The sequence below is a fragment of the Lactuca sativa genome, chromosome 4, assembly GCF_002870075.4.
Source record: "Lactuca sativa cultivar Salinas chromosome 4, Lsat_Salinas_v11, whole genome shotgun sequence".
In the NCBI taxonomy this organism is placed as follows: domain Eukaryota; kingdom Viridiplantae; phylum Streptophyta; class Magnoliopsida; order Asterales; family Asteraceae; genus Lactuca; species Lactuca sativa.
In genome coordinates this window covers 121,204,084-121,276,172 of record NC_056626.2, presented here as the reverse complement: position 1 = coordinate 121,276,172, position 72,089 = coordinate 121,204,084, and the positions used below count along the sequence as shown (strand labels likewise).

Here is a 72,089-nt window from a genome sequence, read left to right as displayed (position 1 = left end):
GGATCATGGAAATGAAAGGCCATGTCAATTAGGGTTTACATGGTGTAACCCTAACTATATATGCATATTATTCTTGACCAAAATCGGCGACTAGTGTATGTAAAAGAAGGGCTAGCCGATTTCATGAGTTGTGGATTTCTCTCAAGTTATTCCAAGTGTATTTAGTGTTGTGTGAACCATTTGAGGTGTCACACTTGAGGCACTAGGCCCTCAAGCTTCATGAAGACTTTCTACATCAAAGAGGTATGTATTCTATCTTGCTATAGTCATTGTTTTGTATGCTAGATTAGGATAATACCTTGGATGTTCATATTTGCATGTATAATAGAGAAAACATAGATCCAAGGTATTTAGGGTTGCATGTACACTTAGGAGTGTTAGAATGCTCAAAACCCAACAGTGGTATCAGAGCCTAGGCTTGTTTTCTTGTTATACTTGCAAAACTGCTTAAAAAATCAAAGTTGTTTGCTGTCTGATCAGCAGACTCGGCGAGTCCATCATGAGACTCGGTGAGTCCATGCCTAAAAATTGATCAAAACGATCCAACTCGCCGAGTTGGTTCAACATAAATTCGACTTTTTTGGCTGGAATTGGACTAGGAACATTACCCTAAGATCTTTTTGGACTTATAAACTTATTTTTGATGTGGTAATGTTCATGCTAATCCAATTTCAAAGATAATTGTCAATAGATTCATGTTTTGTATTAGTTTATGGTTTAGACTAATTACATGAAAAAGTTTGATTTGAATTATCTTGTTTTTATGAATTACTTAGATTAATAGAAAGTTGAGTGAAATTGTTGTTTTCAATCCAAATTAATCTAAGAGTTGATTCTAAAATGTGTTTTTGTAACTTGTCCTCAAGTTATATGAAAAGTCACATTTAAGGTTCATAAAACTCATAATAGTTCGCAAAGGTTACAAAAATGAAGCGTCTAGTTCTAATTAAATGGTTTTATGACTTCATAACTTGTCCTCAAGTTATGAAGGACCAAGAGTCTCTTCATTAAATAATAAATAAAAAAAGAGTGTAACCTTAATTAATTCCATAAGTTATAATATAAAGGAAAAGTTAATTCTTTTATTAGTTTAAAGTCTTCCATAACTTGTCCTCAAGTTATGGAACTTGAAGAGTTTTTGGATTAAAACTACTTTAAACACATAAGTTGTGGAATTAGTAAGTTTTGAATAGTTTCAAAACTTGCCCTCAAGTTTTGGAATTTGAAAAGTTTTCACTTATGAATACTTTTATTCCAAGTTAGCCCTTAGAGTTTTAAAAGTTAAAATTCAACCCTTATACTTTATAATATTATAAGTTAATAATATTTATATATATGTATAAGAGTAAAGTCAGTCTTACCGTTAGTAGGCCTCATTCACGAAGCCGGTCTATAAGGGGGTATAAGGTTACTGCCTATAAAATGGCAGTTTAATGGGTGTCCACTCTCACCCACCGCTTCCTTGACCGATGGAGGGTCGTTAGCCAAAAGGTTTTGACAGGACTAGAATTCTCCCTTCATTAAAAGTATTAATGATAAATACTAAGTAACTAAACTCTTAATAATACCCAATCTTAGTTACTAAGGAAAATGTGAATAAGGTGCTAATCCACGAAATTACACTTTGCACTTTATTTAAGTCGGTTAGTGGAGCGTGTGTGGTTAACCGGCACACTAACTCGTATTTAACAAGGTAGGCAAAGGGTAACTTAATGTTTATCATAGTATCGATGGAGTGTGTGTGGTTAACCGGCACATCGATTGAGGGGTAAACACTTAAGGGTACCAAGTAATTTGCATGGTTACTTCACACCTTGTTTTGTGATCCTCGGCATCCCAGTCACAAAACCTGAAGGGCACACTCGAGATTGAAACATGCCATTGAACAGTTCAATGAATCTCAAAGATCTAGGAGTTTTAAAAACAATTAAAACCTAATAATACATTTCGTTTATCTTGGTGGAAATTGGTGAATCGTCATTCACCTACCTTCAAATATTTAATAGCTTGGATTACGGCATCCCTCTTCTAAGTTATAAAATAGTTTGTTAGGTCCTAGCCTTAATATTTCATATTGGGTGTTATATTAAGGACTTTAGATCAACTATCTTGAATATCTCCCAAAACATGTCTGGTTTAGACATTTATGATCTTCCCAAATCTCTTGAAACAAGCTTTTCTAAATGAAGATGATGTCCCTTGGAAATCATACTTCTTTCACCTCCTCTAATTATTCTCCCTAACCCACAAGTTCTTGAAAAGTTTAAAGTCACTCGAGCCCTATTGGCAAGTAAAGGTCTAGGTGTGGTCACATCTTGGAGATGTAGTCACATATTGACAAGCCGGGAGAGTTGGGTGTCAAAGTCTTGAGAAAGTTGGTGGTTCAATCACTTTCTAAGTCACATAGTGAGGTCCTTTGGGACACCTATGAAACAGACTAAGACAAGACCCTTAATGATCTTATCCATTTGCTAAGATCAACTTCCTAAAACTTTATGGACATTGACAATGATGACATTGGATATTCAGTAAAGCTCTCTCTTCCCAAAGAAAGGGATCGGCCATAGTCAACTCGGTTGACCAAATGGTAAAGAGAAAAGCTAAGTCTGTGATAGTCCCGTGTACCATTACAAAAGGGTCCATATGTTTATATTGCCAAAGGAAGGGGCATTGTGAATCTGCCAAATTTACCAAAGGATGTTAAAGTCAATAAGTTTGACTCTACTTCAGGTAAAGTCCACTATCTAACTCTGCTAAGTTTCTATTATGAGATTCTTGATACATGATGTGACTGGGTCACATGGTGATGTTTTAAGAATCAAAGAAAAGTGAAGAAACTTAAAGAAAGAATATGTTGAATCTGATCGCGTAGATGGATTTCTATCGCATGGGTTGAAGATCGGATTCTTGAGCTACCTCTTAGGAGTTATGAGATATTGCTTAGGAATAGATAACAACAAGTTTTCATATGGATTGTAAGGATAAATTTTTCCGCAAAGTTTTAAAATAAAAGAAAATTTTTGATTTTATTTATTTTAAAATATCCTTACAATGGCATTTGAGGAAAAAATTGTTGCTTATATGATTCCATTAATAGCAAGAGTGGAAATATGAAATTTATTCTTTCATTTGTGGTAATGTCTAAATTTACCAAATAAGGAAAGATTCTCATCACCCAAGTTTCAATTGGACCGGAACTTGGAATCATGCAAGTTGTACAGCATGATGAATGAGAACTTTCAAGTATTGGAAAACTAAGACTAATTACTTGTTCACATGGATGTGTGAGTCAAGTAAAGGACTAAGGGACCGAGTACAAATTCTTGTGCACTGGTCAAGTCCACCACAAAAGATCGATAAGACTATTCGTCATAGTTTATTAAAGCTCAGTAAATATGATTATACTTACAAGCTTAAGTGTAATTCTGAGACATTGGAAAAGGTTCCAATGTATGACAGAGCGAATAAGAGAGAATCAATTTAGGCAGAAGGATAAAAGTTTCTCAAATCTGAAAAGATGGGAGAGTACTTTAGTATCAGTTTTTATGATTATCTTAATGATTTAGAGACCTTATCACAATTCATCCTCTAAGAGCCTTCTTATAGCTAAGAAGAGGAACTTGAATTGTTGAAGTGGTTAAATCAAGAAGATGATTCATACTTCGTTCCAAAAAAAAAATTCTTAGAGTTATACTCTAAGACTGTAACTTGAGTGACATGTCTTAAAGAAGGTTTAAAACACTTGTCAAATGTAAGAGTAAAAGTTTTCTACTCTTGTACATTTGAAATTGGTAAGTTGTGATGTTTTGGATAAAACAAAGACCAAATTAGGCCAATTGTGTGAAGTGTTTGTCTTGATTATAATCCAAACTATCTCTTGAATATCTGACAAGAAAGTCTTATATGTCAAGAAGACAGTGGGAGTCTTAAAGCTCTTGAAAGTCTTAAGAACTAATCAAGAATAAAACCCGAAGTTCTTCACTAGCATACGACTTGAGGTTTATAACCTATTGTGTTGACATATTTTGTGCCCATTCCAATTAAAGTTGGCTTTGCATATGAGTTCTTAGAGTTGTCAAGTTGTTGCACAACAACTTGGAAGCAATGGCAGGCCCTTGAGCTGCCAGGTGGCAAGAAATTAAGATTGAGTTCAGTCCATATGAGTTTGGATTTGTCATTATCCTTGTCTTGTGACTATGGTTTTGATAATTCACATGGATAAGAACACATACACCATTAAATCTAAGTGTCATAAGGTTTCTCTCCGATTCATGAAAATGATGGTGAGGAAACACTTTCACTAAGTAGATTTTAGCTAGATAGCAATTGTGATATTTGTGTTCTCAAAGTCATTAGTGGAGCGTGTGTGGTTTACCGACACACTATCCTGGACTTGTGAGAAGTGGCAAAAAGGTCTAACCATTATGATTACGGCATCCCTCTTCATAATTATTTAGACACACAAATGTGCTATCTAAGGGAAGGTGTATGATTTTGATAAAGTTTTATCAAAACAATCTAGTATCAGAAATCTGAACTTTGGTAAGAAGGTCAATGAAGTATTGATTTCTAGAAGTCCAGCTGATTTCTGAGTACATGTCAAAGCTAGTGGGAGCATAAGTGTTATGCTAATAATCATCATGTTAGTGGGAGCATGATAATTATGATAAAGGTTGCAAGTTAGCAATGTTAATTATAGAAAACAAAAGTTTCAACTGGGAAAGAGTTGTTTTGCTATACTTAAGGGAGAGGAAATTATACTTCATCTCAAATCTATAAGCTTAGATCGTGAGGTTTTAATCATTTAGTCAAGGATATATATATGAATTTCATGTTGGAATGGCTCAACATAAGTAAATTCTGTATATGGGTCCATTATTTGCGTTCTAAAATTCAATTATGATTACGGCATCCCTTTTGATAATATGAATTATGAGAACTTGGCAAATAGAAATGGAAATGTTATAGCAAAAGACTGGTTTAGTCTTTATGTGAGACATCATGAATCGTGTCCCATATGCTTCGGATATAGGATCGATTACATGTGTTATATTCATCCTTTCTAAAAAATTTTCGAATGCCTGGGGCATTAGGAAGGGAAAAGGTCTAGAATTGGATATGACTAAAAGGATTAATCAATTGTTGAGGACAATCTAAGGTTTACCAAAGATTGGGTGCTCAAGGACAGTTGGAAGTATAGTGATAATTCTGGAAGGACCATATTGACATAATCTGTAAGGAGGCAACTCTTGTTCAGAAGTGATAGTCAAAACGAATCTGGAAATGTTTCAAAGTTAGAAATTCCAATCTGTGTAAGATTAAATAAACTTAATGCAAGAAGGATGTTTCCAAGGATTGATCTCCTTTGGAATACTTTGTAATGTTTGTTGTCGAGTCCTTGTGACTTTGTGCATAATCATTACAAAAGGATCAATGCATATAAGTTTAGAATCTAACAGATTTCAGTAAATGGCATGAATTTGGAATTCTTGCATTTGCAGTAAGGATTTGGGACTGTGAAAAGAGAATAATTGAAGTTATGTTCAATTGATCTAGTTCACAAAGTAAAGATCATAGACAAACATAGTATGCATACTTGGTGTATGGCATGACTAGTGTTTAGAAAACATAGTGTACATGCTTGGAGCATGGGACAACTATTGTTTTAAATTCAAGAATAAAGTTGATAGCAAAAACAGTATACAATGAATAATGTGTAATCATATGGTGATAAATAAAAGGTGTTTTATTTATGTTCATAGGTTTTGATACCATATTGGATTCAATTATTATTGTGTTTCACTTTGCATGTTTTGACTTCCCGAATAAACTAGGTTATTCTTCCGGAATGACTAAGTTATTCAAACCATCCATAGTCGGTCATATGTTGGAAGTAGATATGAATTAAGACTGTCATGGGTTAGCTTGTAGAGGTCTAAGGCGTTGGACAAAGGGCTACAACACTCATGAGTGCTCATAAGTTCTAAGTATTGGATTCAACCCGCGCTCATTGGAATCACTTCATGGATTTTATCACGAGTGATCATGAGATGATAATATCTTATATTCTTCAAACCTAGAGATATGAGTTGGTTGTACATTGATTGCACGAAAACGCATTCGGTAACTCGGTGTAATAAAACGTGCCTTTGTGTATGATTCAACAAGTAGTAGAACAAGCCATATGAGTCGAAGTTTATCCATTCATTTTACCTTCAGGATAAAAGCGATATCTGTGGGCCCCTCGATGATTTGATGGTGACAAATGGAAGTGCTCGGCCGAGCCAGGACTGATTTGATTTGTTCAATTAGTCAGTCGTCATAAATCGGAAATCGGGAAACAACAAATGGATAGAGAGAATGATTATAATCCATGTCTCAGTCCATATGATATCTAGAATGGAGGAATATATGATCCCTTATCTAATGGACAAGTCATTGACAAAGGTCAGAGTTTATCAACAAGGTCAGAGTTCGACAGAAGCTTTTGAGAGCTACGATTGCCAGTCGGTTCCTGAAGTCATACGCAATAATAGTTTTAGACTTATCCAAGTGGGAGACTGTTGGATTAATGTCTAAGTCCATAACTATAATTGGTAATACTTGACCCGACCCGGCATGGTCCATTTGGGTTGCATGGCATCATGCACTTGGATAGACCATAATGAGAGAAATAAGACACTTATGCTTATTAATATATTATAAGTTCTAGTATATTAATACTAAGAATAATAAGATTATTTAATTAGTATTGATCAAGAATTAATCTAGGATTAATTAAGTGATCAAAAGAAGACTAATTAAATATATGGGTTGATTGTGCAAATCATTCATACTTATATAGTGGGCTAATGCTCCATGGATTATCTAGTTGGGCCAAAACCCATATGATGCTCCATGGATGCTCCATGGTGTTTTTGTACCCATGGATCATGGAAATGAAAGGCCATGTCAATTAGGGTTTACATGGTGTAACCCTAACTATATAAGCATCTTATTCTTGACCAAAATCGGCCACTAGTGTGAGTAATAGAAGGGCTAGCCGATTTCATGAAGTATAGATTTCTCTCAAGTTATTCCAAGTGTATTTGGTGTTGTGTGAACCATTTGAGGTGTCACACTTGGGGCACTAGGCACTCAAGCTCCATGAAGACTTTCTACATCAAAGAAGTATATATTCTATCTTGTTATATTCATTGTTTTGTATGCTAGATTAGGATAATACCTTGGAAGTTCATATTTGCATGTATAATAGAGAAAACATAGATCCAAGGTATTTAGGGTTGCATGTACACTTAGGAGTGTTAGAATGCTCAAAACCCAACAAGGACAATGTGGTGGCTAATGCCCTGATCAGAGATTTGTGTTTGAGGATGACAGTGATCACTCCACTGTTGGAGCAGATTAGAGAGGCGTATGTTGAGGGCCTGAAGGAAGAGTGCCAGAAGTGTGAGTGGATTGTAGCCCGGGCGGCCTCGTTTGATTATGATAGTCGAGGGTTTTTAACTCTGCATGGGAGGGTTTGGGTTCCGTACTGGGGTGGGCTACGATAGGTTCTGATGGATGAATCTCACAAGTCGAGGTTCTCCATCCATCCTGGGGTGACGAAGATGTACCGAGATCTTCGCCCCGACTACTGCTGCCCTGCATGAAGCGGGACATAACATGGTACATAGAGAGGTGCCTAACCTACAGGAAGGTCAAAGCAGAGCACCATAGGCCTCACGGCAAGATGCAGCCGTTAGACATCCCCGTGTGGAAGTGGGAGGACATTAATATGGATTTTATCACTAAGCTTCCCAGGACCGCACGTGCGGTCGATTCGATATGGGTCATCGTTGATCGGTTGACCAAGAGCGCTCACTTTATCCTGATCCAGGAGCGCATATCGGCCGAGAAGCTGGCCGGGATTTATGTGTGATAGGTAGTGGCATGGCACGGATTGCATGTCTCAGTGGTGTCGGATCGAGATGTTCATTTTACTTCCCGAATTTGGAAGCGGTTTCACGACGAGATGGGTACTCGTCTCCACTTCAGCAATGCTTTCCACCCCCAGAGCGACTAACATAACTAGAGGACGATACATGCTATCTTGGACATGCTACGCGCATGTGTTTTGGATTTCGGTGGCAGTTGGGATACGTAACTTCCCTTAGCGGAATTTTTGTATATAACAGTTACCATGCCAGCATAGACCGACCACCCTTCGAGATGCTTTACGGGAGGAAGCGCAGGACCCCAATCTGTTAGGTTGAGGTCAGTCAGAGAGTTATGGGGAGTACTGAATTAGTACTCTAGACTTCTCAGAGTCGACAGAAGAGCTACGCCGATAAGAGGTGTTCAGATTTAGAGTTTCAAGTGGGCGACATGGTCCTCTTGAAGGTTTCACCCACGAAGGGTGTCACTCAGTTCCGGAAACGGGACAAGTGGGGCCCTAGGTTCATCGGTCCATTTTGGGCTTTGGCCCGGGTGGGTCGGGTTGCTTACCAGTTAGTCCTTCCAGCAGAGCTCAGCCCGATCTACAACACCTTCCATGTTTCTTAGTTACGGAAGTGCTTAGTGGATGATTCAGCAGTGGTACCTCTTTAGGATATTCAAGTTGATGACAACCTGAACTACATTGAGCGGCCAGTATCTATCCTTGACAGGAATTCGAAGGATTTGAGGAGAAAGAGGTTGGAGTTGGTAAAGGTACAATGGCAGCACCGTAAGGGCTCAGAGTGGACCTAGGATCCCAAGGAGGAGATAAGGGAGCACTACCTAGAGTTGTTTTCAGAAACAACAGACTTCGAGGACGAAGTCTAAGACAAGTGGGGGAGAATTGTAATGCCTAGTTCCTGGTATGTAGTTAACTTAATTATTTATTCATTTTGGAAGGGTTACTCTACGATTTGGTGGCCCTAACTTGTCGAGTAGAAAGTAGAATATGCTTGGGTTTTAAGTGAACTACTCGATGAGTCGGAGTCTTGACTCGACAAGTAGGACAGCCTGGACGAAAACCCTAATTTTTAGGGCTTGCACCCTATTTAAGCATCATATTTGGCCTCCACCCCAGCCTCTATCACCTCCAAACCCTAATCAACCATGAGTGATCTTGAGCTATTTCTTGCCATTTTGGAGTGGTTTGTGTGTTCTTGAAGCTTAGAAGAAGAAGAAGGAGCTTGAAGATTCAAGGAGAAGGTTATAAATCCAGGAATCACGTTCCATTCTCATCACTTTTTGGTAATCAAGCTCTTAACTTGCCTTATAGTTCATTAAATCTCTTTGTGGTCTCTTTTATAGGGTTTTTGTCCAAGTATCATGATTTATGAGTCATGGAGGGCGTCCCAAGCTGATTATACTTTCAGATTTTGAGTTATTAAGGGTTTTAAAGGCATAAAGGTGCAAACTTTATGCCATTTAAGTCTCATGAAAACCTTAAGGATATTGTTATGGCCTTTTAAGCCCCAAAGGGGCCATGCATGGAAGCATGCTCGAGACTTTACATGGTTAACTAGTTTCTAGGCCCTAGATCTAGGCTTTCATGCTTTGGTTTGCAATACTAAGGCTGTTTGGACAAGATCTATGTCCTAGAGGAATTAGGGTTTTAGCTAAACCCTTCAAAAAGGGTTATTAATGGGTAAAGTTTGGTAAAGTTGGAAAATTTACCCTTAGAAAGGTCATTTCCGGTGAACAAGCGAAGTATGGACTATAGATCTAGAGAGCAAAGGCTTAATCTGTTAAGATGGCAGATCAGACAGAAGGACTCGTCAAGTCCATGAGGGAACTCGACGCGTCGGGTCGTGCTGTCCCGTTTCTGTTTATGGTAGAACTTGAAGAGTGTGTAGAAGGACTCGATGTGTTAATTCGCCAAGTCGCGACTATGAGCAGCTTGATACGACTCGACGAGTCGGAGGAACGACTCGAGGAGCTGGGTTATGATTTCGGGATTTATGAGTTAAAGAGCTCGACGAGTTGAAAGGTTGACTCGGCGAGTTGGTAAACCCAAAATTTTGACTTTGGCCATAGCATTGACTTGGACCAGGGGTAAAATGGTCATTTTACCCTTAGATGGATTTTCAGTTTTCTAACTAAGTATTAATGTATAGAGTTAGTCGGGGAGTCGTGGGAGCAGCCAACAGAGATTCCTCAAGCACGAGTTTAGCATCCAGTTTGAGAGGTGAGTTTTCCTCTAGTAGGAACGGGTCTAAGGCACTAATTTCGGCTCGTTTATATATGTTAGCATATACCGAACTTTGGTCCGATGCCGGGGTTATACCGATGTAGAGTATTTGTTCCGGACTTCGGTCCAATGCCGGGGCGGACTTGAGAAGTTTTTATGTATGCTTGATGTCTTTGTGATTCATGCATGTTATGTGATATGTGTTCTGGGCCTAGGTCTGATGTCGGGGTAAGCCTGATGTATGTTAGCTTATATGTGTTATGTGTTCTGGGCTTCGGCCCGAGGTCGGGGCAAGCCCGATGTATGTTATATGTTTATGATATGTGTTACGTAGTGTGTATTTCTGGGTAAGCCCAATGTTGGGCGAGGCCCGATGTCGGGTGAGGCCCGATGCCTGACGCGGTCTGATGGCGAGGTGAGCCCGATGCCGGGCAGGGGTCCGATGTCAGGTAAGTCGATGTCGAGTTCATCCCGCAGCTGGGCGGAGTCCTAAAGTTTATGTTATATGTTATATGTTATGTGTATGGTATGTGGTATTTTGGGGGAGCTCACTAGGCTTCGTGCTTACAGTTTTCAGTTTTGGTTTCAGGTACTTCTGCTAGCAAAGAGAAGGGCTCGGGGTGATTGCATGATACACACACCACAGTTTTCTAGCCTGGGATGTTTCACTCTGATATTTGATTTGATATTTTGATACTTTGACAGTTATGATGATGTTTTTGAGATACATGGTTTACGATGTTTACTTGATGATGATATTTGTGGTTTTAATAATGAATTAAAAATGAAATTTTTGGACCGTATTTTTGGGATGTTTCAGAAGAGGTAAAGGTATAACGGAAAAAAGATTAATAATCAACTTATGTTTTATCAAGTTACCAAAAAAAAGATTAATAATCAACATTAAAAGTAGCCAAATCCCAACTAAATTATGTATGACAATTAAACCAACAAAACATACTCTTATTTCTGAAAATAAATAAAAGGATTGCTATTTAGGAACTAAGGAAAAACAAGAGATTGTAGGATACAAAAACACACTAGTCAAACTATAAGTGTCAATCATATGTTCCAATCCACAAACAAGCTTACTTAGAGCAATCAACAAGAAAGCCAGACAAAAAAAATCTCGTCATGACAAAACTAAGGAATACCAGTAATGTAAAAAAGAATATAATCATAAGATGTGAAAAAAAACTCCAACAAAATAAATAATAAATTCGCATATCGATATCCTTTCAGCAACTTCTAGTCTTTGCTCCTGTGACATGGCATGATAAGATTTCCTTTCAATTAGATTCGGCTTTTATGCATCAGCATTTGATGCCAAAATTCCACATTCTAATGCAATTGCTCTTACAGTTTGTAGATTGTCACCGGTCACCATTCTTACCTACATTACATGGATTTTTAAAAATAAATAAAAATTATTTGTACAAATTTAAAAAAATAATAATTAAATATTGTCTACTACATTCACACCAGCCTTTACACACAATTCAACAGCCTCTCTGACAACTTTCTGACATGGATCCTACATGGAAAACCATGTATCAAAATATACAACATAAAAATACATATTAATCTCTTTGATGACATGGACATGGACATAGCTTTAAACTAACAATTTCTAGTAGCACAAGATCGTCCTCAAGTAGCGTTGTTATGTTATGAATATCTTACTTAAAAAAAAAATTTGTCAAATATTTCAAATGCCATACGACAATTTATAGGAAATTGAGTAATCTAATTGCTTTTTGGTGTATTTTTTAAAAAATAATCTATCTATTTATTATTATTTTTTTTTTGCAAAGTAACATTTTTATCCGAAATGATCGGAATGGGTTATTCCAGATACAATTTCAGACTTCATATTTGTTGGGCCAACCCATCAAATGCACTCCAAACTTCCCATTCCGAGGTAACTGTACATATTCTTGACTTCGATTTACAAACGCATTCTGACATTTCGGTGCGCATTCCGATCTCTGATACGCTCTCCGACATTTCGACACACATTCTAAACTCCGACTTAAGATATGGAATACGATCACGATGACCCGGTTGTTTTACGGGTAAGTCCTATACTACTCTTATACTCTTATTAATTTAGTTTTAAGGTTTTTGTTTTTGGTTTTTTTAGAACTTCCTCCGAAATGTGAAGAAGAACTCCGGAATGAGTTTTTTTTAGAACTTCCTCAAATATGCGTAGAACAGCTCTGGAATAAACTGGCCATATTCCAAAGTAGTTATACATGTTAACAGTTCATTAGGAACAACCCAACACTAGTTTAGTTCTTTATATTATGTTATTATACATAGAAATTAGTATTCCATAATGCTCCGAAAATCTATGGAATGCGAGAAACTTGTCTGGAATATGAAAAACGTGTCCGAAATGTCAAGAACATGATTTGAAATGGTCGCTGCTGTTCGTTCCAGAGTTGGATTATAACAAGTTTTCTATTTGTAGCATGATGGGGTGGATTACATTACCTAAGTAATAGTAATTTACAATATAATGTTATTTGATGATTAATTAATTCCAACATTTTGTGTAGCTTTACATCCCAATCAGTATACCGTGTGCCCACTGGTTTTTGGGTGTTTTGGATTTGAAAACATCCAAAATGACTATATACGATACTCATCGGAAGCTCGACTATTGTTTAAAAGATTACGATTAGTTTATAGCTATGCGAGTCTGCATCCACAAACTACTAGTGGTTATTAACTACTTGAGTACCGAACCAACTAATGCAATCCCAGTTGGGAGTTTCAACATGACACTTAAAAAGACCCCAAATGTACCACAACAGGTTGACAGTAAATATGATTATGGTGTGTTTTTGTGTTGGTTCCTGGAGAAGTTGATCGCCGTGAAATCGTATTTTATAGAGGGTAAAAGCAGTACATGAGTTATGTCATATCGTAAACAATTGACAGAAATTTTTTGGGGTACGAAGATAAAGTCTATTTGAACATTATACTATTATTTAAAACAAATTTAAGTTTATGTGCTTATTGCCTCTTTATAGATTTTAAGATTCCATACACTAGAAAAAAATGAGTATTCATGAATAAATATTATACAAAATTACCAAACACATATACATAAAAAAAAATGACTATTCCGGAAAGACTATCTAGAATTGAGAATCCTACTCTGGGTAGATCTCTCCAAAAAGATCAATTCCTGATAAAATTGTTATTCTACAAAAACAAAAAAGATTGGGTTATTTTCTTCAAAGACTTTGAGTTAGATTACTCAATTACCTTAAATTTATAGACCTAAAAAAATTAATAAAAAAGAAAAGCCTTGTAATTTTCAAGACGTTAAAAAAATATTATATTTTTGAAACTTACAAGAATTCATATTTAAATGTTATTGCATATATATATATATATATATATATATATATATATATATATATATATATATATATATATATATATATATATATATATATATATATATATATATATATATATATATATATATATATATATTATGCACATTCACATTCTTTTTATCTCAATGTAACAATAGTTTTTATCAATGGCTTCTATCGATAATGTATATATACAGAAAAAATAAAAATAAATAATAATAATAATAATAATAATAATAATAATAATAATAAGGACATGTAACCAGTTATTCCACAAATTTTGTGGCGAAAACAGCTATTAGGATGTGCCAAAATAATAATAATAATAATAATAATAATAATAATAATCTACTCTAATATATGAAAAACTTTTTGTTACATGTCATACTCATATTAATTTGGACATATCCCATTTTGTGATTAATTTCAATCAAATTTTTTTCATATGGCATTTTGTGGTTTTTTTTCCATTTTATTAAATTCACATATAATTTTAAATTTAATAATAAATGCATATCAATTTTAATAATTCACTTTCCTTGTAATTTTAACATTTTGAAATTAAAATTTCATTAGTTTCCTTTGTTTATATATCTTATAAATTATAAATTCAAATTTTTTCAAATGTTTAGAATTTTGGTATTTAATTTTTTTTAAATGAACTCATGTAATGCATGAGTCTTACACCTAGTAATAATAATAACAAGAATAAGAAGAAGGATATGTAAACACTTATTCCACAAATTTTGTGGCGAAAACAGCTATTAGGATGTGCCAAAAAAAGTAATTGAATTGATTTAAATTCATAATGATGATATAAAGTATTTCATAAATCGATTTTTATTCTGAATTTCTTATATGATATTTTACTGTTGTGAAACAACCGACCAAATTTAATATATCCAGCAATGGCATTTAAGACCCCATTACGAACATTAAATACAATAACAATTAACTATTTAGCTAAAAGGAAAATGGTACAATAATTGAGTTTGTGAGGTGGTGAACATTTGACAAAACAATGGACTATCGTTATCGATACCCATAAAAATTATTTTCTTACATGTTCCTTGATTTTCAAATACATTACTAATACACTTTTTCACACAGTAAAAATATCGTCATCTTCAAAGCCATTGAAGCAAGAATAATAGCATAAATGCATAATTATGCATCAACGATCATCATAATGGCAAATTTTAGAAAATAAAATAAGGGTATGCAGTGTTTATACATGCTTATATCATCATAACTCCACAGTTTTCTTTAAAACTGGTTTGCAGATGATAAATTTGTCCATATCACCTGTTCGTAATCACATTTTAGAACCAAATAATTAATGATTATAATTACAAACCTTGATTCATACGATTAGAAAAATTGAGTAATCTAACCAAAAGTGAAAGTTTTTATATATAATAATCATTTATTTTAAATAATCACTTCTTCCGGATTGGGCATTCAAACGGACAAAACTTAATACTATAGCCCGATTATATAAAGACTAAATTGCACAAATGGTCTATATGGTTTTCTCAATTGTCACTTTGGTCCAAAAAGGTTTGGACAAGCACCAGAGATCCAAATATTTCATTTTGTTGTTTGTTTGGTCCAATCTGTTTTGATTTTTTTCAAAATGACGGATTTGCCCCTGTTAAATGATTTTTTTTTTCTGATTTTCAGATTTAAAAAAATAAAAAATAAAATAAATCTCTCTCTCTCACTCTGTCTCTCTCTTTCTTATTTATTTTTCTGATTTTCAAATTAAAAAATTAAAAATAAAAATAAATCTCTCTCTATTTCTCTCTCTCTCTCTCTCTCTCTCTCTCTCTCTCTCTCTCTCTCATATTTGAGTGTGTGTTTGCTATGTGAACACAAATCCACAAATCCATGACAATCCTCCTGCCCCAAATCCACCACAATGTCTTGAACTTGAAGCCCACATTCAATCTCTCACTTGCTGGAGCATTCATTAGAGCCGTAGGAGACGACATCGGACCAAGATCTGACGAGGTCACCAAACAACCTTTTGAGAGATAGGGGAGAGAGACAATCATTGTATGGCATCTCAAACAGTTTTTCAAATCCACCTCCATTTAGGGTTTTAGTCCCCTATATCTCTAAAACTAAGGTTTGCAAGCTCAAACAAAAAGGATGACTCCACCCCCATTCCTCTCACCTACATATCGACTTCGATCTGCCGCTGCAAAACCTAGCAACTGGAAACCACCGCCACTCCAATTTGCAATTCGACGAAGACGATGGTTAAGCCGCTACAAAGAGTTGTGTCTGTACAGATTTGCAACTCGTTCTACTCTTTGCGTAAGCCCCTTCTGATTTTGAATATTTCAAGTCTTTTGGTTGGGGGTAAGTTGATGAAGGTGGATGTCGTTTCAGACCTCCAGGTAGCCAATTAACCGGTGATTAAAGTGTAACCTACGATGAAGTCGATGATGAGAGGTTCTTGAGAACAATGAAGAACAGATGAGGAAGAAAGGAGAAATAGAGTGGGGGAGAGAGAGAGAGAGAGAGAGAGAGAGAGAGAAATTTATTTTATTTTTATTTTTATTTTTTTATTTTTTTAAATTTGAAAGTTAGAAAAAAAATAAGAAAAAAAAATCAAATTAACAGAGGCAAATCCGTCATTTTGAAAAAAATCAAAACAGATTGGACCAAACAAGCAACAAAATGAAAACTTTGAACCTATGATGCTAGTCTAAACATTTTTGGACTAAAGTGACAATTTTGAGCAAACCATAGGGACCATTTGTATAGTTTAGTCTTATATAAATATATAGCCCACACATTCATATACCGAAAATACCATCCCAGACCATGCTTATTCTGAACATTTGGCAACCAAAATATGGATTTTTTTCCACGTTTGATACCATGGAGTCATTAAACCATACTGATTTACATACTTGTATTTAATTTTTTTTATGAACTATGGATTGTGTAGAACATGTGCAGAATTTGTGGAACATGTCTGGAATTACATATTGCATGTAGCTTTCTTGTTCCTTTTAGCCATTTTTACCATATAAGTAGCTTAAAATATGTTAGTAACACTCCATAGAGATTTTTTAAGTGTAGATTATGTAGCGAATATGATTCCAGAATGAGGAAAAAGTGTCAGAAATCCGTAGAACTAATCTGGAATGTCTGAATACTAAAAAAAATTCAGGAATGTTTGTCCATATATTTTCTTTTTGATATTGTTAAATTAAGAAGTAATATTGATTTGAATTAAACCAATACGTAAAAATTAGTCCGAAATCAAAACCAATGTCTTCAAAGATGCACCTGATCATTTCGCATTAATGTTGCTAAAAAAAGTTTTACTAAAGAAATTATATATACCATCTACAAGAGCTTTCAGAATTAAGGTAACCTTTAATTAAAATAATTTTTTTATATATCTTTGTGTTTTATGATACCATAATTTAACATTATGAGTGGATGGTTTTTGCATATAAAAATCTTGATGTGGAAATAGAAACAAAAAATTACACATTAAACCACCAAAGGTACCCATTAAACTAAGAGAGAAATTAGAGAGGGTGTTAAAATTTATATTAAAGGCAGATAGATATCCAAAAGACGGGAGCAGATCAAGTTTTGAAAATTTTGTTATTTTAAACTAATTTTCATTTTATAAATTTTATATGAATATATTTTATATTTTTTTGTTTTGATTTTTGAACAAATTCACTTTTATAATACGTTTGTATGTGTGTGTGTGTATATATATATATATATATATATATATATATATATATATATATATATATATATATATATATATATATTACAATCTCTGACACTCAATGAGTCGAGTGATGAGGATGCGCTACGAATAGAATATGACGTGAAGAAATATAGGAACGATAAATTCTAAAATGTAAAAATCATAAGAAGATTTGACAAATTTGTAAGAACACAAAGAGGTAAATAAGATTTGTTTGCATTGATGGATAGGCAGAACAATTCGTTACAAGAAGTTGTGTGAAACTATTTTGTGGCAAAAAACTATCAATTCTACTAACTAATGCTCCTATATATAGGCGTCGAAGGAGCACAAGAAATGAATCCTAAGTTGACAGTTCAGAACCCCAAACATCAGATTAAAACATTCAAAAATCATGACAGATTTTGGCATTAAGAAAATACACTAAACATTATAATCTAATTGCGAACAACGCATATAACTTGTCACACCCCCAATCTAGAACGGCGGAAACGTCTAGGGGAGGATGGAGTGACTTCAAGTATAGTATCATAACAATTGAATAGTAATGAAACATAGCAACACAAACATTCATACATTTAGATTTCAAGTATTACATTGTTTACAAACACAATTTTTCCAAAAGTTGAATACAATAACTGAAAAGCAGGAAAACATGCATGTGACGACGATGCCGACCCTCAAGAAGGGTTGAGTACCTGTCTACCAGTTTCCTGAGAATACAAATGATTTTGAAAAGTGTCAACAATTAAGTTGGTGAGTTCATAAACATTTTCGCATGAAAAAGTTTTGTAACAGTTTCGTGAAAGATGGTTTCGTATTTTTCTAGAAAATCCAATATTTCCTTTAACATGAATTGAAATTGTAAGTAATTCCTTTGTATCTTTTCCTTGTAAAGTAATAAGGTATACTTCCAGAAAATCCAGTATTTTCTTAAAGGTGAATTGTAGTCTTAAACCCTAAGACTAAGACGTAAGTGGATATTGTACAGAAAATAGTATATAGTTTCATTTCTTTTAACGAGGTTCTTCAGGCGTCGGAGTTGATAAACTTTTGTCACCCTAGACTTGCCGGTCAAACTATAGCGAACAGCTGAGGTGTGGGGTTGTCGATCTCGTATAGATCTATACACAACGGTCTCGCTCTCCCTCCAAGAGACTCTGGTTAGTTATAATGTAGGACTTAAGGTGTACGTTAGGTAGGTACAAAGAAGGAAAGTCTCACAAAGAGCATTAGCGGATTTACGTGAACTATGACTCCTTCTACATGCAAAATAAGATAATTATACCTTTATATAATTATATGTATCTTTGATAAGTATGGTTTGTGACTTCCAAACTATACCAATTATAGTTTATCTTGTTGGTTGAAACTATTTATATAATCTTTTATATAAATATAGTTGTGTATTCTAGCATAAAAATATGAAATCAAAACATAATGTATTGGGGTTAAAACCCACTAGATTAATAAAAGACTATAATGTAACCATTTTTCTTAGTAATCCATTTTTAGTAAAAGTTCCCGAAAGCCATGTAGTTTTAGAAATCATAACTTTTCTTTTGATTTTATAACTTAGATTAAGTTTACTTTAACAATATATCACAAATTTTTATGCCAAAAACTAGTATAAACCATAACTTATGTAAATAATATTTTATCTTTAACATAAGAATGAGAAACATGAAATTATTTGTGGGATAATCAAAGTTTTACTTGTATCCCCCTCCCCTTCCCCCTAAAACATGGAAAAAGCTTGAAAATATGGGGGTATAAACTCACCTTGTTAATTTCGTGAGTTGAAGCAGTGAAGTGAAGAAGATTTTGAGCCTAGCCTCGGACAACTTGAAGAATAATCGAAAATGGGTGATGTTTATAAGGATCATACACACGAAAAATGGGTGTGTAAGTGGAGTGATCTTAATACTAACAAGTATAAAATACTTTAAGTTTCACAAGGAACTTACCAAAATGCCTAGGACCAATTTTGATAATGGTGATGCTCAAAATTTTGAGAGAAAAAATGAGAGGAATTCCTTGAAATCAAAGTGAGTGAAAGTGTTTAATGGGGGTGTGTGGTGTCTTGGCGTAAAATATAAGAGGAAGGAAGTGATAGATCATTGATATATGGTGAGTAATTAGCTTGGAAGTATGGAGGGTAAAACTTTGATATTTGATGGATATTCACATGGGTTACCATGTTTGCATTAGAAATGGATGCAATCACATCCTAAAGTCAACCATTTTTGTTTGTTTCCTCCTTTAGGCCGTAAACCCCTTGGAAAACCCTTTCGTGTGACCGAAATCACCCCATCCTTTGGGGATTTTGGTCCTAATGGTTTGATTTGGTTTATGTTTTTGATCCTAAGTCTTTTCCCTTATTGTTTTTGGCCATAGTGGAGTCTAGGTCATAATTCATCAAGGTAATGTTTAATGTGTGCTATCTTGTTGACATGTCAAGTATGCATCTAAACATGGTTCCACAAAGCTTATTTACACATACTCAAATACATATATGTTAGCTTAAGTCATTGTACTTATGGATTTCAATGTTATAAGGTGGGTGGGATACTAGGCTAAATACTAATAAACAATATTTTAAATCTATGAATCCTATTCCAATTTATTTTTCCAGTTTTGCCTTGATAAACTTGTTTACTTTCAAGAGTTTATCTTATATATGATTTCCAAATTGTTTGCATCCATTTACCTGCACTTATGCCCTTTTGGTTTTCAAGGTTTTTGTTATAATAAGGTTACAATTTAGACCTTGTTTGATCCAAATCTTTCGGCTTGCCACACAACTAGACATAATATTATTTCCAAATCCTAACAGTCTCCCCCTTTAAGTCAAGTTGTTGTTATGGTGTTTTCTTTCACTTTCTCTGCGACTTCAAAAACCTTGGGAATAGTATTCAATAGAGTCATCCGAATAACAATCCACCATCTAAGCATATCAGAAACACATTTCACATCACCTTCATTGTTGTCTTATTTGCCTTCACTTTATCGATGATTTGATTCAGAAATGTAGTAGAATACAAATGTTTGTCTCTTAAGAAAAACATGCATCTTATCGCCTTCTTGTTTTCCTTGATCTTGTAAGCCACTCCCCAAATATATTTTTCTATAAAACCAACCTTGTAAGAATCCACATTTTCAGGAAGTGGAAAGGGCTTCAGAATGAGCTTCCTTTTAAGAACCACTGTATTACCAAATGATTATCATTGGAGTAAAACCAGTCTATGTGACTTTAGAACCTCGACATCATAAAAGTACGATGCATGTAAATGTGAAATTCCACTACAAACAAAGACAAGAATTTGGAATTATGAAATGAGTATCATTGGAGTAATATCCAGTAAATTTGTTCACAAAGGAAGGACCATCATGAGGCGTAGTATGCATGTTTATAACTTGGCATGACTGATGTTATATAATTCAAGTGCTTAGTTGATTACTTGAAACATTATATAATGAATAAATTCGTAATTTTTATGGTGATTATATAATAGGAATTTTTTATGATCAATAGGTAAGATACCATAATTATTATGTTTCACTTTGCATGTTTTACTTCCCTGAGTAATTTAAGTATTATTCAAAATTCCACACTCGTTCATACTTTTGGAAGTATGTAGTGAATTAAGACAGTCGTGAATTGATTGTAGATTGTCAATTAAGGTTAAGACATTGCAATTGGAATTGCTACAATATTCATGAGTACTTTGAAAATAGAGATTTTAAGTATTGGATAAACCTACGCTTAGAGATTACTTCATGGATTCAATCACAAGTAATTCTAAGACAATAATATCTTCTATTCTTAAAGCAGAGATGTATAGTTCATAATTCACAGATCAATTGTGCATTGGTTTGCTCAAATACATCTCGTAACTAGATGTTATAAAGGGTTAGTGCATGTGTGATTTGATATGTAAATTGTATGACTATATAGTTAATATAATTTCTTTCTTTTGCATGGATAAGGAAAATAGATATATGTAGGCCCTTTGGTGATTTGAGTTGCTCTTGGAAAACCAGGCCCCTGGTCTGGACTAAATTGATGTGTTTAGTTTTGTAGTGTAAGTTGATCACAAATCGGGAAATCGGGAAACATAATAAATGAACGTGAGGTTGATCATTTAATCCATGACTCAGTGCATACGATATCTTGTAGAATGAAGGAATAACAGATCACTTATCTTATGGCCAAAGTTTGATTTGAATAAGAGTTCAACAGTAGCTTTTGGAAAACACTCTTTTTTGTTTAGTTCAAGTTCTATACTTGCAATTGTAGTTATAGACTTATCCGGGTGGGAGACTGTTGGATTAATGTGTCTAAGCCAATATCTAAATTGGTATATTCTTGTAATTAGAAGCAAATTCTTTTTTGGGTTTCCCTCATAACTAGAATTTTATTAGAATAACATTTACAGAGAGACGATGATTTATTAGATTATAATATGATTAGTAAAGTAATTGGAAATTGTGAGGAAATGAGTTTTTAATATATTATATAATTAATATATGAATTGGAAATAGATAGTTGATTTGTTAATTTATTATGTACTTAATAAACTAATATGAGATCAATAGTTAAACAACTCTTTTGTTGATTTACAAGGTTAATAAATTAATAAGAAATCAATTAGAATTAACTAATTATTAATCAGAATTAATCTAGAATTAATTAAAGATGTAAGGGGTGAATTGAAATTGTTCAATTGTTGAACAAAAGAAGCAATTCTAGAAGCATCCAAGGGGTGGACGATTTTAGGAGCTTCCTTGGGGTTTCCATAAGCCTCTTGGATGCATATAAGGAAAGGATTTGGATATGGATTAAATCCATTCAAATCTTGCTTGATCCTTAAGTTACCTAAACAATAAATAGGACCCCTTATGACCTTATTTTCGTTCATGCACTTTCCATACTTCCCATAAGACTTATGAACGAATTTCCCCTCCTCCTTTCTCCCAAAGTGTCTTCTAGTGGTAGGGTTTGAGTGTGAGCCATTAGAGATATCATACTTTTGGTGCTAGATTTCCAAGCTCTTCAAAGGAAGGATTGAAGTGATTTGTTTACTACAACATATCAAAGGTATGTAACCCTAATTCATGTGTTTTTGTTTCTACTAGAATTTCAATTAGGGTTCATGTTAGTTTTTTTTGTTCCTAGTATGATGTCTACAAAGTGTATGACATAGATCCTTTAGGTTGCATGTGACCTTAGGTGTTAAGTGAAATTTTACAAGCACTTAGTTCTTGTAACCTATAAAACCCCTCAGTTGAAACTTGGATTGTCTAAGAAATCAAGTGAGAGCATGAGGATCTTGTCTCAAACCATAAACCAATTTATCAAGAACATAACAATGATATGGATATTGTTCATTTACAAAAGCGGGTGGTTGTTCAACATAAATAGGTTCTTCTAGTTCTCCATTTCGAAATGCACACTGAACATTCATTTGAAAAACTTCAAAAAACAATTTGAGCTGCATATGCCAGAAAAATACGAACTAATCTTTTTGAGCTATCTTTGTAAATCTTTCTTCATAATCTATTCTTTCTTCTTGACAATATCCTTTGACCACAACACATGATTTGTTCTGAACAACACTGCCTTCTTTATCCATATTATTACAAAATACCCACTTAAGACCAACATTAGACGTTGTTTCTTTCAAACTTATTCAATTCGTCTTGCATAGCTTTTACCCAATCTAAATGATCAAGAGCAAATTTAACAAATTTATGTTCAATTTAGAAATAAATGAATAGAACATGCAAAATCCCATTTTTGAAAATAAAGCAGCCTGTTGTTCTTTTTGTTGGGCACGAGTTGATCTTTATTCCATTTTATCAAAGGTAGATAATTCAGATCGTATTCATGACCAATTTCAATATTTATTTCTTCAATTTCCGATTTCTCATCAGTGTCATCATGTAATGAAATCTCCCCTGGACATATGCGTTCGGATTTGAACTCCCCCTAGAAATGATCATGATTATTTAAATTATCCCCTACACAAAACCATCATTATGTAACTTAATTGGAATTAGAAATTAAAGTAACAACTTCTTCATTCAAAAGTGGAATAATATTTTCTATATCCCCTCCCCCTCAAAAGTTTGATTCTGACTGTCTTCATGAACTTCAATATTTTCAATTGTACATCGACTAGTTTCAACAATTTATCCTCTTTGTCGTCTTTAGCTTTTTCTTTAGAAGAAATTGCCTTTTATGGATCATTAAAAATATTTAAAAATATTCATAAAGAGTCAGAATAGGACATGTTTGAGTATTTGGGATGAAAAAATTTCATCATTCTGAACATTCGGATTTTGTTGAGAATTTTTAACAAATTTATCATCGAAAGTAACAAAGTAGCTTTCTTCAATTTTCTTGGATTTATTGTTGAGAACTCTAAAATCTTTTGACGTCAAAGAATATCCTAGAAAAATTCCTTCATCAGCTTTAACATCAAACTTGTTCCGATGTTCCTTGGAGTTGTAGATAAAGTACCTAGAACCAAAAACATGAAAGAATTTAACGTTAGGTTTTTGTTTATTCAAAATTTCATAAGGATTAATTAAAATCTTTTATTTATAAATGAATGATTTTGAGTAGAGCATGCAAATCCAACTGCTTCAGCCCAAAAATATAAAGGAAAATTAACAATGGATAACATCATCCTTGCAGCTTCACATAATGAATGGTTTTGCCTTTCAACCACACCTTTTTGTTATGGAGTATAAGGAGATCAAAAGTTGTGATGCATTCCTTTGCTTATCAAGAATTATTCGAATACTTGATTTTTGAATTCCAATCCATTATCACCTCTGATCTTCCGAACTGATTTTCGCAACTGTAACTCTATCAGCTTCATGAAATCAATCATTCTTTGTGTCGTTTCATATTTCTGGTTAAGAAAGAAAATAACTGGTCATGAAAAGTCATCAACAATAACCAAAATATATTTATTACTCCAATACTTACAATTGATGAAGGACCACATAATCAATGTGAATTAATTCAAGGGGCTCAACAATTTTAGTATTTATAATTGAAGAACAACTTTTTCTGCTTTTTTTTCCCATTTCACAAGCTGCACACAAATGTTCTTTTTCAAATTTGAACAGTATAAGACCTCGCACATGATTACCAATAACAAGTTTGTTTATATCTTGGAAGTTGATATGTGAAAGTCTTTTGTGCCATAAGCAACTATCATTTGAACATGCTTTCACAAGTAGGCAAATATAAGGTTTTCCTTGAATTGGTTTCAAATCAAGGGGATACATTTATCCTTTTCTTTTCGATTTCAAAATCACTTTTTTGGAAGCTTTGTGAATACTTTCCGATCCTTCCTCATCAAATGATACTTTGAGACCAGAACCTACAACAAGTTAAGAAACACTTATTAGATTGCATTGTAATCCTTCAACATAAACTATCTTTCGAATTGTGAAATCTCCATTCATGATTATCCCATATCCTTTGATTTCTCCAGCTACATTGTTTCCAAATTTCACTTTTCCACCATCTTTCATACTACGATGTTCTCTTAACTCTGATTTCCTTCCATTCATATGACGATAACAGCCACTATCAATATACCATTCTAAATCAAACTTCTTGTCACGAATTACCTACAAAATTAAACGAATTTAGGAACCCAAACCATTTTGGGTCATTGTGAGATATTTAATTTGGAGTTTAATATAAGAAAAATAGTAGTTTTCTCAATCCAAAATGATTTCTTAATGAAAACATTATTCATTCCCTTTTTCATATTGAAAACTTGAGTTTTAACAACACAAAAATTGATATCAATGAATGACGTATTTTGATTAAAATTTGCCTTTTATTGTTGTGACATCTTTTCCAAAAATTCTTCTTCTTGTTTCAATTTGGCTTCATATGCTTTTAGAATAGCATCTTGATCCAAAACCTTTTTCGTAGATAGCTCAACATATTGTAGTTTTGCAACATAGTTTTTTCTTCTTTTTGAATGGGAATTTTTTTTCGATTTGAATTGTCAAAAACAGAATCAACATTGTTATTATTAACCCTATTTTCCTTTTTCTTACAAAATTGTTTTCTCTAAATCTCATTATGTGTACATCTAGCATTCTGATATGGGCATATTTAGTCATATATTTCGTGCATATTTCTAATACTTTTAGCTACTGTTATGCTTATTTTATGACATAAGGTACTTATTATGGTTGAAATTTGTTTTGTAGTAACAAGTACATACTCGGGTTGAAAATGAAGCAAACAAGGAGCTAGAAGCAGGAAAACATGGGCTAAGTCATAAAGAAGACAAAGAAGACTTGAAGACAAAAGACCACGACGTGGTGAATGGAAGATTCACGATCATTAATGTTGACTTAGAGAATATAGGGTATCTACGAAGACCACAATGTGGTACCTATTCATTACAACGTGGGGATCAGATATATGGAAAGTATATATATCCAAACATTAGGTCGAATGGAGAGACTTCTGGCCGATTTTCTAAGAATGATTGAGATTAAAACCTTTTGGAAAATCCTTGGAAGTTTAGAATTCGATTAGAGCTTAAGAATTGAAGAGATCCTGAAGAAACCTACATAGATCTATTCGGTTTGCTAAACATTACTCATGTCTAATCTTATTTGCATGGATTTTGTGTGGTTTTCTGTTAGTATGAGATGCTAAAAACCTTATACTTCTTTTTGGTGAAGATGAACCTGATCTTATTGTGTTGATTCCGACTTTGGTATGTTATATGTTGATTTTACTTGTGTTTGATAATTAAAATCCTATGACGTTGAAGTTCTAGTTTATATTGCCTATTAATCAAGTTCCTTGTCGTAGATGGTCACTCTAGTTACATGAATTTTGTTACCTAATTGTTTATGATCATTAAATAATTAGAGCTAGGATTAATCACATCTTAGATCAGGTAATTAAAGCTAGTAACTTTAACTATGTTAAAGAGCATGATTAATATTAATATGTGCTTGGTTGCTTAACTTGATCATAGGAAAGTAGCTATTATATTTATCATTCATAGTCCAAATTGTTCTTATATCGAGTTAGTGTTTAACCTATGTTAGACCATTGCATGATAATTCATAAATTGATACATCTAGGTATTTGATCATAACAACTAGTTAATGAATGGGTAATCAATATATTTCATCTACTAGAAATCAACCATACGAAAAGGGGAAATCGGATCTTAATAGAGTACTCTTTAAATCTTGAAGTAAATTCACTTTAATTGCTTGCTTAGTTGTTAATTTGGTAGTATTTTGATTTAAGTTCTTCTCAAATTGCGAAATCATTAAAAATCCACTATAAGTTTGTTTTCATAGTTTAATTAGAAGTAGTTATATTAATTAATTAAATTTAGTTCCCTGTGTTAGACACCCGACTTACCCAAACTATTCAATAATCTAACTAGGTACACTGTGTGACAACCCGAAATTTTCATTCGGTCAAACCCTAGAAGTCAATCACTTCTTATTATAAGTTAATGTAATTATTGCTTATTTTAACAAATTTAGAGTTCATTTGATTATTTTAATATTATTCTTTAAACGAACGGGTGTAAGAAAGTGTCGTCTCGGGTTTTGATATTTAAAAACCGCAAACACCTCGCGTCTTAGAAGTTCCCGGCCAAACTATTTTGTTTGGGTCGAAAAATCATCCCAAAATCCGTAAACTCATGCTTATCCATGAGTTTACTCCCTAAGTCTAGTTATAATGTGTTTACTCCCCAAAAGAGTAAACTCCAAAAGAGTAAACTCAAGAAAACCTCTCAAGTAGCAAACTAGAAACAATTCAAGACCTTCCAAGTTGTAAGTGTTCTATCCATTTCAAGTTGATTAAACACTTAATCTAGTGTTTGTGCATCTATTCATCCATTCATTTTTGTGTTTTTATTAGATTTTCAAAAACACCAAGAACACACACTAAGTGTTCTTGGACTTTTAGCTAAATCCAAGCTTCCTTATAGTAAGTACTTCCATCCTTGAGTCTTCTTAAGATTGTATTACATATTAACATCAAAGAAAAGTCCCAAGAACACCAAGTTAAATGTGTTCACGGTTTTGGGAGGCTCCCAAAACTGTAAACACCATTTATGGTGCAAAGTGGTGCCTTAAGGTGCCTAGATGCTTCACCATGCCTTAGGGACTTGTCTAGCTTCATCCTTGATGAGTTTATCACACAAAAAGCACCAAATACTTCCATTTTTATGTGTTTACAGTTTGGGGATCTCCCAAAACTGTGAACACCCCAAAAAGTGCATAAAAGTCCCATAAAAGTCCAATGGTAATTCCTTATGTCTAAATCTAACCTAGACTATTGCCATGATTGAGCTAAGGACTTGAAAACCCCCAAATACCAAACTTATGAGTTTAAGGTAATAAACTCATGAGTTTAAGGTAGTAAACCCAAAGAGAAATGACCATAAGGCCGTAAACTCCTCAAAGGAATGTAATGATGCCCTAATCTCTTCCAAAGGCCAAACCACCAAGTAGAAATGCTTCAAAGAACTTGCAAAACCTCAAACCAAATTATGGTCAAAAAGAGAGGAGTTTATGACCGTAAACTCTTGAGTTTACAACCATAAACTCATTAGGTCAAAGTCATGAAAACCGTAAACTCCAAGGGAGTTTAACCTTGAACCCCAAACACTATAGCAAGGTCCTTTAGCACTTAGATGCAATCCTTATGACTTGTAGCACCTTAATAAGGTGTTTTACATGACTTAGGATGTCTTAACTTTGTCAATTAGTGGTTTAAAGTCTAATTGGATACATATATGTGTGATTATATTCTAACTAGGATCATTGAGTGTGAACAAGTCTTCACTTGTCACCTAGCTACCCTACATCATTCAGTACATCCAAACCACCATCTACATGTGAGTTCATACCCCTTAATCAATGTTTTAAATGATTTTAAATGCTTTAATGGGGGGGATACAGGTAGAAAACAACATGTTATTAAATCAATCATATGTATTTATAATTGTGTTTTCATCCAGCAGATTTCACATACTACAAAATGTGATGCATGAAATGGTTTTATATCTTAAAAATACCTTGATAGCAAAAAGTATTACGTTTGAAATGTTTATTAAAATGACATCAAGTCATTGTTAATTATTGTTCAAAACTCTTAGATGTCTTACAAAACCATTTTTACCTTTTTGAAAAAAACTATATCTTTACACTTATGTTCTTTTATATGTATTGATGTTATAGTTTTCATCCTTCATTCAGTTTCCCACACTCTTGTGTAGCAAGGGTTTGTAAACCTGTTTGGACAATCAATTACCTTCCAGTTAACTATTATAGGGATAGTTAGGAGATACATAACATTATTCCTATTACAAGGAATTACATCAGAGTCAGTTCATTCATGAGTGTACACTATACATTACATGAGTACCTTACATGAATACATTACATGAATACCTTACATGAATACATTACCTGACTACCTTACATGAATACATTACATGAGTACCTTACATGAATACATTACCTGAGTACCTTACATGAATACATTACATGAGTACCTTACATGAATACATTACTTAAGTACCTTACCTGAATACATTACATGAGTACCTTACATGAATACATTACATGAGTACCTTTACCTAGATACATTTTCCTGTATACATTTACATGGATACTTGTACTTCGATTTATTAGTACCTTCTGTGTAAATTGTCCTGCCTATCCCAGTTCAACGGGATATCTAGACGGGACAAACCATTCCGAAGCCCAGCTGTTAGCACCAGTGGTTGATGAACATCTATGGATGCCTATGGTTGATTCTTATATTAGCATACGTTTACAGGACTAACCATTCCTCGAGCCTACTGTTTGCTACAGAGGTTTACGGATGTCTACGGTTAATACTTATATTAGGATATCGATTACGGGACTAACCCTTCCCCCCACCTGCTGTAGCTACAGAGGACAATTGAACAATCTACGAATGTTCAAAGGTTATACATTTCGCAAACCGCGATGTCGTGTTAATCTTAATACAAAAGGATAACACTTACATGATTATATTTTTCCTGTTACTTTATTTTGTGACACATTCACATAAACGATGAGTTAGACTAAGTATTGTTTGTAATAGACAAAAAGAAGGAAAAACTATCATTATCATAGCAAAACATTCGGGTCTTGGTAGAAGACTACATTGTCATAACAAAACATTAGGGTCTTGGTAGAAGACTACATTTCATACTAGTAGGAAACATGGGATTTTCTAGGGTTTTTTCATACTTATATGAACTGTTTCATTTAAACATTTACATGTCATTCATAATAGCTTTCCAAAACAAGACAATGACACTTAAATACTTATGAATTCACCAGCTTTAGGCTGATACTCTCTTTCAAAATAACTTGTATTCTCAGGTCATCAGTTAGACAGGTACGATGGCCAGGTATTGAGAAGATGGAGCACAGGCAAGACTCGTCTTATTTCGATTATTCATTTTATTGCTGTACATTATGAAAGAACACACAAGTATTACAACTTTACTTTTAATGCAATGGATGATATTGTTACTTGTTTAATACTTTACACGGTTATGATACTTCACATGACGTCCTCCACCCCGGAACGTTTTCGCCGTTCTTGGTTTTGGGGTGTGACACACTGCCTATAGGTGCATAAATTAGTTAAGTCAGTTGGGTTATAAATTTAAAAATAATTGGTACTATTCTGTACACCACATTCATTGCTCTTCTCATTGTTTTGATTTCTTCAATTGATTTTTTATTACATTCGTTTCTATCTTTTGAATTATTTTTCACAACCTCATTCTTGGTAAAATATATTGGAACATCTTTTAATCCATTTATTTAACCATCAACATGTGAAACATTCACATTATTCAAGGGTTCCGAGACATATTTCCCTTTTACTCTCTATGAAGTCTTTTCCGAAAGACATTTGGTTTCATCACCATTGTCAATTGGTGCAGACCAAAAATGATCTTCACAACCCTTGGTATTATCATAATTAACAATTGATGTCAATTCTAATGTATCATTCTTGTCAAGTCCCTTTTTCATAAATAAATGATTAGGAGTTTTCTGAACTTTTGGAAAAACAATTGCTTCCTATTTCAAAGTTTCAAAACCTTTATTCACAACATGATTTTCAAATTCAATTGAATCCTCAAAGATCGAATCCTTTTTTTGGGCTCATCAATATTTTTCACAAAAGAGGAAAAATCAACTTCATCTTCAACAAAATTTTCACTGTAACACCTATGTTCCAGGTACTTTTCAAATTTGGCTTTAAGTACCAAAATAATGCAAATTCAGTTCCTACTTTGGGCGTACCTTATAGGTATGTTGTGCGTAGTTCATTAAGGATTTCACAAGTTCTTTTGAGTACGTCTGGCGTACGTATGAGTACGGAGGGTGTACTCATGGACACCCCAAATCCTAATTTTTAGGGTTTGGACCATATTTAAAGAAAATTATGACCTTAAGTCCTCCCTTACCCTCAACCTCCAACTTCTAAACTTCCCCTTTCAAACCTTAATTTTCCTTGGTGAGGTTTTGAGCGTTTTGAGTGTCATGTGTCACACCCCCGAACCGTCAGAAAGACAACGGCGGAAACGTCCGGGGGCAGCGACGTCATACGTAGTATCACAACAATCGTATCATAGCAATCAAAGTAAACACAACCATTACATTCCAATATGAATATATACATCTGTTTGAAAACATGGTTTGTAAATAACAAAAAGATAAAGACGAGACTCAAAAAATGATCCTTCTTCTCCAAAAGCTGGCTAGGTACCTGTATATCATTGTCCTGAGAATACAAGCGGTTTTGAAAATGTATCAACATAAAGCTGGTGAGTTCATAAGCATGTTTTAGTATTGAAAACTAGTCACTGAATTTGTATAAATGTTTTCTCTCCATTATAAGTAAATATCGTTTTGTATCGAAAACCATTGTTACTAAGTTCTGAAATATGTACGCATGTTTACCAAGAAAATCCAATATTTTCTAACATTTTTTGTCGTTTTCCTGCATGAAAGGTACATTCTGTTAGAAAACACTGGCTACCACTAGTATGTATAGTAGTTTTATTACTTAAAATAAAACTATAAATTTTGTCCCTGGAATACCCTCCAGTAAGTAGATAAGTAGTTTTATCAGTTAAAATAAAACTATAGAAGAAGGAAAATCCCGTAAACAATACAAAATTTGTCACCCCAGGCGTGCCCGCCTAACTGTAGTTAACTGTTCAGGTGTGGGATTGTTGGTCCCGAATAGATCTATTCACAAATTTCACGCTCTCCCTCCAGGAGACTCTGGTTATACTACCGGTGAGGACTTATTAGTACCCCGAAGGGAAAAACGAAGATAGTCTCACAATCCTGTATTAACTAGTTTACGTGTTTGTTTGGTTGGTCTCATGTTCGGAATCATTTGTAACGGTGTACATGATACTCTAGTTTTATATTCGTAGTAATGGATAAACTATATCTAACATAGTTTATATGTTTGACTTGTATGAGGTTTGAATCTGTAAGACTGGTAATGAAATCCCAAACTATACCTATTATAGTTTGAATTCTTGTTACGTTCGTGTAAGGTTTTGAAACCATGCAATTATAAATTGAAAACATCCCGTATGCTCCGCATATTACAAAAGGGATAATTGTATCTAAACATTTGATAGAAAATCGTTGTAATTGCATCAGTTTGTAAGTTATGAAAACCTTTTATGTTTAGCTTGTTCCCCCCCCCCCCTGAAAACATGAAAAACTCGAAAAAGTGTAGGGGTATGAACTCACAGTTTAACGTAGAATTCGGGTGTACGATCGATATGAGTGCTGAGTGTCAACGGATGTTTTAAACGCAAGTGGAGCCTATTAATCATATGGTAACACATATACGTATTAGATTAGGTTATTTCCAGGCTAAACATGATGGAAAACCATCCTAAGGTATTGTAAATGTTTGTACTAAGTGTTCTAGGTTCCACACGTAGTGATCCTTGCAAGTTTAAGGCCAAATATGAGCATTAGAGTAAGTGTATGGCCATAAAGGTGACTGTGCGGCCAGACGTGTGTGTGCGGCCGTACAGAGGGTGTGTGTGGCCGTACACAGGAGTGTGCGGCCGTACACTCCTTGTTTGAGCCCAAAATGTCGATTTTTAGGTGTTTTTGAGGTACTCGTGTGCTAATATCCAGTCCTACTATTAAATGAAGGCCAAAACTCTTCACTTTTGGAGAGTTTTTAGAGTTAGTACGGCCACCTTATGATGGTGTGCGGCCACACTCCTTCAAAGGATGAAGAACACAAAGAACACTATGAGTTTTAGGCTTAGATTTAGGGCTCTTACCACTATAACAAGCTGAATGGTGACGTAGTTCATGTTTTTGAGGCCTTAAGAGTGTTCTTGGATGAAGTTTTTAGAGAGAGAAAGTAAAGAGAGAGAGTAGTGTGCAGCCAAAGAAGAAAAAGTGACTGAAAGGGGGTTCTCTATTATATATATATATATATATATATATATATATATATATATATATATATATATATATATATATATGTGTGTATATATATATATATATATATATATATAGGGTCAGGTGTGTGGCTGGGGGAGTGTGCGGCTGGCTGGCCGCACATGCGGATGTGCGGCCGCACATACCTTCCTTGGTGTGTTTGGCCCGATTTTGTGATGATACACCCTTCCTAACCCTTCTTAAGACTCATAACTAGGCTATACTAAGCCTAAACCACTCATATGGACCCACAATTTCGCTATAAGATAATAAATTCGAGTGAAATATTGATATACGGATCGATTGCACAGGATAAAATTTTCGGGTTGTCACATTGTGTGTCTATTCTTGAAGGAAGGAGATCTTTAGAGTTCCCTTGGAAGCTTCAAACATTTGTAGATATGGGATTTGCACCTCTCTAGCAACCTGTAGAAGGTATAAAGTTGTGGACTTGATGCATATTTCCTTAGAACTTGCAAGTTATTAAAGTTTTGTTAATTTTGGTCCCATGTCTTCGATCTTGTGAGTTTGCACAACTCCAGACCTAATGAGGAGTGTTTCTCTTCATTTTAGAGCTTTGTAATTCATAAAAATGGGATCTTGGTCTTTCCCATTCATCCATGTTAGATCTATTAAGCTTTTGAGTCATGAATAAGACTTAGGGTTGGATTTTGGACTCCTTGTAGCCATGCAAAGGCATAAATGTTGCAACTTTATGTTTATACACATTCATTAGGGTTAGATCTAAAGTTTGGATGTTAGGTCTTTACGCATTAAGAGAATTAGTTAAGAGTTTGGACTTGAAGTGGGTACGTCGGGTGTAACCCCTGAGTATGCATGGCGTAGTGGGATTTTTCCCCGTAACCTTTCTGATATCTCATAGTACCCAGTGCGTAATGGGGAGTACGCATGGCCTACTCCCATAAACTTATTTGGACCATTTTTGGGCCTTGGGTCACAGAGGGTCTTGGGCCTTGTATATTTGGGTCATGTATGGGAAGCGTAAAATGGTCTTCTGCCCTTAATAAGATAAAATGTGATTTGGACCATTATTTATGCGATAAAACCCTTATTATTAATTAGGATTGACTTTGGGTTATTATAATGTCCCAAAATACCAAGTAAATTTTCATTTTTAAATAAGTCAAAACCTTCACTCATTATCCTAAAATATCATAGTCAAATAAGAAATAGTCAATGTGGACTAAATCTCCAGGGGTTACACTACGATTAAGCCGGTCCATTCCTTTTGAAATCGAAAGTACCTAAAAACATTTTAAACATAAACCGTAAGCACAAAAATTAGTGAGTTCCCAAAAATAACCCATCCATACACACATAACGATACAAAACTAAAATGGGTCTATTTCACCCCCCTTCGGTCTCTTTCAACCAATTCTCGGTATATTTCACCCCCTTAGATCTCTTTTAACCGATATAGGGTCTATTTTACATCCTTCAGTCTCTGTTAACCGGTACTGGGTCTAGTTAACTCCTTCGGTCACTTTCAACTAGTATTGGTTCTATCTCACCCCATACACCTAAGCATACAATCATATCAACAAGAGTCACAAAGACAACAAGCACATAAAGGCATAATAGTAAGCATCAAAAAGACAACTATCATCCTACAACATAATCTAGTGGGCTGGCATTGGTGCCTTTGACCCACAAGTACAGTGAAGAGACTCACCTTGAAGATAAAACCATAGCTAACAACACCTACAACCGAAGAATGGTGCTAAAACCTCCTATCAATCCATACAAGGTAAACCCTTAGTCTACCTTCTAAAACTAACAATTGGCTAAAAGCCAACCATCAAGGTCATCAGTCAAATCCATCATCAGCTCATCTTCACGCCGTGGCCAACCCATGGCCACGTCGTAGCTAACAAATAAAACCACAATCCAAGCTTCAAACACCCTCCATGCCGTGGCCAGACCATCGCTACGCTGTGGCTATATGAAAAAGTCACGATCCAAAAATTTACCACGATGTGGCACTCAATCTGCCATGTCGTGGCGTGCAGCAGACAGACAGATCGTGGATAACACAATCGTTGCGCCGTGGCACCAACTTGCCACATCGTGGCCACTGCCTATGTAACAGCTTAACCAATAAATCCTTAATCGTTTGACCCACCCATCTAAACCTTCCAAAAGTCATTCATTCTCCTAAAACATCCTAAAAATCGTTCCTTTTTAGACATGCATGACCTATGCAAGTTTTGGTCTTAGGTTTGGTCAAGAAAGTGAAAAGGAGGTCAAAACCTCAAGCATGGAAACAAGTGTTGGATTAGTGTCTAAGTCCATAACTATTTTGGTATGTACGTGACCCGATGGTGCATGGTCCTTTTGGGTTGCCTTCACCAAAGCAACTTGATAGGATGAATTATGGAGAGAAAGGATTAAATATGATTTATTAATATATTATGAGAATAATATATTAAAGGAGAAATCATATTGTTTAATTAATATTAGTCAATAATTAATTGGTAATTAGTTTTGTGACTAAAAGAGATTAATTAAACTTAAGGTACTGGAATTGTAATTATAAGATAATTTCAATTTGGGCCATGGATTGCCTTATATTATAAGGTGGACGAATTCTATGGGGGAAGCCCATATGAAATCGTCCAAGGCCTTGAGGAAAGGGCTCCATGGGTTGCTTAGGGCTTAAGCATCCAAAGTAGGGTTTCCTTGTTAGATAACCCTAATTGCCTCCCATATATATGGATCCCTTATGACCCAAAACGTGGCTAAGACTTCTCTAGGGTTTGTAGACGGTTTTGGGCAGCCTCCATCCTCTCTCCTCTTCATCCTCTTGCTTATGGTGTTTGTGAACCATTAGAGGAGTGACATTTGTGACTCTCAGCTTTCTAAGGTCAATACAAGGAGATTTGGGATTGTTATTGCTACATAACAATCAAGGTTACATCTTAAACCTATTCTCATATTAATATGATTACTTGAATGCTAGAATTAGGGTTTATAGTCTTGGATAACTTGCATGTACAATAGAGAAACATAGATCCAAGCATTAGGGTTTGTATGAGCACATAGGATGTTCTTAGGACCAAAACTCATCAGTGGTATCAGAGCCTAGATTGGTTTCTATTGTATCGATGCTTTGTATAACTGAAAAAATTCATTTTTTTTGTGTTTCTGGAGGCTGGACTCGCTGAGTCCATAGATGAACTCGCCGAGTCCATTCCTGACTCGGCGAGTCGGCTCGTCAAAAGGAGGGAAAACCGGGATTTCTTGCTGTTTTTGCTTAAGGATAGTTGCCTAATCATATTAGATCAATATTAATCCGATTTTATGATATATTTGATTATATTCTTGATCTAATTAAAGATATTTATCAATTAATAAAATATTTGTTTCCTTATGTGATAATTGATTAATTATTTTGATTAAATTGGTAAATTGTTTTGCAAGAAATCATTAAATAAATCAAATATAGATAATTATGTGATTAATTGTTAATTTTTGATTATTTGTTATTTGATCCTTGTTGTTATGAAAAGTTTCATATTTTCCCCCTTAGGCTTTATAGTTTAAATTTGAACCCAAAAGTTTTGTTGTTTTGAAATTTAAATAGTTAAAACCCTAATGTTTTGAAAAAGGTTTCAAAACTTGCCCTTAAGTTTTGGAATTTAAATTTTGATTAATAGTTTAATTGTGATGTATATTTAAATTCTAAACCCTAATGTTTTGAAATGTTTCAAAACTTGCCCTCAAGTTTTGGAATTTAAAAGTTGATTAAAAGTTTAATTTAGGAATGTTAAATTCTAAAACCCTAGTCATGTTTTGAAAAAGATTCAAATCACACCCTCATGGTTTTATTAATTAATTAAGGTGTATAATTAAAAGAGGTTTAATAAATCCATAAAAGTTTTGGTTTATAATTTAAATTGAATTAAAAGTATAATTGTTAAATTAGACCACCTAGTGTTTTAAAAGTGTAAAATCCACCCTATACTATATATAACATTAAAAGTCTAACATTATATATGTATGAGTAAAAGTCAGTGTTACCGTTAGTAGGCCTCATTCACGAAGCTGGTCTATAAGGGGTGTTTAAGGAAATTGCCTATAAAATGGCGATTGAATGGGTATCCACTCTTACCCACCGCACTCTTGACTAGTGGAGGGTCGTTAGCAGAACGGGTAGGATAGGACAAAACCTTCCATTATAAGTATAATGAAATATAAAAGTAACTAAATGTTTTACAAATTCCCAATCTTAGTTACTTAGGCAAAAGTGAATTGATGCAATTCCATGAAATTACACTTTGTACCCTTACGAAGACGTTAGTGGAGCGTGTGTGGTTTACCGGCACACTAAAAGGTTCTAAGCAAAGGTAGCAAAGGGTGACTCAATGTTTGTCAAGTTCGGTGGAGCGTGTGTGGTTTACCGGCACATCGAATAGGTGACTGTAACATGTGAGGGCGACATGTAAGTTTGCATGGTTATTCACACCCGCTTTGTGATCCTCGGCATCCCAGTCACAAACTAGAGGGGCATATCGAGATTTAAACATGCCATTGAAAGTTCAATGAATCTCAAAGGATCTAGGAGTTTTCATAGATTTAAAACTTAAATTTCTTTTTCGTTTTTCGTGGTGGAAATTAGTGAATCGTCATTCACTTACCTTCAAATATTCTGCAATTAGGGTTACGACATCCCTCTCCCGAGTTGTGGAATATTGTGTTGGGTCCTAGCCTTAGTATTTCATTTGGGTGATTTACTAAGGACTCAATCTATCAACTAACTTGAATTCGTTTTTCTACCGTTTTGTAGATATCAAAGTTCGACAACTATGGTCTTCCCAAATCCCGTGGAACAAGCTTTCCACATGAAGATGGTATTCCACGATTCGATCGAGGAACATGAAATCATGCTTCACTTCCTCCACCTCCTCCAATTATTCTCCCTAACCCACAAGTTCAAAGGCTTGAAAAGTTCAAGATCACTTAATCCCTTTTGGCAAGTAAACATAAAGAAGGAAAGTCGGTGTGTGCACACGTCCTAGGGATGAAGTCACACATTGATAGGTTAAGAATGTTGGGATCCGTTGTCTGTGAGGAAATGGCTGTTGATTGGGTTCTTCAGTCACTTCCAAACTCATATAGTGAGTTCGTAAGAGAGTACTATATGATGAACCGCGACGTGACCCTTATAGATCTCACCTATATGCTTATTGCCGCTGAATCAGCAATGGTTTGGCGCAATAGAGAAGCAAAGTTGATTGGTAAATCTGCCTTTAAGACCTCTATGGATATAGACAATGGAAACGAAAGACATGCTATGATCGAAAAGTTTGATCATAAGAGAAAGGCAATGTCTGAAGTAGTTCCATATCATGTTCAAAAAGAGTCAATTTGCTTTTATTGCCAAGAGAAAGGGCATTGGAGATGAAGCTGCCCCATTTACCTAAGAGATCTAAGAGATGGGAGAGTCGAAACGTATGGCTCTAATATAGGTAAAATCCATTAGCTAACTCTTTTAAGCTTCTATTCTAGATTCTTAATACATAATGTGATAAGATTACAATTGATGTTTTGTAGGATCGAAGAAAAGAAAGGAAGCTTAAGGGAAGAAGTGAGCAAAAATCTAACCATGAAGGAATGGATTTCGATCGCATTTCTCGAAGATTAGATTCTTGAGCTACTACTTAGAGTTAGAATTAGATTGCTAAGAAAGATGTATTAGCATAGTTTTTCAATGAATTGCATTGTAAGGACAAATTTTTCCGCAATAAAATAAATTTTGATTTTATATATTTATTTATCCTTGCAATGGCATTGTAACAGCCCGGATTTCCAGGTATCTTTTATGCTTTCAATTTTGATGTTTTGTGAGGGGACTCGGCGAGTTGGAGCTCAGACTCGCCGAGTAGGATCGCGATTCTGGACGCGGGTTCACGCCTGGACTCGGCGAGTCCAAGGTATGGACTCGGCGAGTCCGCGCTGTTTAATGAAACCCTAATTTCTCGGGTTTGGGACCTATTTAAAGGGCCTTATGGCCGTCATTTGTGCTCACCAGTCCCTTGAGTGAAACCCTATCGAGTGTGAGCGTTTAGAGCAAAGTAGGAGGCCATTATTGATCTTGGAGGTGTCATCTTGCAAGGGAAAGGGAGGATCAGCTAAGGGAAAGCAAGAGGAGCCACTTCTTGAGAGTTTGGGGTCCAGAACATCACATTTGAGGTAATATCTTTGAGCTATCCTCTGCTATGTTGATGTTTACATTGATTTAGGGCTTATTGAGCCCTTTTGTGGCTAGATCTAGTACTCCCTTGGTCCCTTAAGCGATTTAGACCATAGATCTGGACCCTTGGAGGTCCAGAGTGTCCCTTTGCCCAAGCTTTTTTTGAATCAATGGGGGTTTTGGATTGGAATCCTTATGCCTTAGGTCAAAATACCATTTATGAGCCATGGGGTGTGTTATGAACACCAAGATAAGGACTTTACGTGATGAATCATTCTAGGAAGGCCAGATCTATGAATTGTTGGGGCAGATCTGACCTTAGAAGCAAGTTGGAGTGGTTGCATGGCATGGACTCGCCGAGTCCGAAGAACAGACTCGGCGAGTAGCTTGAAGATTGCCTTTAGATCGCTCAGTGAGTGGTCCAGTCGAGTCATAGGTTGACTCAGTGAGTCAGGGTGAGTTAGAGAGTGTCGACAGGTGGACAGAGTCGAATTGGGACTCGCCGAGTTGTTCTTGAGACTCGGCGAGTTGAGTAGGGTGGCTCCGCGATTCTTCCAGGTGGAACTCCTCGAGTCAGGGAGTACTCGACGTGTCAAAAAGGGAATCCTAGAGAGTTGGTGAAAACGTCTAGACTCGCCGAGTCGCCCTAGTGCACTCGCCGAGTCCGGTCAAAGTTGATTGTTGACCGTTGACCAGAGTTGACCTGTGTTGACTTCTTAGGGATAGTCAACCTTAGAGATAAAAGTGTTAATTAGAGACATATGGTGTTATAGGAGGATTAGAGCTCGGAGGATCGAACACGAGGGATTTCCAGGATTCGTGAGATACCGAGATACGCGAGGTGAGTCTTCTCAGTATACTTTACCTTGAGTAGGTACCCAAAGTCATGTGATCAAAGTATTTGTATGCTATGTATGTGATGTGTTGTACTGCATTATTTCTATGTGATTTATGTTGTGCATGTTATAGAGTTGGAACCGGAAGGTTCCCAGAGTTAAAACCTGAGGGTTCACAGAGTTTGGGTGCTCGGACCCATAGAGTTATAGCCTTGAGTGGCTAATATGTGTTATGTGTGTGGTAATTTGGGGAACTCACTAAGCTTCGTGCTTACAGTGTTAGTGTTGTTGTTTCAGGTACTAGCGATGACCGTGGGAAGGCACCGGCTTGATCTGTACACACGCATGGGACTTTTGATATATATGTGATCTTGGGATTTTGTATGATACGAATTGGGATTTTAAATTTAATGTTTTATGAAATTAAATGAGAAATGTTTTTATATTTGCGAAAAATTATTTTGAAAATTTACGGTGTTACAAGTTGGTATCAGAGCCTTGGTTTGAGGGATTCGAGTACACTTTCGGGCGTATTTGAACTCAAACTGAGGATTTGAGATTTATTTTCAAAAAGAGTAAAAGATTTTTGAAAAACGCAGAGCAGAGATGTGTGTACGATCAGTCCGCGCCCGAACGGTGATTTCCCAAAATACCTTTATATTATGTGATATTGATATTGATCTGATGTATCCGCATGCTAGAGTAGGCTAGGTGTTACTATTAGGACTAGGGTGACCTGATTTGTGATGCCTTAGCCTAGGAAGAGGTGAGCTGCTATGAGATGCTTGAGAGTGAGTAGGTAGCAGCGAGGGGATTATGAGAGATCTATTAGAGAGTGGTCTACGCATGATAGAGTACTTGGGATTGGGATTCGAAGAGGAGGACTTGGGGTGTATTCTGATACGGTGCGGACAGTAGTATTGGGCCTGTACTACTGAACGCACCGGAGCGGTGTGCAGCCCAAGTAAGAATCTTTGGAATGCCAAGAATCAAGGAGGAAAGAGTTGGCGAGTGTGAGTATGCTCGTGTGAGTTCTAATTTATCGTATGTTGTATTTCAGAGGTAGATCATGGTGAGGACACGTTTAATGCCCGAGAGCAGTGGTACCAGTGATGAGGAGATCCGCCGGATCATCCAGGAGGAGGTGGCTGCGGCCATCAGGGCAGAGATACCGGAGATGTTTGGGTCTATAAAGACCATGTTGATTGAGACTTTTGACGAGCGTTATGCTGCTCTTTCTGAGGCTGCTGTTGCAGCGGCTACCGCAGCGATTGCTACTGCAAGGCCGCAAGGTGGTGATGCGTTGCTGTTCCGGGAGTTCAGCAACACCAAACCACCAGAGTTTGATGGGACCCAGGATCCAGTGGCAGTGATGAGATGGATATCTGATATAGAGGGGTGCTTCTTCACTTGTTCATCCCCTGAGCATTTGAAGGTTCGGTTCGCACTGAACCAGCTTCGCTTGGGAGCGAAGGACTGGTGGAAGTTTGTGACGGCGCATTATACGCCTGCTGAGCTTTCGGCGGTGACCTGGGAGAGGTTAACTATCATGTTCCGAGATGAGTACGTTCCCCAGGTGGAGAGGGAGCGTTTGGCACAGGAGTTTCTGACCCTCAAGCAGGGTACTGAGTCAGTTACAGTGATCACGAGGATGTTCCATGAGAGGGCGATGTTCTGCCCTGAGCACGTGTCCACTGAGCAGGCATGTATGAGCCGTTATTTGAGCATTTTGAGGCGGGATATTCGGGAGTTCGCTGCGAACTCCTCGTACCTGAAATTTGCTGAGCTTCAGGCAAATGCCCGGAAGAGGGAGATTGAGCTTGAGACTCAGGCCAGGGAGGAGGCGGAGTCTCAGGGGAGGGATCGGCGACCGGCACAGTCTCAGCCGGCAGCCAAGCGGGCCAAGCCAGCTGATCCCAAACCAGGGAGCCAGAAGGGTCGCACTTGCGGGAAGTGTGGCAAGGGTCATGATGGAGTCTGTCGAGCGGGATCTTGCTACAAATGTGGTAAGGAGGGGCATATGGCCAAGGACTGCCCCAAGGGGTTTGCAGTGTGTTTTCACTGCAACCAGACCGGACACCGGAAGGCGGAGTGTCCGCAGTTGCGCGGAGCATCTCAGGGATCTGCTCCTACCACCATCATAGCTACAGAGAGTCGGCCTATGAAGGCCGAGGCGCCGAGAGCTCGAGGGAGAGCCTTTCAGCTGACTGCGGAGGAGGTCCGCGTTGCGCCCGATGTTGTGGCTGGTATGTTTTCTTTCATGTATTTATTTTGATGTCGAGATATTATGCTTATATTATGTTATGCGTAGGTACTTTCCTTGTGAACTATGTACCTGCTTTAGTGTTATTTGACTCGGGTGCGAGTCGGTCTTTTGTATCTTTGGCTTTTAGTCAGCATATTAGTGTTAGTCGTGAGGCGTTGAGTCGGCCTCTAAGGGTTTCCATAGCTGATGAGAGAATGATATATGCCACGCTGATGAGATACCAGAGATGTTTGGGTCTATAAAGACCATGCTGATTGAGACTTTTGACGAGCGTTATGCCGCTCTTTCTGAGGCTGCTGTTGCAGCGGCTACTGCAGCGATTGCTTAAAAAGGTTTAAATCAATAGCAAGACGAATAAGAAGGCTACCGCAACGATTGCTTAAAAAGGTTTAGTAAATATGATTATACTTACAACCTTAAGTGTAATTCGAAATTGATTAAAAAGGTTTAAATCAATAGCAAGACGAATAAGAAGAATCAAGTAGGCAGAAAGATAAAAGTTTCTTCGTTCTAAGAAGAAGGGAGAGTAGCTTTTATGCTTTATGATAGGTCTTAATGATTAAGAATCATATCTCAATTGATCCTCTAAGTGAGTCTTAGTACAATTGTATGTCTAAGTAGAGAAATCAAGAATTGAAGAAATGGTTAAATCAAGAAGTCAATCACACTTCGTTCCAAAACATGTCTTAGAATTAAGATTGCGACATTGAGTGATAAGTATTAAGAAGGTTTATAGCATTCATCAAATATGCGAAAGTTGTGATGTCTTGGATAAGACAAAGACCAACTAGGACCAATTTATGAAATGTTTTGATAAAAACTACACTAACTCTTGAATATTTGTTTGTCAAGAAATGGTTATTGACAAGAGAATCCTATATGTCAAGGAGTAAGTGGGAGTCTTAATGGTCTTGAAAGGTTTCAAGAACAAATCAAATAAACCTTATCAATCATCACTAGCACACGAGTTGAGGTTTACAACCTATCGTGTTGACATTATTTTGTTTTTGTGCCAATCCAATCGAGTTAATTATGCATGTGAGTCCTATGACTTCTCATTTTGAACGCATAAAAGGCAAAGCACCTTAATCAATGAAAGGTACATTGATAGGAAAAGGTGAGATGCTTAACTAATTTGGTTTTAACAAATTCACATGGATAGGAACACATACACCATTTAAATCTAAGTGTCATAAGATTTCCTCCTTCATGAAAATGATTGTGAGGAAATGCTTTCACTAAGAATGATTTTAAGAAGATAGTTATTGTAAAATTGCATTCTCGAATTCGATTATGGTTACGGTATCCCTTTCCATGATTTGAATTGTGAGGTTTGGCAATTAATCTTAATTGTTTAGACACACATATAAGCTATCTAAGGCAAAAGGTGTATAAGTTTAAGAGGCCTTGATAAAAGATTATCAAAGCATTAAGTATTAGAAACATGAACTTAAGAAATTCAATAAGTATTGATTTTCTGAAAGTTATGATGTTTATGAATACATGTCGAAGCTAGTGGGAGCATAAGTGTTATGTTTTATAATAATCATCATGATAGTGGGAGCATAAATGTTATGATTGTATGATTATTAAGGCACGTATTGCAAGTTGGCAATATTAATTATAGAAAACCTTGCAAAGTAGTAAGGGTTGTAAAATTGTTTTGCTATAATTAAGGGAGAGAATATTATGCTTCATTTCAAATCTAAAGGCTTAGGTTCAGATATGTTAATAAATTTAGTCAAAGGTACATAGTGTGTTCTTAAAATTTCGATTATGATTACGACATTCCTCTTCACAATTCGAATTTTGAGAACATAGCAAATAAAACATTATGCGTCGTGTCCCATACGCTTCGAGTATAGGATCGATTGCAAATGCTTTAATGTTTGACCATTCTAAAATTTTCCAAATGTCTAGCGCATTTAGAGGGAAAAGGGACTAGAATTGGTTTTGACTAAAATAATTAAACAACTATCAAAGGACAATCCAAAGTTCGACGAGGATTGGTTGCTTGTGAGTAGTTGGAAGCATGGTATTGAATGGACCCTATCGACATTATTTTGAATAGATAAGATTCTATTGAGAATGAGTTGTCATATGAAAAATATGGAAACGTTTCCATATTGGAAATTGAATATTGAAAAATCTATGACTAGATTAGAAACTTTTATGCAAATGGATGTTCAAAGAAAGTACTTTGAGTGAGAGACATCATATCTAAGGAATTTTCTTGTAACAATCTCCGATAGAGGACTTTGTAATATCATTGGCAATAGTCTTTATGACTTTGGTGCAGTGACATTACGAAAGGATCGTTGCATAAAATGTTAGAATCTAGCATATTCTATAAGTGGCAAGAATTCGATATTCTTACACTTATGAAAAAGGATTTGGAGTTGTGAAATGAGAATGATTGGAAATGTGTTCAATTTGATCTATTTCACAAAGTAAGATCTATAGGTAAACATTGTGTGCATGCAGAAGAGCATGGGACAAGTGTAATAATTCAAGTAAGAAGTTGATTACCCGAAATGACAAATAATGAGTAATCGATATGGTGATAAATAAAAGGTGTTTTATTTATACTCAAAGGGTTGAGACCATATGGGATTAGTATTATTCTTGTGTTTCACTTTGCATGTTTTGACTTCCTGAATAATTTAATTGGTTAAGAACAGTCAAATTATTCGAACGGGCCACAGTTGTTCATACGATGGAAGTAGGTATGAATAAAGATTGTCGTGAATTAGTGTGTGGATTGTCTAAAGAGCATTAGACAGAAGCAAATGTTTGCTACAACGTTCAAGAGTGCTTATGAATATGATTTGAGCATTGGATCAAACCCACGCTCACTTGGATCACTCCATGGATTGTGTCACGAGTGATTGGTGAGACGATAACATCTTATATTCTTGAAACCGAGATGTGTGAGTTGTATCTTGTGAATCGGTTGCACATTGATAATATGTAAACGCACCAGTAACTTGGTGTTATAAAACATATTATTGTGTGTGATTCGGTGAGTGAGTGCATGTGACATCCCCAATTTCACGGCCAGAAAAGACCGATTTGTTTATGCTTTGTTTTATAAATCAGAGTGATCGTTTAAAGAAAACGGTTGCGGAATTTGTTCCCAAAATAAAATATGATAACCATTTATCAAAACATTTTTCAAAGAGAATGTATTTTCATTAAATAATAAAACCTCGGGATGTCATGTTCCGATACAGACATATAAGCATAAACAGAACTTACATTTAATTACACAATTGATTTATATCTCCTTTAAATCTCTCTGTGAAATATGTCTTTGTATTAATACCTGTGATACAAAGAAAACTGAGTGGGTCAGGCTTGGGAGCCTGGTGAGCATATAGGGTTTTCATCCCACAATGTTATATCATATATTTATAAATATAGAACATTCAAACTTGTACAATTTCACCATATAAAGGCAACTCTTATCCCACCCCATCGATCCTCACAACGACACGATCTAAACTCTCGTATCTAAAATTTACCTCTTTACCTGATCCCTACTCACGGATCTAAAACTATCCTCTTCACCCGATCCATACTCACGGATCTAAAACTAACCTTTTCACCTGATCCATACTCACGGATCTAAAACTACTTGATCCATACTCACGGATCTAAAACTAACCTCCTGATCTGATCCATACTCCCGGATCAATAATTGTACCCAATCCATACTCCCGGAATAGGGACAATTAACTATAGCTTAATCCTGATCTGATCCATACTCCCGGATCTATAACTGTGCCCAATCCATACTCCCGGACTAGGGACAATTAACTTAATCTTAATCCATATCTGATCCATACTCCCGGATCTATAATTGTGCCCAATCCATACTCCCGGACTAGGGACAATTAACTTAGTCTTAATCCATACTCCCAGACTAATAGTAAGTTTATCTCTTTATCATTTTATCTCATGGTCCAACCCACCTTTTATCACCTACCAACAACCTCATCTACTCATGTTCTACCCAACATATCTTTAGATACAAAATACGTATATAGTTTAACTCATTAAAACTTATATAATTCACCCGTTCCACAATCATCTCAAATAAACAACAAAATATTATACACGTAGCACGTATTTCATAGCAAATACTTAATATTTATGTGTTAGAAGAAAGTGACCACACATTCACACCTATAAACAACAATATACTTAATACACTCAAACCATACTTGTATTATTATCGTGTTTATGAAAGGTAGTATACACTCACCCATATAAACAACTTTATATTATACACATAGCACGTATTTTATAGAAAATACATAATATTTATGTGTTAGAAGAAAGTAACTACACACTCACACCTATAAACATCAATATACTTAATACACTCGAACCATACTTGTATTATTATCGTGTTTATGAAAGGTAGTATACACTCACTTGATCAGAAGATGATCGGACAGCACTACGACTTGCAGAAGTAGTAATCCTCAGCAGATCTGGAAGATCTCTTCAAAAATCAAACTTCTCGCGGGCAGAGCTTCGGCTCGAGAACCGCACTTCTCGGGATCTTCGGGATCTCGGGACTTGCCTCGGGGCTAGAGTATGATACCGGGGCTTCAAGATATTTCTGGCACACAAAACGATGCAAAACGGGAGAGAGAAGAGAGAAAATGAACAAAAGACTTGTCTACCTTCGGATCCTATTTATAGGAGGCTGGAGCCTCGGAGTACGCGGGGCGTACGCCAGTACGCGGGGCGTACTGGTCCGAAGTCGTCATGGCATGCGTCATCCGAAGCCACTTGTTGTGAAGTCGACACCTTCGGAGTACGCGGGGTGTACCTCGGATCAGACCGGTGACTCGCCTTCGGATAATGCTTCCGAATTAAAGATTAAAAATAAATACAATTTATTTAATAAACTTCGGAAATTCATATCTTCTTCATACGAACTCCGTTTTCGACGTTCTTTATATCCACGCGTAGGTGAGACTACGCTCTACGACTTTCGTTTGGGCTCCGTTGGCTAATTTTGACTTTTATTTTTATTATTTATTTTTAATAGGTCGGGACAGAAAATTTCGTTATAAATTCATAACTTCTTCGTCTGACGTCCGTTCTTGCCTAACTTTTCGTCGTTTCGCTACTAACAACGAGATCTTCGATTCTCGTTTAGATCGCTAAGGCTAAATATCACTCTAACGTGAATTCACTTTTTACGTCATTCAGCGTTGTGCCGGTTCTGTCGCGAAACTTCAACAAGTCATAACTTCTTCGTTATAACTCGGATTTTGGCGTTCTTTATATGAACGGAAACCTTGTAACATATAATACAACTTAGTTAGGATTATTCATCCTAAACAATCATCTATCAAAAAGTCATTTTTGACGCTTATTGTCTCTAAATTGACTAGCCCGGATCTACGGGCGTTACAGTGCAAGCAAGCATTGTATCAAAGTTTATCAGTTCCTTTTATTCAAAGTAGGATAAAAGCGATATCTTTGGGCCCCTCGATGATTTAGTGATGACAAACGTAAATGCTCGGCCGGGCTAGGGCTAATTTGATTTGTTCAATTAGTCAGTCGTCATAAATCGGTAATCGAGATATAATACAAAGAGAATGATTTGAAATCATATCTCATATGATATCTAGAATGGAGGAATATATGATCCCTTATCTAAGGACACGCGTATATGATAGGATCAGAGTTGACAGCGGCTTTAGAAAGCTACGATTGTAGATCAGGATCTGAAGTCATACGTATAATAGTTATTAGACTTATCCAAGTGGGAGACTGTTGGATTAGTGTCTAAGTCCATAACTATTTTGGTATGTACTTGACCCGATGGTGCATGGTCCTTTTGGGTTGCCTTCACCAAAGCAACTTGATAGGATGAATTATGGAGAGAAAGGATTAAATATGATTTATTAATATATTATGAGAATAATATATTAAAGGAGAAATCATATTGTTTAATTAATATTAGTCAATAATTAATTGGTAATTAGTTTTGTGACTAAAAGAGATTAATTAAACTTAAGGTACTGGAATTGTAATTATAAGATAATTTCAATTTGGGCCATGGATTGCCTTATATTATAAGGTGGACGAATTCTATGGGGGAAGCCCATATGAAATCGTCCAAGGCCTTGAGGAAAGGGCTCCATGGGTTGCTTAGGGCTTAAGCATCCAAAGTAGGGTTTCCTTGTTAGATAACCCTAATTGCCTCCCATATATATGGATCCCTTATGACCCAAAACGTGGCTAAGACTTCTCTAGGGTTTGTAGACGGTTTTGGGCAGCCTCCATCCTCTCTCCTCTTCATCCTCTTGCTTATGGTGTTTGTGAACCATTAGAGGAGTGACATTTGTGACTCTCAGCTTTCTAAGGTCAATACAAGGAGATTTGGGATTGTTATTGCTACATAACAATCAAGGTTACATCTTAAACCTATTCTCATATTAATATGATTACTTGAATGCTAGAATTAGGGTATATAGTCTTGGATAACTTGCATGTATAATAGAGAAACCTAGATCCAAGCATTAGGGTTTGTATGAGCACATAGGATGTTCTTAGGACCAAAACCCATCAACAAGACCTTACAAATTAATAGATCCAAAATATATGATGACCAAGGGACTAAAGTGGCCTATAAAGTTGCAAATTTATCTCTTCCAACCATCCAATACTTAACTATAGAACAAAACATACCAAATAACCTAGATCTACAAGGTAAACATCATGTAATGTCCGGTTTCCTGGTACGTATTTAACTTAATCAATTATGCATCTTAGAAGGGGTAGTCGATAAGTTGGTGGCCTAACCCATCGAGTAGAAGGAAGTATATGCACAGGTTTTAAGTGAGCTACTCGATGAGTCAGGGTCTTGACTCGGCGAGTAGGACAGGCTGGATAAAACCCTAATCGTTAGGGCTTGCAACCTATTTAAGCATCATATCTGGCCTCCACCCCAACCTCTATCACCTCCAAATCCTAATCTCGAAACCCTAATCCACCTTGAGTGATCTTGAGCTATTTCTTACCATTTTGAGTGTTATTTGTGCCTTTTGAAAATTGTGGAAGAAGAAGAAGATAGAAGGCTCAAGGGGGGAAGAAGTAGATCCATGAACTACAGTCCATTTGCTACATTTTCTAGTAATCAATTCTCTAACTTGATCATTCCTCTCTCAGATCTATTTTTTTCCATTTTATGAAGGTTTTGGTTCATTATTAGACTTTTGGGCCTTTGGATTGGGCCCTAAGTTTAAATCAAGCTAAGATAGTGGTAAATTAGTCTTTTAACTCAAGCATGGACATATGGATATGTGTTGGAACCTAATTATTAATTGGGTGTTATTTTGATGTTGACAGATTCAAGAATCTGTCATCCAGTAGCTAGAGTTTTGTCCGTGGGACTTCAGCACTGGGAGATGAGTTTCCTTCAGTATGAACGGGTCTAAGGCATGAAGGCCGGCCCATAGTATGATATGTTAGTATCTGAGTGTGGGCGGGGCCCGTATCTCATAGTATCCATATGTGGGCAAGGCCCGTATCTCATAGTAGCCGAGTGTGGGTGAGGTGTATCTCATAGAAGCTGAGTGTGGGCGAGGCCCGTATCTCGTAGCTTAGTTTGATTATGGATATGCCTGATTGATAGAATTAGTTATACTTGTTGTTTGTGTGATACTTGTATGTATGTTTAGTAGCTGAGTGTGGGCGGGGCCCGTATCTCATTATTATTTGAGTATATATAGAAGTTATATTATTGGATTGCTATACGTGTTGTCTGTGTGATACCTATATGTGTTGCTAGGAATGTGAGTGTGGGCGGGGCCCGTATCTCATAAATAGATGATATGGTACAAATTTATATGCTTAGTGATATGTGCATAATTAGCCATATGTTTAGTATAGATTTTTATTCATTTTTAGCTAATTATGTGCATAATATGGACAAAAGGTACTTAATAATGTCTAAATTGTGTTTTCAGTCCAGAAGACATGCTTGGAGCAAAAAGGAATAAGGAGAAGCAATTAGAAACCAAAGAATGAAGAAAAAGAAGATATCTGGAGCTACTCGGCGAGTCCACGAAGCTACTCGGCGAGTTCCCGAGAATGTTCCCGAAGAAAAGTCAAGAGTCCTTGATAAACACGTATTTTCCACATCTACTTGGCGAGTTGGGGACCTACTCGCCGATTTGACCCTGTTTTGTGATAAGTATTAATATGGAGCCTTATTCCGAATTGGGGACTTCTAGCTTTTTGGGGAGATACACCTGCGATTGAAGAACCCTTTGGAGACCTGAAGAACCCTAATCTTTGATCTTTTGAAGACTCAAGGCGAATTAGGTTATATTTTCCACTTAATCTTAGGATTTAATCATGACTAGCTTAGTAAATTCGTTTTTAAGTTTGTTTCCACTGTAATCATGAGCTAAATTCGTGTTGTTTCTGTTTAGGAAAAACCAAGTTACTCCTATGGTTTGATTATTACTTTTATTGATTGTTTATTGGTGATTTTATTAAATTAAGTTTTTTAAAGAACCTTATGCATTAACCATAACTATTTTCTGTTAATTGGAAGACAATTAAGCTGCATGAACATCTATTAGTTGTTAACCTCATATGTTTATGTGAACACTTCATCATATGTCTAGGATTAGTGAATATGAAACTAGGATTAATTAGAGAATAGGTAAATTAATGTGTGAGCTTGTTTGTGAAACCAACAAACAAGAGGTTAGTTGAATCACCAACTTGATTAACCAATTACAAATCTTATTTAATCCAAATAAATGAACTAAGAAGTTAATTAGTTTAAACAATTGGCCACTACTTGAATTGATTAATTTTCTAAGGGTTAGTAATAGTGAACATGAATCTAACCACTATAGTTGGTAACCAATAGCAATTAATTTATCATTTTATTATACAAATAACCATAGGAGTGAATTAGTTGGCCCTAAACAGAAACTTTCTATCAAATTTGGTGAATTTTTACTTGTTTTTAGTTGTTTAGTTAATCACTTGTTAGGTGGTGTGTTTAAGTTTCTAGTCTTGTAAAACTAGAGAAAAACCCTTACTTTTATTACTTGTTTAGTTAAAATTAGTTATTAGTTTAATTTTCGTTCCCTGAGTTCGACACCCTACTTATCTAACTATACCACTAAAAGACAAGTTCACTGCCTTTGTGTGCTACATTTATAATTTAAAAGTAGGAATAAAACTAGTGCATTTTACACACATCACTTAGTGATACTTGTTGTCTGTGTAGTACTTGTATGTATCTCATAGAGTGTGGGCGGGGCCCGTATATCATAGTAGCTGAGTGTGGGCAGGGCCCGTATCTCACAGTAGTTGAGTGTGAGCAGGGCCCATATCTCATGATTGGTTGAGTGTGGGTAGGGATCTTATCTCCTAGTCAACGAAGTGTGGGCGGGGCCCGTATCTCCTAGTCAGCGGAGTGTGGTGTGGCCCGTATCTCCTAGTCAGCGGAGTGTGGGCAGGTCCCGTATCTCCTAGTCAGCGGAGTGTGGGTGGGGCCCGTATCTCCTAGTCAACGGAGTGTGGGCGGGGCCTGTATCTCCTAGTTAGCGAAGTACGGATGGGGCCCGTATCTCCTAGTTAGCGTAGTGTGGGCGGGGCCCGTACCTCCTTGAGTATGGGCGGGGCCCGTATCTCTAAGTAGCATGATTATGTGTATGGTATGTGGTAGTTTGGGGAGACTCACTAAGCTTCGTGCTTACGGTTTTCATGTTTTGGTTTCAGGTACTTCGGTTTTCAAAAGAGGAGCTCAGGATGATTGCAGTGCACACACTATCTGTTCAGCCTGGGATGTTTATACTCTGATATATTTGACAGATGTTATGACATTCTTGAGATACACGATTAATGATTTTTATATGTTGAAAGATAATTATGGTTTTGTCATCCCAGGGCGACGAATATGTACATGGATGTTCAACCCAATTATTGGTGGCCCTGCATGAAGCGGAACGTAGCATGGTATGTTGAGAGGTGCTTGACCTGAAGGAAGGTCAAAGCCGAGCACTATAGGCCTCATGGAAATATGAAGCCGTTAGACATCCCCGTGTGGAAGTGGTAGGACATTACTATGGATTTCATCACTAAGCTTCCCAGGACCACATGTGGGTTTGATTCGATATGGGTCATCGTGGATCGGTTGACCAAGAGCGCTCACATTATCCCGATCCAGGAGAGCTTATCGGCTGAGAAGTTGGCCGAGATTTATGTGCGAGTGGCAGTGGCGCGACATGGAGTGCCTGTCTCGGTGGTATCAGACTGAGATGTCCGTTTCACTTCCAGATTTTGGAAGTGGTTTCACGAGGAGATGGGTACTCGTCTCTACTTCAGCACCGCTTTCCACCCTTAGATAGACGGACAGAGCGAGAGGACGATACAAACTCTCGAGAACATGCTTCAAGCGTGTGTTTTGGATTTCGGTGGCAGTTGGGATACGTATATTCTGTTACCGGAATTTTCGTATAACAACAGTTACCACGACAGTATAGACCGGCCTCCCTTCGAGATACTCTACGGGAGGAAGTGTAGGGCCCCAATCTGTTGGGGTGAGGTCGGTCAAAGGGTCATGGGGAGTATGGTGGTAGTACACAAGACCACAGAGCGGGTCCAGCAGGTCCGGTGCAGGCTCTAGACTGCTCAGAGTCGGTAGAAGAGTTACGCCGACAAGTGGCGTTCAGACTTAGAATTTCAGGTGGGCGATATTGTCCTCCTGAAGGTGTCACCCTGGAAGGGTGTTATCAGGTTTCGGAAACGGGGCAAGTTGGGGCCCAGGTTTATTGGCCCTTTCAAAGTCATTGCCCGGGTGGGCAGGGTAGCGTATCGATTGGATCTTCCCGCTGAGCTTAGCCAGATTCACAGAACTTTCCATGTTTCTCAGTTGCGGAAGTGCTTAGTGGATGATTCAAAAGTGGTACCCCTTGAGGATATTCAGGTTGATGATAGCCTGAACTACATTGAGAGATCAGTGGTGATTCTAGATTGCAAGAAGAAGGAGCTGAAGAATAAGAGGGTTGAGTTAGTGAAGGTGCAGTGGCTGCATTGTAAGGGTTCTGAGTGGACTTGGGATCCCGAGGAGGAGATGAGGGAGCACTACCCAGATTTGTTTTCATACACAGCAGACTTCGAGGACGAAGTCTAAGACAAGTGGGGGAGAATTGTAACGCCCGGTTTCCTGGCACGTATTTAACTTAATCAAGTATGCATCTTAGAAGGTCTGCTCGACGAGTTGGTGGCCCTACTCGGAATGTTCCGTCGCGTCGGCCAGGGTTGTACCAGATTGGTATCAGAATTGGTTATAGAAAACTTATATCCTCGAAAGAGGAATACAACTACAGCAACATGCTCCTAATAAAAGTACTATTATTAATTACCCTACTTCTTGACTATTTATGCGAGAGGTAACTGGTTTGAAGTGTCGCTTGAGTTGTTGGATTTTAGAACAACTATATGCAAAATGATCCTGCTCTTCGGTGCATCATGTATGACCCTAATCCATACTTGGTAGTATTGGGGTACAAAAAAAACTAATAATACTACAAACCTCACCAAACCTAAATATATCATAGTTTTGTATATACTCTGACCTACGATGAGAACACTTAATAAAATTGTAACATACCTCCAACTAAAACTACCAACTAAACCCTTTAGGTCAAACACCTCAAATAAGGTTAGTACCATACATAAGCCATACCACAAATAAACCTTGAACGTATGCCCATGTTATTTATGGTCAGGCCCATGAACAACCAACCTTGAGCAAAGAGTTTGACATACTACAATGGTTGAGAGTTTTAGAGATTAAAGGATGTTCTCAAGATTTGCTACATAAACCTAGTACCTTAGAAACCTTATATCAACCCCAAAACAACATATACATTTTAAATACTTAAAAATCTAGGATAACATTCATATTTTCCTAGTTCGACTAAACCCAAAGAAGAACAAAGAACCAATAGCTCCGCTACCGTCGTTGCAGAGAAACCCATAGTTCCCAATCGATCATTCAGTAGTCTCCAAACTTCTCTTTTTATCATCTAAAATTAGCAGAATTTCAATTCTTTGTCTATAGTTTGGAAATATGTAGGATTTATGTAATAAATTACTCTTTATAATTTGGAAATTTACCATGAAAGGATCGAAGGTGACTGCCTACACCTCCCGAACTAACGACCTTGCAAACCTTTTCCTGGGGATGGTGAACCCGAAATACAAAAAGACCGAAAGGTACATATGGGGATTAGCTTTTCCATTTTAAGGTCTGGTTACAGCATCCAGACCCACTACCTTTGATAATGCCAAACAATTGGCTAAGTAGTGTATCTGTCAGGGTACCATGACCCCGCAAACTGAAAAGAACCAGACTGGGAGAAAGTGTTGGTAGAAGAGATGCTTCGCTTTCTTAGCCCACATGGTGGATATGTAAGGCAAGCGTAAGTAAATCAAAGACATATCGCAAGGGTGTGACTACCCGGACGTATTTCCTGAGGTTCTACCTGGAGTACCTCTAGTTAGACAGCTCGAATTCTGAATCAACCTAATCTCGGGTGCAGCACTAGTGGCAAGATCTCCTTGTCGTCTGACTCCATCGAAAATGCAAGAACTATCCAGTCAACTCCAACTACTTTTTGATCAACGCTTTATCCAACAAAGTTTCTCTCCATGGGGAGCTCCAGTATTGTTTGTCAAAAATAAAGATGGATCATTCAGGATGTGCATCGACTATTGAGAGTTAAACAAACTTACCATAAAAAACTGATATCCACTCCTGAGGATCAATGACATGTTCGATCAGCAACAAGGATCATGCTACTACTCAAAAATACATCTAAGATCCGGGTATTGTCAACTCATAGTGAAAGAAGCAAATATTCCAAAGACGAAATTCAGGACTCGGTACGGTCATTACAAGTTTCTGGTTATGCCATTCGAACTAACCAATGCACCAATTGTATTCATGGACCTTATGAATCAGGTGTGTAAACCCTACTTGGATAAATTCGTGATCGTTTTCATCGACAAAATATTGATATATTCACGAACCAAGGAAGAACATGACCAACACTTGCAAATAATTCTTGAACTGTTAAGAAAAGAAAAACTTTATGAGAAGTTCTCTAAGTGTGAGTTCCGAATTAATGAAATGCATTTCCTTGGTCATGCGTCAGTAGCAAAGGGATTCATGTCGATCCCACGAAGATCGAAGCGATTATAGATTAGAAAGCACAAACGAATCCAACTGAATTACGACATTTCCTAGGGCTTGTAGGCTATTATCGGAGATTCATTGAGAATTTCTCTAAAATAACAAAGCCTATCACCGCTCTAACCCAAAAGGAAAAGAAGTTTGATTAGGGAGACAGATAAGTGCCTACCTTCTAGAAATTGAAATAATTGATGTGCAGTGCACCAACTTTGTCTCTTCCAGAGGGAACAGAAGACTTTGTAGTACTCTATGACACCTCTCATTAAGGGTTAGGATGCATACCGACGCAAAGGAATAAATTCATTGCATATACATCCAGATAACTTAAGGCAAACAAGGCCAAGTAAACTACCCATGACTTAGAGTTGGGAGTTGTAGTGTTTTCCACAAAGATTTGGAGACACTAGTTATACAAAACGCAGTTTGCTGTGCTCACCGACCATAAAATCCTTCAACACATCTTTGATCAGAAGGAGCTCAACATGAGACAACGAAAGTGGGTCGACTTGCTAAATGATTACGAATGTGAAATTCGTTATCATCCTGGTAAAGAAAATGTCATAGCAGACACTTTAAGTAGGAAAGAGCGAGCAAAACCATTTCATGTAAAAGCCTTAACCCTAACCATCCACTCCAATCTCACCGCCCAAATTCGAGATGCTCAGCTGGAAGCACTCAAACCTAGAAATATCTTAGAAGAAAACATGTGAGGTATGGATAAATAGTCCGACCTCAAGGAAGACAGAACATGATATTTCATGAACCGAATTTGGATCCCAAAGATTGGTGAACTTAGGAGTCTAGTCTTAAATGAAGCTCATAAGTCAAGATATTCGATACATCTCGAATCAAATAAGACATATCTTGATCTTAAGAAGCTTTATTGGTGGCCCAACATGAAGGCATCGATTACCACCTATGTCAGTAAATGCTTGACTTTCTCCAAAGTCAAAGTAGAGTACCAGAAGCGATCCGGTCTACTACAACAACCATCAATCCTGAAATAGAAATGGGAATAGATAACTAAGGACTTCATAACGAAGTTGCCAAGAACTTCAAACGGTTATGATACCATCTAGGTAGTGGCTAACCGTTTAACCAAGTTTGCCCATTTCCTGTCCATCGAAGAAACTGAAAAGATGGAGAAACTCACTAGGACCTATCTCAAAGAAATAATCAGATTGCATGGAGTGCCAATATCTATTATTTCGAACCGAGATAGCATACTCACTTCCATATTTTGGCAATCATTGCAAAGGTTGCTAGGGACCAAAGTCGACATGAGTATTGCGTATCATCCGCAGACGGATGGCCAGAGCGAAAGAACGATACAGAATCTGGAAGACATGCTTTGTGCATGTGTAATAGACTTTGCTAATGCATGGTATACCCACTTACCATTTGTTGAGTTTTTATATAACAATAGTTATCACACTAGCATAAAGGCCACTCCATTCGATGCCTTGTATAGATGCAAATGTCGTTCTCCGATATGCTAGGCAGAAGTTGAAGATACTCAACTGGCTAAAAATCATGCAAGAGATACTCTACTCACTAGTCTCGAGATCATTCATGAAACAACTATAAAGATCATTCACGTAGTTGTCAGAAAAGCTATGTTGATATGAGACGTAAACCCCTGGAATTAAAAGTAGGAGACCATGTCCTACTAAAGTTCGCACAATGGAAAAGTGTCATTAGATTTGGAAAACGAGGTAAACTAAACCCCCGTTAGATCGAACCTTTTGAAATCCAAGCAAGGGTTGGTCTGGTAGCTTACAAATTCAAGTTACCTCAAGAACTTAGCAAAGTTCACGATACATTCCATGTGTGTAATCTCAAAAAGTGTCTCTCTGATGAGAACCTTGTCATTCCTCTTGATCAGATCCAAGTCAACTCTAAACTTCACTTCGCCGATGAAGATCATGGATCGAGAAATCAAAAGGCCCACTCACCACCACCTAAGCCAAATTACCTGTTGTGGATAGGGTAACCGGCTAAATGGTGAAAATGAAAAAAACTTTGAAAATATTGGGCTTTAGCGCGCCTAAAATCATTGTAGGGACAAAACCGACAAAAATCACTAAAATTAAGGACTCTTATGTCAAAAGCCCTTAATTTATCAAAAAAAATCTATTTAAAGATCAATATTAATGTATGAATGAAATTATGATACAACACTTATTCATAGTGTAACAATTGGCGATGTTCTTAATTATAATATTAATAACCAACAGAGATGCTCTTGGTAACCATTGAAGATGTTCATAGTAAACATAATATATTTTTGAATAAACTAAAATGGTCAAACAAATACAAATAAAAATAGAAAATTAAAGCACAAATCTTTTAACCACCATTGAAGATGTTCTTTATATATATATATATATATATATATATATATATATATATATATATATATATATATATATATATATATATATATATATATATATATATATATATATATATATATATATATATATATATATATATATATATATATATATATATATATATATATAAACTAAAATGGTCTAACAAATACATATAAAAATCAAAAATTAAAGCACAAATCCTTTAACCATATCTTATATACGTCATTTTCCAGTTTTCTACCATGGATTTCATCACATTCTAGATAATAAAGTTCCTCACGTAATTATCAAACATAGAAAAGTCGTGCCCACGCATGTTTTGTCTTGATGCTTGATGCTCAACTTGTTCAAAAGGTTAGTATAGATTATATCAAAACTAATAATAATAATAATAATAATAATAATAATAATAATAATAATAAAATTCTTACGTTATAGTGTAACATTTTAAACCCAAAGTTATTCGTTAAAATGAACTTAGACTATATTTCTTTCTTTTTTATTAAACCACATTTTTTGTTAAAAAACTAACACTAGTAAAAATAAAAGTACTAGATAGAACTGGATTTTGTAACCACATATTTCAATTCTTTAAGGTTTTAGCGTTTCTAAATGAAAACCACAAACTTGAAAACAAGCCAATATTATCAAATATTCTTTTATTCCTGCAATTGTGTGTGTGCTTTCGAAACACCAAAGCATTCTTATAAGTCCACAAGACCGAAGTGATCGTCATGAACTTCGATTCAAAAGCAGTCTTCATGAAAGAATTCACTAGTTGCACTATAACAACTACAACACCTTGAATGTTACCGTTTTATTATTGGTTTTGTATGTGTATACCTAGTACAAGTATGTGAAACTATTTAACAAATGGTCCTGATATCCGAGATTGCTAGTTTGAGTCTTGAAAATATCTTGACTAGAATATTTGGAGTAGGCTCCAGACAGCTCAGAGTCGGCAGAAGAGCTATGTTGACAGACGCCGATCAGATCTAGAGTTCCAAGTAGGGGATATGGTTCTCCTGAAGGTGTTACCTTGGAAAGGTTTCATCCGATTTAGGAAAAGGGGCAAGTTGGGCCCCAGGTACATCAGTCTTTTTAGGATTTTGAACCAGGTGGGTCGGGTTACATATCGCTTGGATCTTCCAGATGAGCTCAGTCATCTCCATAGCATGTTCCATATCTCTCTGTTGTGGAAGTGTTTAGTGGATGATTCCACAGTGGTTCCATTGGAGGACATTCAGTTGGATGGTTGCTTGAATTATACTGAGAGACCGGTGGTGATTCTTGATTGGAAGACAAAAACCTTGAGGAACAAGGTTGTTGAGTTGGTGAAAGTCCAGGGGCAGCATCTCAAGGGTTCTAAATGGACGTGGGAGCCGGAAGATGAGATGAGGGAGCACTATTCAGAGTTATTTGGAGTAGCGAACTTCGAGAACGAAGTCTGATTCAATTGGGGGAGAATTGTAACACTTGAATTTGGTAAGTTTTGCATTTAACCCTCGTTAATCAAAAACTTTACAATTTGGTCCTTAAGCTAGTATTCGGGGCATACTAGGTGGTACACTTAGCATACTAGACTGACTTCATGATCACGGATCCCATCCACGTGTGTTGGGCGTACGTGGAGTACGCATGACATACGTAAGCTTTAATGAAACCCTAATTTTAAGGGTTTTCACCCTATTTAAACCTTATGATAGCCTCATTTGGTTATGTTTAGTCAGCCTCCACCTTCCTTTGTCAAGAAATCAAAACCCTGGTGTGTGTTTGTGAGTTCTGAGCCTTAAAGAGTGTTTGTTGGTGGTTTGTGAAGGAAAAGAAGAAGAAGACCATTTGGAGTGGTGTCTTGATCTTGAAGATCCAGGGATAACTCATCAATTGCAATCTTTTTGAGGTAAAAAGCTCACATCTGGATGATCCATGATGATACATCTAGTTATGTTGTTATTTTATGCTTTTTTTAGTCCTTGGAGTGATTGATGAGCTTCTTGACTCACTCCAGAAGTATCATTGTTAGATCTAGGCTTCTTTTGGTCCCCTTGTTCATAAAAATGCAAGCTTTATGGTGTATCTTGAACCATGCATGTGTTAAGACCTTTTTAAGTCCTTTTTGAGCTCTTGAGCCCCATTAAGACATGCATGTATGTAAAGTTTCCAACTTTACATGAAAATTCACCTAAAGGAATCAAATATGAGAGTTTGGCTTGAAGTCTCAATAGATTAAGTGCATAATGAATAGGGGTGGTCAATTGGGGAGTACGTTTGGCTTACCAAGCTGGTACGTTGTGAGTACTAGCCCCAGAGGGTTTACGCTAAGCATATGAGCTGAGTACACCCCGTGTACTCAGCAGGTGGGCTTTGAATATTGGGCTTATCTGTTTTGGGCCCATGTTTGGACCTTAGGAGATTAGGGTTTTGTTGGGCCATCAGATTTCTAATTCATGGATGATGCTATTATTTTGGACTTTTTTAGATGAAGGCCCACGAAGGGATTTGGGCCCAATTTGTAATATTGGGCCATAATTGGGCTTTGGGTGACTATTTTGGAATTAGGCATTTTGAGTAGTTGGTTTGGGCCTTAGCCTTGGGCCAAGCTAGGTACAGGGTAAATTAGTCTTTTACCCTAGTGTAGACTCTTATTTATGGGTCAGGATCCCATCATTAATTAGATGTTATTTTATGATGATACCGCGGGGATTTTCGGACCAGCAGCAAGAGATTTATCTGTGAGATTCAACAGTCTGAGGTGAGTTTTCTCACTTTGATTAACGGGTCGAAGGCACCAATGTCGGTCCATGGTTTATTATGTTAGGTTGCTAGATGTTTGCGTGACTCTTGCATGGGTTATGAGTTGGTATGTATACCGAGCGGGGCTCGATATCGGGCGAGGCCCGATGACTGTATTGTATGCTATTGTCTTTCTGATTATCGCATGTGTTAGTATGATTATATGTTTATACGTTTATATGTGTACTAGGCGAGGCCTGATGATTGACAAATCTGTAAACCGAGCGGGGCTCGATGTCAGGTGGGGCCCGAGGCCGGGTGGGACTCGTTAACGGGCCAGGCCCGATGAAGGGCGCGGGCCCGATATGTGTTTATTATGTATGGTATGTGGTATCTTGGTGAACTCACTAAGCTTTGTGCTTATGGTTTTCAGTTTATGTTTCAGGTACTTCTTGTTCAAAAGGAAAGAGTTCGAGATGATTGAAGAGCATACACCACCTCATTCCGCATTTTTTGATTTACTCTGATATTTTATGATGTAGTGATACACTTTGATCCATCTTGGTTGTATAACAATGTTTTGGATTACCGTTTTATAAATTTAAAAATAAAATTTTTGGGTCTTATTTTTTGGGATGTTACAATTGTTCTAGCCTTATGTTTTTTTATTTTCATAGGTTAGTTTTTGTTTCATAAAGTATGTTGTTATAACTAGAGAAAATTCCATAAAGTTCTAGGTTGCATGTACCCATAAGTTTTTATGTGAAAATCCACAGTGCAAATAATTTTGTAACCTAGAAAATTCATCAATGATATGTACTCGACCTGATGTATTGTGTCTAGGGATGAGCATCAGAATCGGCCCGGGAACCGAACTTGGTGAAAAATAGGAATCGAACCGGACCACCGGTTCTATAGGTCCCGGTTCCAGTTCCGATTCTTGTCGGGTCTTCAATGTTGGAACCGATCCTCGAGAAATAGCAACGTATTTTGAGAAATACCTGTAAAATAACTTGTTATTAATTATATTTGTTACTTAATAATTAATACTAATTCTATCTTTAAAAAGTCCTTTTAATAGTCATATACATTCATAATTCACAAAAGATGAGAAATTTTGGTCTCTAAAAGAAATCACGTATTTCTTTACTAATTTTGAGTTATGATCATTACCTAAGGAGCCCATGCAAAGCCATAAAGAAATGCCTGCATATAACAAAAAAATTGATAAAATAATAATTTATTATTTATAAGATTTTGCAAATTTTGGTCAAAATTGTGTTAAAAATAAAGTGGACGTACATAAGTTAATGATGCTAGTAAACCTATGCACAAAATTATTTTCTCTCCGACCGACAGGTTTAGCAAGAGGAAGCACACCAACTAGATAAAAAGGAAAAAATTGTAATTTAACCAAAATTCAGTGATTAGCATTGGAAGTTCAAACGACATGGGTTATATTTAAGTCGGTCCGGTTCGGTTCCTGGTTTTAGGTCGGTTCCAATGACCGGTTGCTATTGATTCCCGGTTTCAAAAATCCACAAGAATATCGTCTCAGTCCCGGCCCGACCGGTTCTATCCGGTACCGGTTCCCCGGTCCAAATACTCATCCCTAATTGCGTCCCTTGAGCATGACAAGTCGTTATCAGGAAAACCCAAGAAAAAAACCATTGGATTGTGGTCAAGAACACTCTCATGTATCTTAGGAAGGCGAAAGATATGTTCTTGGTCCATGGTGGTAAAGAAGAGAAAAATGTAAGGGGTTAAACAAATGCAAGTTTCTATACGGCCAGATACGAATTCTCGTTCACGGTCCGGATTCACGTTCTTGCTAAATAAAGGAGAAGTGACATGGAGGAGTTCTAAGCAAGATGCAGTGACAGATTTGACTAAATAGTCTGAGTATATAGCAACTAATGAAGTTGTATAGGAGGTTATATGGTTGAAGAAGTTCATCAGTGGTCTAGGTGTTGTTCCTAACATTGGTAATCATGTTTAGATCTTCTGCGACAATGGGGTCTAGTCGCTTTGACTAAAGAACCTAGATTACACAAGCATTTCAAACATATACTTAGAAAGTACCGCTACATCATAAATATTGTTGAAGAATGAGACATCATAGTGGTAGAGTATCATCCTAAGAGAATCATGATGATCCGTTCACTAAGCCATTGTCACAGACCAAGCATGTTGGTCACTAGGGATGAGCATATAGACCAGGGAACCTGCTGGAACCGGTCCCAGAACTGGAACTGGTACAGGAACCGAAACCCAATGGAACCGGTCGGGCCGAAACCGGTACTATAATCTCGTCAATTTTTGGAACCAGGACCCGGTAAGAACTGGTCGTTGGAACCGGACCGGATAACTCACTCGAATATTGAAAGTTGCATAACTCACTCAGTTTAACTTTTTTTTACGTGAATCTTTTTCCTACATGTAGATTATGATTTGTAGTTAAGTTTAGACTATAAAAACGCTTGATTTGGTTAAAAATTGAATGAGTTACAAGCCCCGCAAGGAAGGGTATCAAATCAGAATTTTTTTATGTTTCAACAATTAAATGTAATCTGACTTTGTTGTTCAAATATACATAACTCACTCAATTTAACCTGTTTTCACCTGAATCTTTTCCCAACATGTATATTAGGATTTTTTTAGTTAAGTTTAGACTATAAAAACGCTTGATTTGGTTAAAAATTGAATGATTTACAAGCCCCGCAAGGAAGGATGTCAAATCAGAAAAAAAAAATTATGTTTCAGCAATTAAATGTAATCTGACTTTATTGTTCAAATGTGCATAACTCACTCAATTTAACTTGTTTTGAACTGAATCTTTTTCGTACATGTAGATTAGGATTTGTAGTTAAGTTTAGACTATAAAAATGCTTGATTTGGTTAAAAAAAATGAATGAGTTACAAGCCCCACAAGGAAGGGTGACAAATCAAAATTTTTTCATGTTACAGCAATTAAACGTAATCTGAGTTTGTTGTTCAAATGTACATAACTCACTCAATTTAAGTTTTTTTGACCTGAATATTTTTCCTACGCGTACTTTAGCTTTTGTAGTTAAGTTTAGACTATAAAAACGCTTGATTTGGTTAAAATTGAATGAGTTACAAGCCCCGCAAGGAAGTGTGACAACCGTCAATTTTCGGTCAAGTCAAAGTCAACTAAAGTCAACAAGTCAAACCGGTCAACTCAATTTGCCCGTAGGTACTAGAGTTTACGTTATGTAATTTCTAAACAACTCGCTATTCTAATGAAAGATCATAAATCGAAAAGTGCGTACATCTACATCTCCTTAACCTAAAATTGTGGTACGTGGCGAGCCAAATCGATAAAACAATGTTGCATACTCATCGGGAGTATGCAAGATCCTTAAACAAGGCTTAACGGGGTTTACGGACCTTGCATTGCGAAGCCGGACACTCACATTCATCACACACGAAACCGCTCTCAATCGTTTTCACTCTATCTCTTCTTATCGAGAATCTCTCCCAAATCTCTCTAAGTATGTGAAATCTCTCCCAAATATCTCTTTGTATGAGAAATCTCTCCAAGAATGTCAAATCTCTCTAAGTATGTGAAATCTCTCCTAAATATCTCTTTATATGCGAAATCTCTCCAAAAATGTCAAATCTCTCCCAAATCTCTCTAAGTACGTGAAATCTCTCCCAAATATCTCTTTGTATGAGAAATCTCTCCAAGAATGTCAAATCTCTCCCAAATCTCTCTAAGTATGTGAAATCTCTCCCAAATATCTCTTTGTATGTGAAATCTCTCCAAGAATGTCAAATCTCTCCCAAATCTCTCTAAGTATGTGAAATCTCTCTCAAATCTCTCTCAAAATCTCTCTCAACTTTCTATAATCACTCGGGGCATTCCGACCCTCGAATTTGGCGAAAACAGCCCAAAAGCGGAAGTTTACGCGAAAAACGGACTTGAGGAACCGAAACCCCTCTTAGGACCCGAAAGTCCTCTTAGGAACCGAACCCTTCTGAGCCGAAGGCTGCTGAACCAAACCCGAAAGGTCCTCTCGGGCCCGAACCTCGCATGCCTCACCCGAACCCGAACGTTCAGCATATTTCGAGTCTGACCACTTCCTCTTCTGATGACCTACCGAGCCTTCGCTTCTGATGACCTACCGAACCCTCGCTTCTGAGCCCTTGACCGAGCCCGAGCCCTCGCCTCTTCTTCTGGTTCGCACTTCGCTTCCGGCTCGGGACCAGCAAGGACCGAACCTCGGCCTAGGACCGAGAGGTCTCCCTGGGAATGCCTTTCTTCCCGGTTTTCGACTAATTTCGCGTTTTAGGCCCGTTTTTAATTGTTTTAACATGGGATTTTCACCCAAAACTTTATTTTAACATATAAGGACCCATAATTATTAAATTATCACATTTTTAAGGATAAAACCTTATCCAAAAGAGTGGGTGAAGTACAAAGGTGGAGTGTTGACTTTCCTTTATGTTATGACACAAGCAACCACTCACATACCCACTCCATGTCACTATTCACCACCAGCTCATCCTTAGTCACTTCATGAGTCCTTTCTCATTATTTTCAGCCATTCTCACGCCCTTAGGGCTGGAACATCCACCCTCTCTCCTCACACTTCATTCATTCTCTCATTTTTTCACCAAAAACTACACTCCAAACTCTCTCATCCTTCTCTCTCAAATTCGAGAACTTCAAGGCATACTCCAAGACTTTTCTCCTACGATTAGTAAGTATCATCATCTTTCTTATGATTATTACACATCCTCCTACTCAAAATCATAGATTGCTTACACAAACATCATCACATTCTTGTTAGATCTTCAAATCTTCAAGTGATTCTTCAAGTGTTCTTGGGTTGAACACTTCTCTTCTTCAACACTTACCTACTGAAATCACTCAAGGTGAGTTCATACCCCTACATTTTCATGTTTTCTCAAGTTTTTAGGGGGGGGGGGGTACAAGTTAAAACACCAAGAACATAACTAAACTTTTCTAACAGCCTTCATCAGAAACGTTCAACTCCATTCACGGACTATTTTGGACAACTTAAACATTTTTGTTTTCAAAACTGTTTTAGGTGTAAGTAGTTCAAGTTCTTAGCTTTAAAATGACTACTTGCACATCTCCATACGATTTTTCTATAATTTATGGTGATTTTTACAAAACTGCCTATCATTTCAAACACCAATCCGGACCAGTCTGCAATTATGGACTTTTTCACCCAAGTTGGAGGTCATTAAAAATTATGAGTAAACTAGACACATTTTGGGAACACTCAGAAGTTATGGATTTAGTTTTTGACTTCGTATGATTTTTCTATGGCTTTTCTAAAACAGTGCAGGAAGGTTTAATTTAGTTAACATCATATAACTTTCATAACACTTTGTATTATGTTGAGCAAAGTGTATAATAATAAATTCTAAGTATTAAATGTGTTTCTTTGTTAATTTTATCATCATAAACTGAAAAATTTGTCATTTATAATTAGGATATTCATTCATTTAGAACACGTATATTAAACTATAATGAGCATAGTTTATGGATTCATAGCACAAATGCGTTTCATAAAAGAGTTTCTTATACATTACAAACGTTTTGGATAAACTATAATAGGTATAGTTTATGTATCATTTACTTCTCAAACTTATTTACCAAAGGTTTTCAGTTTAGATCACGTAAATCTGTTAATGAATAAATTTGTGAGTCATTCGCTTCGGGTTACTTCCAAAGTAACCAATTCAAAAAGTCCTGTAAATTGTAACCAGAGTCTCTTGTAGGGAGAACGTGATAGTTGTGTATAGATCTATATTGGGTTTGACAAACCCACACCAGAGCTGCTTGCAACAGCTAGACCGGCAGGTCTGTGGTGACAAGTGTCATTTCAGTTTCGCGACGCCTGAAGAACGTCGCAATTACGAGGCCGTCTAAGTCAAGTATGGTTATGATAGCTCACATGTGGTATTAACAATCATAAGATTTACGGGTTCTAACTTTAAATTAGCGAGTTATGTCTAATTAGCTCACTGAAATTACTTTAAGTATGGAAAAATACTTGTACGTCTTCATATTAAAAAGGGTTTTATGTTCATTTAAAATCACTTTTTATATCAATTACAAATATCGTTGTATATTTTTAGTCTTAGTATTTAAGACTACACACCATTCATTACGAGAGTTTTTCTCAAATCAGAAAGGGTTTTATGCCGATTTAAAACCACGTTTATATCATTAACTATGGAAATTTACTTGTTCATTCTCGGTCTTGGTATTTAGGACCACATAACTTTTATAAGGAAAATATTGGATTTTTCTGGGTAACATACATCTCTTTACAAAGATCAATTTTCAAACTCTTACTGTCAAAAGCTTATGAACTCATCAACCTTTGTGTTGACACTTTTCAAAACTACTTGTATTCTCAGGAATTCAGTGAAAATAGGAAATCAACAACGTTTTGAGGATGGGACGATAAATCGTCAAACAGTTCATTTTGTATCATAATGTAATTGATTCGAATCATGTAGACATATACTTTAGTGTAACTTTTTCAATTATATTTATGATGGTTGTATTTACTTTGAGCACTATTATACTCGTTGTTGTGATACTCTACATGAAGTCCTCCACCCCCGGACGTTTCCTCCATCCTTGGTTTGGGGGTGTGACAGGAAGCGTGTCAAATCAAACCGGTTCCAAAATCGAAAACCAGGTAAAAACCGGACCCGGAACCGGTAGAACCGAACTGGTAGAACCGTCGGGTCGGTTCGGTTCTTGATTTTGGCCAAGTCGGTTCCCGGTTCGGGTTCGGGTCCGGGTCGGGTCGGGTCGGTTCCGGTCGGTTCGGTCCTTTTGCTCATGCCTATTGGTCACACTCGATCGATATGTATTATATTTTCTAATGAGCTAGCTTGATAGTGTTAGGCTTTAGTTTGATATATTGGAACAGATACAATATAAATTCTCACTGATTTGGTGATTATTTCTAGTGACTTAATAGTGTGTTGGATTGCTGCCATTTACATTAATTTATTTTTATGTTCCATTTTACATGTTTTTGCAACCAACTTCCAGAGTATTAATTTAGTCAAATCTCCATAGTCGGTCCTACTTCTGGAAGTAAGTAGTTATTTAAGATTGTCATGTAGTATTACTAGTTTGTTCATGGTGATGAACATAGCATGGATATGTGACTAATACTCATGAGTTCTTAAATGGAGATTAAGTATTAGAGATTAAGTATTGGAGTAACCTGCACTTAAAATATTACTTCATGTAAATTGTCACAAACAATTCTAGGATGATAATATCTTATGTTCTTTAAACAGAAATGCATGAGACTTTAGTTTTGCATGCTTTATGCATTGTTTTCTCCGATGTTTTTTGTAATTAGCAGCTATACAGGGAATGTCCAGATATAACATGATGAGTGAGCAAGGTCTATATAGTTGAAGTTTATTTTTTTCGTTCTTCCCTAACAACATAAGGAATATTTATGGGCCCCTTAATGATTTGGTATTGATATCAAATGCTTGGCCAAGATCTAATTGAGTTGATTAGATCAATTGTACAGTCTAATGTGGTCATCACAAATCTCTATCGAGAAACATAAGCTTGAACACTGAGATTAAATTGCTTCCATTTCTCATATTCATATAGATATTGTGTAAAACAAAGGAGTATTTGATCACTAATCTAAGGGTTGTTTCATAGCTAATTCGTATAAGTAAAACAGTTGTATTGGATAGTAGACTCTCTATCTATTATTAGGAAATATTAGACCATACATTGTTTGGGACTTATGCAAGTGGGAGACTGTTGGAAATAGTGTCTACGGTCACAACAATTTGGTAATATTATTATTAATAGTAGAGTCATTTTGGGTTATACGCAATGACATATTTAAGCAATAATTGACAAGAGAGAATAAATATGATGTAGTTTGATAATTTATTAGTGATTAATAAATTAATAGAAACTTGTAGATCTTAAAGGGTTTAAAGTGTAAGATTTAAGATTCAAATCTTAGGGATAATTACTTAATAACCAAGTAATTATCCAATAAGAACTCTTAACCCTACCTTATAAATAAAGGACCCTAAAAAGGATTTGTAATTAATTTCATTCTACCATTTGGTTTTAACTTCATCCAATCTCTCTAATCCCGCTCTTCCAAAGAACTCGATGAGTTCTTCTTAGCATGTGACGCATCTGCCGATCAGCAACCTATTTAATTACCATTTTGGTGTTCAAGTGTTTTCACCAACAATGGGTTGATCAGGTGATTGTTGTGTTGTTTCTTGGATATGACTACAAGAGATGAATCTTAGTTTGGATTATGTACATCCATATAAGTGGTTAGAACTAGAAAAACAGTGTTGCAAGGGTATGTTTTTGGTTTTAGCTCACTTTGTTAATTTTGTTGCATTAGATTTTGTGAACATGTGATCCTCTTGTGGGATATGTGTTTTTGTGTTTGCTTCGTTGTCTTTGTGGCTCTTTGATTGTATGTGCATATTTCATCATATATCTTACTTTCTTACCTAGGAAATCGAAAATGTAGTAAAAAAACAGAGGCATTACCATATATGTTCCCAACCTCAATGTACTAATTTAGAGGTCGTAAACTTCACATTAGTTTGCCTTAATGTCAGATCTCATAAAAACATAGGAAAACTTAAATGCTAACTTGTTGGAAAACAAAGACGTCGAAACGGTAACTAGGGTTCTAATACGAAGAAGATGAAAAGAATGTCGATGAAATTTTGAGTGACACTGATCAATTCAAATTCATATGGGGGTGATGGTTTCGTAACGACGTTGATAGAATATGAGAGAGGTGAGAGGTGAAAAATACATACTTATCCTCATGTGAAGGCACGTGTTTAACCAAACAGATGGTTTTTAACGGGAGTTATAGGCATGGATCAAATCCACAATTAAACCTATAGCGTTTGTCTTTAAAATTTATAATTTATATCAATAACAAAACTAAATACACCGTTATTGACATAAGGGAGATCTCATGTTCAAACCTTGGGGGTTTCGATGGCCGAAAAAAGGTGGTCAAAGGAGTTTCTAAAAGAGTTGTTTAGTATTATTGCCTAAAACAAGCATTCTCCCCTAAACTTCGTAGTAAATATAGGAGAGTCGCAATAGAAGGAACATTTATAAAAATATTACTTTACAATAAAAATATAATGACAATATGACATTGGCTACTTACGAAAGCAAAGAAAGGAACATTTGAATATTAATATTACAAAGAAGATTCAAATCTTTCAAAAGACTCCTGCCGATCAAAGGTCAATAATGGTAGTTAAACATTAACGGGTATGGTGGTTGCTGGTCTCCCGTTCTTATCTCAAACATATTACTGTTAACAAACTGTTTTTCACGCAGACGTCAATTTTGAATAAATTTTACATTTATAGAAACGTTAAATTTATCAGACTCACCTCTCGAATTAAATGCCACCATGAAACTGGTGAAAATTTTTAATCGATTTCACCTTTTTTCGCGGGAAACCTTTCAAGTCCGCCGACGCTTTCTTCAATTCTGTCCCCTCCATACGCCTCTCGTTTTCAAGCTCTTTGTATTTTAATCAGAAACCCCATTTGAATTGACCAATTTTTGGTTAAATTAATATATAGAAATAGAAACGTAATCGAGATAAATCGGATTTTAAATAATTTCTTTGATAGTTGGAGTAGGTGGGTTCGATTCGTTTTGGGGCAACTTCATCAAATTTCGATTAAAGATGGAGTTGCATCACAAATCGTTCATTGTTTTAGGTAATTAGTTTACTATTTCTTTTTCTTTTTTGTTTTTTTCTTTTTGTTTGTTTCCCCCAATTCCACATTCTTTAATTTAATTTCTCCTTTTGTGGGTAGGTTTTTTCTTTGATTTTTAAATTTTTTACAGGTGGGGCTTCCTTGAGAATATTATATCTCTTGGAATTTAGCGAAAAACCCACGGATTTTGAGATCTTTATAGTTCGAATTTCGCAGATAAGAGGTTCCATTCTAGTGGGAGACTGCATTTCTTCTTCTTTTTCTTCTTGTTTTTAGTACATGGCTCTGCAAATTTAGGATCAAATTAGAAAATGTTTGAGGAAGAATTTGCAGGGTGTTGATTGAGGGAAAAAAAAGGGAAAATTGATCATCATAAAAAATGACATTTGAGGCTGTAGATCATAATCATAATCATCAAGGTGTTGAAACGAAGAATGTTTTGGTGGGAATTCGATTTGATGAATGTGGTAGAGAGCTTCTTGATTGGGCTATGGTGAAAGTTGCAGATGCAGGTGATCGTGTAATCGCCATTAACGTTTGTCATAATTCAGGTAACTTTTTCTTTTTCCTTTTTTTTATTTTCTTGAATATGATGTGGTTCTTGTTAAAGGATTTATTTTTTTTAATATTCAAATTACTTTAATGTTTTACAGACTCTGTATCAAAGTACAAGAGTTTGTTGGATGATTATTTGGCCGATTATGAAGGCCTTTGTGACCAAAAACAGGTATTGTTTTTCAATATGTTAAACTTGTTACAATGGTCTCAAGTAGACCAAGGCGTCTTGTGCAGTGCACCAAGGCCGCCATCATGTGCATCAAAGTAGCAACATCCGGTTGCTGTTTGATGCACAAGGATATTTGAATTTTGAATTTTGAACATGTTTTTTTTTCAGGTTGACCTTACGGGTCAAATAGTGAGAGGGAATTCAATACGGAAAGTTTTGGTTAAAGAAGCGAAGTTTTATTCTGCAGCCGCTGTTATTGTTGGGGTTAACAAGGTTAAGGCTTTTGGGTAAGTGAATGTTTTTAAACAAAATCATTTTTCTATTTCAAGAAAATGAGTCTTTTTGAATGAAAATTTTTAATTTAAAGTATCAAACACATGGTGTACTTTGGAGATTGTGCCTATTCAAAAAAAAAGTTGTTCCTTTTTTTGTATCAATGTTATAAAAGACTTTAATACTTTTGAAAATTTTGTAAAAAGTGGAGTTATTAAAACCTTATTTCCCTTTTTTTACATTAAGTAAAAAAAATATATTCATATATGGTTTACCACATTAAATCAAGTTTACTATTAAGTTTATCAAGTAAAAAAAAAAAAAAACATCATTTAATACTTTTACTTATGTTATTTGAAGGTGTTGGCTTTCAATTGCTAAATATTGTGCAAAGAAACTACCTTTAGCAACTGAAGTTTTGGCTCTCCATAATGGGAAAGTTGTTTTCAAGAGGTTTTCCAATGGCCAACTTTCAGGTATTTTTATTTGGTACATCCCTTACATAACTTAAAATCAAGTCATGTTAGGCGATACGCATGCCATGATTAGGTTCATGTTACAATCTGATGATCCTAATTTATGCAAGTTTTATTTTTAAAAAACGTGTCTTTTTTTTCGTTTATGATCTTATACTAAAGTTTTCTGACATTTTTACCAATCACAAATGTGATCAAATCAAGAATTTCCAAAAAAAAAAAGGCAAATAATGATAGAGAAATCTACATGAGGCATGAGTTTTT

The 72,089-nt window shown here is 36.1% G+C and overlaps 1 protein-coding gene across 2 annotated transcripts in view; it reads left to right on the top strand.

Moving 5' to 3' along the window:
* The first annotated feature begins 70,200 nt into the window (after positions 1–70,200).
* LOC111899629 (protein kinase STUNTED) overlaps positions 70,201–72,089 on the top strand; it is a 5,335-nt gene continuing 3,446 nt past the window's right edge. Inside the window, exons 1-5 of one of the 2 annotated variants that reach the window (XM_042901141.2) lie at positions 70,201–70,349; positions 70,480–70,900; positions 71,003–71,076; positions 71,245–71,363; positions 71,710–71,825. In XM_042901141.2, coding sequence (XP_042757075.1) covers positions 70,729–70,900; positions 71,003–71,076; positions 71,245–71,363; positions 71,710–71,825 — 481 coding nt within the window. In that variant the 5' untranslated portion in view covers positions 70,201–70,349; positions 70,480–70,728. Of the gene's footprint in view, positions 70,901–71,002; positions 71,077–71,244; positions 71,364–71,709; positions 71,826–72,089 lie in introns of both variants that reach the window. The other variant, XM_023895471.3, reaches the window with a different exon arrangement.